This window comes from Sminthopsis crassicaudata, chromosome 3 (assembly GCF_048593235.1).
Source record: "Sminthopsis crassicaudata isolate SCR6 chromosome 3, ASM4859323v1, whole genome shotgun sequence".
NCBI lineage: Eukaryota > Metazoa > Chordata > Mammalia > Dasyuromorphia > Dasyuridae > Sminthopsis > Sminthopsis crassicaudata.
In genome coordinates this window covers 648,624,649-648,696,737 of record NC_133619.1, presented here as the reverse complement: position 1 = coordinate 648,696,737, position 72,089 = coordinate 648,624,649, and the positions used below count along the sequence as shown (strand labels likewise).

At 39.1% G+C, this 72,089-nt stretch overlaps 3 protein-coding genes and 2 long non-coding RNA genes across 8 annotated transcripts in view; 1 reads left to right on the top strand and 4 right to left on the bottom strand.

Annotated features, from left to right (window-relative positions):
- LOC141565058 (uncharacterized) overlaps nucleotides 1-1,570 on the bottom strand; it is a 12,411-nt gene extending 10,841 nt beyond the window's left edge. Inside the window, exon 1 of one of the 2 annotated variants that reach the window (XR_012488834.1) lies at nucleotides 1,458-1,570. This is a non-coding gene — a long non-coding RNA (uncharacterized LOC141565058). The remainder of the gene's footprint in view (nucleotides 1-1,457) is intronic. The other variant, XR_012488833.1, reaches the window with a different exon arrangement.
- Nucleotides 1,571-14,734: 13,164 nt separating this feature from the next.
- On the bottom strand, nucleotides 14,735-39,793 carry LOC141565021 (uncharacterized). The gene is given in 4 exon segments (XM_074307998.1): nucleotides 14,735-24,182; nucleotides 31,527-31,653; nucleotides 38,148-38,217; nucleotides 39,684-39,793. Coding segments are annotated over 3 exon segments (2,706 nt in total). The 5' UTR covers nucleotides 38,181-38,217; nucleotides 39,684-39,793; the 3' UTR covers nucleotides 14,735-21,636.
- Nucleotides 39,794-40,005: 212 nt separating this feature from the next.
- LOC141565055 (uncharacterized) lies at nucleotides 40,006-50,924 on the top strand. 2 transcript variants are annotated; one of them, XR_012488830.1, is made up of 4 exons: nucleotides 40,006-40,141; nucleotides 42,839-42,921; nucleotides 49,775-49,821; nucleotides 50,373-50,924. It is a non-coding gene; the product is annotated as an uncharacterized LOC141565055 (long non-coding RNA). The 2 variants fall into 2 exon arrangements; XR_012488829.1 differs by having other exon boundaries at nucleotides 50,279-50,924.
- On the bottom strand, nucleotides 45,996-47,719 carry LOC141559783 (uncharacterized). Its single transcript, XM_074297479.1, is given in 1 exon segment — nucleotides 45,996-47,719. A coding segment is annotated over 1 exon segment (1,314 nt). The 5' UTR covers nucleotides 47,310-47,719.
- Nucleotides 50,525-70,889, bottom strand: LOC141565049 (zinc finger protein 560-like). 2 transcript variants are annotated; one of them, XM_074308065.1, is made up of 6 exons: nucleotides 70,311-70,889; nucleotides 67,544-67,592; nucleotides 66,573-66,691; nucleotides 66,066-66,192; nucleotides 60,425-60,561; nucleotides 50,525-50,715 (listed from the first exon to the last, which is right to left on the bottom strand). In XM_074308065.1, exons 3-6 carry the CDS (start codon nucleotides 66,603-66,605, stop codon nucleotides 50,533-50,535), a joined length of 480 nt encoding a protein of 159 aa, XP_074164166.1. In that variant the 5' UTR covers nucleotides 66,606-66,691; nucleotides 67,544-67,592; nucleotides 70,311-70,889; the 3' UTR covers nucleotides 50,525-50,532. The 2 variants fall into 2 exon arrangements, with proteins under 2 accessions (XP_074164166.1, XP_074164165.1); XM_074308064.1 differs by lacking the exon at nucleotides 50,525-50,715 and having other exon boundaries at nucleotides 59,088-60,561; nucleotides 70,311-70,886.
- Nucleotides 70,890-72,089: the final 1,200 nt, after the last annotated feature.

Here is a 72,089-nt window from a genome sequence, read left to right as displayed (position 1 = left end):
ATAGTTTTAGGTCTGGTACAGCTAGATTATCTTTGTTTGCATTTTTTCCCCACTAATTCCATTGAAATTCTTGACTTTTTGTTCTTCCAGATGACTTTCATTATTATCTTTCCTAGCTCTATACAGTAATTTCTTGGAAGTTTTATTGGTATGGTACCAAATAAGCAGATTAATTTAGGAAGAATTGTCATTTTTATTATATTAGCTCAGCCTACCCATGAGCACTTGATATTCTTCCAGTTGTTTAGATCTAACTTTACATGTGTGAAAAGTGTTTTGTAATTGTGTTCACATAGTTCCTGGCTTTATCTTGGCATGTAAACTCCAAAATATTTTATATTATCTATAGTAATTTTAAATGGGAGTTTTCTTTCTACCTCTTGCTGCTGGACTTTGTTGATAACATACAGAAATGCTGATGATTTATGTGGGTTTATTTTATATCCTGCAACTTTGCTAAAGTTGTTCATTTTTTTAGTAGTTTTTTAAGTTGAATCTACAGGATTCTCTAAGTACATTATAACATATGCAAAGAGTGATAATTTTGTTTCCTCATTAACCTACTCTGATTTCTTCAATTTGTTTTTCTTCTCATTGTTAAAGCTAACATTTCTAGTACAATATTGAATAGTAATGATGAAATTGGGCATTCTTGTTTCACCTCTGATCTTAATGGGAATGCTTCTAGTTTATCCCCATGACATATAATGCTTGCTAATGATGTTAAATTGATGCTATTTATCATTTTAAGGAAAACTCCATTTATTCCTATTCTCTCTAGTGTCTTTAAATTCCCTAACTCTTACCACTGAGACTTTCACAAAGCAAATGGGGAATGAGTTTTCAAAGTGAATTTTTGGGAAAATATACCTGACTCCATTTTAGACTATACTGACTATTCTTACATCAATGTATAGTATATCCCATTCAGTACCTCCCTTCCCCCAATCTCTTTAAGAAAGCTCCTAAATAAATTCCTATTCTGTTATTCTTCTAGTAAAGCACAAAAGATTCAGCAAAAGCTGATTACTAGATTAATCAAGTAAGTACTGTTTTCTTTATAGGTATAATCATGCTAAAGATTTTTTCTAATTTTATATTTTGGGCTGTGGGAAGTAGAACCATATCTTTTTCTTTTGCTAATAATGTACCTTTTCTTTTTTTAGTGCCCCAACCTGATCTTACACAAAACTTCTTGGGTAATATCAACTGACAGGACATCAACTTCCTAAACAAAGGAGCCACATTTTCAATACTTATTGACTTAATCTAAAACATGGCAAAGGAGAGGGAGCAACAATGTGACCTAAGCCAGAAGGAAATGGGCAGTGCTAGGGGGATGATTCCTGCCTTGCTGCAACCCTGCCAAGGATCCCCTCCCTCCAACAGGAGGAAGCTTCTTGGGCTTCCCCTGGGCTGATGCACTGAGCACAATTCTAGGCAGGTACTGCACTCACCTGGGATAGCTTTGGCCATCAAGGGCCATCTCTCTGATTCCAGGCTTGAGTTCTCAGTCAGCTGGCCCGGGAAGAGAGGACCTCAGAGAAGGAGGATGTGGTCTGAGCCTTCTCTACCCAGACGGAATGCAGACCTGCCCAACGATAGAGAGAGCTTTCTGGGCAGGTACAATGGCCCTGCCCTGCCCTCAGGGGAGAGGCTCCAACTCAGAAGGAGGGAAGCAGGAAAGGTCAGGCTTGGAAATGTCTTGGGTCTGAGCAGGTAGAGGACTTGCCTCCCCCCCAACTTCTTCTCTTTCACATCATGCCCCTCACTCAGCCTTCTACAAAGACCAGGGGGTAGAAGGGTATTGTGGGTTCCAGGTGGGATGAGACTAGGTAGAGCCTCAGTGACCCCTGACCCAGAGCTCTCCCTCCATCTGATACTGTGGGGAGATGTGCTAGTCAGGAAGAAGTGAATGAGTTCTGACACCCCAGAACTTTTGGGATGTGACTCTGAGTCTGCACTTGGTGGGAGGCCAGCTCCTGGCAAGCCTGGGGGACACTGATAAAAGATCAGAGGGGGAAAATGAGGCCTAATAAAAAGATTAGCCAGCAGAAGTGGAATGCAGGGAGGAGGGGCCCTGGGTCATAGCTACCTGGGACCTGCAGATGCAGAGATGATTCCCAGAAGGAAGAGAGATCTCAGCTCAGAGGGAAGGAGGCAGAGAGATCTCAGCTCTGGGAGAAGAAGGAGAAAATCTCAACTCCTAGTGCAGCTGCTTTAGGCCACCTAGCTCTGGGTAGGTCCTGCTAATCTCAAGAGTCCTGCATCTTCTGGAATGACTCTCTCTCCTCACCTCCTCCAAAGTTTCCAACCATCCTAGGGATAGAATTCCACCAGGGTCATCTCACCTAAGTGGTCATCTCCCCTCCCCAACTGTTCTGTCACTTCTTCCTCTCTCCCTAACTTAGCTTTGAGAGTTCAATTCTCCTCAGCAGGATTTCTTGATCTTCTAGCTCTCCCTCTCCTACATCCATCTTCTTCCTTGCTAGGATATATACCTCTTATATCCCTTCAAGTTATCTCAGTAATTCTCCTCCCCTGATTCCCTCCCCCTTCATATCCCATGAGAGTGAGATCTTAGGGCATAGCATAGATTGACACTTATCATCCAGGTACTGATGTAGAGTGGGATATTAGTTCTTCTTACCTCAACTGGAAAGGAAAGGGAAAGTTTTGTGATGAAAAATAAACTTCAAAGATACATATACAAATATATACAAACATACATGTATGCATATGTATATACACACATATATATATACACATATATAAATACGGACAAGTATATACTTATATATTTGCTTTGCTTCTTGATATGACATATTGCTCAGCTTTAAGAGCTTTTCTTTTTTCTTCTTCTTTTTTCTCTCCTCCCCCCCACCCCCCAGGTAATTGGTGTTAAGTGACTTGCCCAGGGTCACACGGCCAGGAAGTCTTAAGTGTCTGAGATCAGATCTGAACTTGGGTCCTCCTGATTTCAGGACTGGTGCTCTATCCATTGTACCACCTAGCTGTGCCCCTCTTTTAGAGCTTTTCAATAGAATTCAAACTCTATAATTTTTTTTCTGAATAGCATTTCATTTTTCCAAATACATGTAAAGATAGCTTTCAACATTCCTTTTTGTAAGATTTTGAGTTCCAATTTTTTTCTCCCTTCCTCCCTTTACCTTGCCCCTCCCCAAGACAGCAAGCAATCTGTTATAGATTAAACATATGCAATCTTTTAAAACATATTTCCATATTAAAAATATTTTTTGGCTATCTGGTATGGCACTGAATAAGTAAATTTAGATAAATTGTCATTTTTATTACATTAGCTTTACCTACACATGAACAATTAATATTTTTCCAATTGTTCAGATTTTATTTCTGTGCAAAGTGATTATAGTTGTGTTCATAAAATTTTTAAGTATGTCTTGACAGGTTTACTACCAAATATATTATATTATCTAGTTATTTTAAATGGAATCTCTCTTTTTATCTCTTGCAGCTGTGTCAGTAAGAAATAGAAATGTCAATAACTTATGTGAGTTGATTTTATATCCTGCAAAAGTTGTTAATTTTGCTAAAGCTGTTAATTTTTTCAAATAGATTTTAGTTGATTCTCTAAACATAAACATATCATCTGTAAGGAATAATTTTGTTTCCTCATTATCTACTATAATTTCTTCAATCTTTCTTCTGTTATTGCTAAAGCTAATAGTTCTAGTACAATATTGAATATTAGAGGTGATAATGAGCATTCTTGTTTCACTTCTGATGTTTCTAGCCTATACTCATTCCGTATGATGCTTGCTTATGATTTTTGATAAATGCTACTCATCATTTTAAGGAAAACTTCCTTTATTCCTATGCTCTCTAGTGGTTTTTAATTAGGCTTTGATGTTGTCTATCATTTTGTCAAATGCTTTTTCAGCAGAATCTCTTTAGAAGAGAGAAGCCTAAAGAGACACTTCAAAGGTATCAATGCCATAAGGAATATAGTGAATAAAGAGGGGTCTAACCCACTGTAAGTGTCATAAATCAAAAAATAAAAAAGGGTTCAATAGTCAAAAATGATGAAGAAACAGGAAAAAGTCCTTTTAAGCAAGAAGATCCACAAATAAATAATTTCAAAGAGAGAACAGGAAAATGGATTCTACTTCAGTTTTGGATGAATCTCTAATCAATAATGATTTAGAGAATTTTTTCATATGACTAGAAATGATTTTACTTTCTTCATTTGAAAATTGTCTGTTCATAACGTTTGACCATTAATTAATTGCAGAATGGCTTGTATTCTTATAAATTTGAGTTAATGCTCTATATATTTTAGAAATTAAGTCTTAATCAGAACCTTTGGATGGAAAATTTCCCCCCACTTTACTGCTTTCCTTCTAATCTTATCTGCATTGGTTTTGCTTGTACAAAAGTTTTTTAACTTAATGCAATCAAAATTATCCATTTTGCATTCCATAAAGTACTCTAGTTCTTCTCTGGCCACAAATTCCTTCCTTCTCCACAAATCTGAGAGGCAGACTATCCTTTGTTCTTCTAATTTGCTTATAGTATCACTCTTTATGTCAAAATCACGAACCTATTTTTACCTTATCTTGGTATACAGTATTAGGTGTGGGTCAATGCCTAATTTTTGCCATACTAATTTCCAATTTTCCCAGCAATTTTTGTCAAATAGTGAGTTTTTATCCCCCAAACTGGAGTCTTTGGATCTATCAAGAACTAGATTACTAGTCATTTACTACTGTATCTTGTGAACCTAACCTATTCCACTGATCAACTATTCTGTTTCTTAGCTAGTACCAAATGGTTTTGATGACCACTGCTTTATAATAGAGTTTTAAGTCTGGCACAGCTAGGCCACCTCGTTGGCATTTTTTTTTCATTAATCCCCTTGAAATTCATGACCTTTTTTACTTCCAGATGAACTTTGTTATTATTTTTTCTACCCTATAAAATAATTTCTTGAATATTTGATTGCATGGCACTGAATTAGAGATTAATTTCACTAGAATTGTCATTTTTATTATATTAGCTCAGCCTATTCATGAGCACTTGATATTCTTCCAATTGATTAGATCTGACTTTGTGTGGAAAGTGTCTTGTAGTTGTGTTCATATACTACCTGACTTAGTCTTGACAAGTAGACTCCCAAATATTTTATATTATCTACAGTAATTTTAAATGGAATTTCTCTTTGTATTTTGCTACTAGACTTTGTTGGAAAAAATGTAGAAATTCTCATAATTTCTGTGGATTTATTTTGTATCCTGCACTTTGCCAAAGTTGTGAATTGTTTCTAGTACATTTTTAATTGATTTGGATGCATCTCAAAAAAAAAAATTATATCTGAACAAAATACCAGAGACTAAAATGCAAAAAGCATATGGTTTGTTCTAAATGGGAATTGTTCAAGAATATAACTTTTTGTGAAAGAATCCAACCATTCTGGAGAACAATTTGGAACTATGCCCAAAAAGTTATCAAACTGTGCATACCCTTTGACCCAGCATTGCTGTTATTCGGCTTATATTCCAAAGAAATACTAGAGCAGAAAGGGACCTGTATGTGCCAAAATGTTTGTGGTAGCTCTTTTTGTCGTAGCTAGAAACCGTAAGATGAATGGATGTCCATCCATTGGAGAATGATTGGGTAAATTATGGTATATGAAGGTTATGGACTATTATTGCTCTGTAAGAAATGACCAGCAGGAGGAATACAGAGAGGCCTGGAGAGACTTACATCAACTGATGCTGAGTGAAATGAATAGAACCAGAAGATCGCTGTACACTTCAATGCTGTATGAAGATGTATTCTGATGGAAGTGGATATCTTCAACATAAAGAAGATCCAACTCACTTCCAGTTGATCAATGATGGACAGAAATAACTACACCCAGAGAAGGAACACTGGGAAGTGAATGTAAATTGTTAGCACTACTGTCTATCTACCCAGGTTACTTATACCTTCGGAATCTAATACTTAATGTGCAACAAGAAAATGGTATTTACACATATATTGTATCTGGGTTATATTGTAACATATATAAAATGTATGGGATTGCCTGTCATGGGGGGAGGGAGTGGAGAGAGGGAGGGGATAATTTGGAAAAATGAATACAAGGGATAATATTATAAAAAAAATTACTCATGCATATATACTGTGGAAAAAATTCTAAATAAAATTAAAAAAAGAATATAACTTTTTATTTTATTTTTAATACACATTACTTTATGAATCATATTGGGAGAGAAAAATCAGAGCAAAAGGGAAAAACAATGAGAGAGATTTAAAAAATAAATAGAAAACAGAAGTAAACATAGCATGGGTTAATTTGCATTCAATCTCCTTAGTTCTTTTTCTGGTGCAGATGGCATTTTCTATTCAAAGTCTATTGGGACTGCCTTGGATCACTGAACCACTGAGAAGAACCAAGTCTTTCATAGTTGATTATTGCACATTCTTGCTGTTACTGTATACAATGTATTCCTGGTTCCACTTGTTTCATTCAGCATCAATTCATGTAAATCTTTCCAGGCCTTTGTAAAATCAGCTTGTTCATCAATTTTTTTATATACAACACTAATATTCCCTTATCTTTATGTACCTTAGCTTATTTAGCCATTCCCCAACTGATGGGTGTCTACTCATTTTCCAATTCTAAGAATATAACTTCAACAAAATATATTTTAGGACTAGGACAAAGAAGGAATGTTGTGCTTTACTATCCATATTTTAATGTGGGGAAGGATGTTTGCTTTCTTCTTAATCTGAGATGGGAGAGTACATGGAACTTTTCATGATGAAAACATTTTTTAAAAATAGAAATAAATATTCAAGTAATTTCACAACTATGGCTAGAATTTTTGATTCAAGATATAGATTTAAAATATAGATAAATCTAACCAGACAAAATTTAAATATTTTATCAAAAATCAAATTAGAAGAGAAAATGTAGCATGCAGAATTAATCAAGTATGATAAACCCTCTAAAATTATTTATATCTACACATGGAAAGAACTAATATCCATGTGGACAAAGGAACAATGCCAATAGAGTAATGTTAAAATAATAATAAGTTTTCCCAAGCCCTGAAACCATAACTGATATTTGAAAGGTATTCCAAAAGACTAGTAATAAAAAAAAAGTCATAAAAATAATTTTGTCATTTCTTCTTACACTTTCAGAATTGGTGAAAATAAGAAATAGGAAACCATTGTTTGATTAAAAAAAATTTGAAATTCACAAAAATGAAAGAAAAAGAACATTGTACATACACCCTAAAACAGAAAAGGACAGTACATGTGTGCAATGTGTACAATGTGTATAGTTTGACTTTCTTTTTGAGTAATAATGAATACAAAATAACACTTTCAAAGCTTTTTTATTACTTCTGGCCTTCCTTCTGTTCTATCATATATATTATTACAATATACCAATTTCCTTCCTAATTATTTTGGTGCATGAAGGATTGAGGCAGGACAATCTTATTGCCAGTGCCCTTCCCACCACTATTCTCTCTCTTTTTTTTTTTTTTTCTTAAATAGTTTTTATTTGCCAGATATATGCATGGGTAATTTTACAACATTGACAAATACCAAACCTTTTGTTCTAATTTTTCCTCTCCTTCCCCTCCACCCCAAATGGCAGGTTGACCAATGCATGTTAAATATGTTAAAGTACAAATTAAATACAATATATGTATACATGTCCAAACAGTTGTTTTGCTGTACAAAAAGAATCGGACTTTGAAATAGTGTACAATTAGCCTGTGAAGGAAATCCAAAATGCAGGTGGACAAAAATAGAGTGTAGTGGTTCACAGTCATCTCCCAGAGTTCTTTCGCTGCCACCACTATCCTCTTGAGCCCAAAATTAAAAAAAAAATTATCAACCAACAAAATATTTGTATTGTAAGCACATTGTCCAGGAAACCCAAATGCCACACTGTCCACTTTCCAAAATGTATTTTTCATTCTAAATTTTGTATCTATCACCTCTTATTAAGGTGACAGATTCTGACTAATCCATAGTATTCTGGTTAATGATGACAATAATAAGAGGGGGATACCTTATCAAGTTGTTGGCCTTCACAACGTGGTTATTTTTATTAATTACTCCTTTTAATCTGTGTCAGTCCATACAACTGTTCCAGGTTTCATAGAAAATTGTCCATTTATGATATTATTCTTCCATAACATTCACATACCAAAATTTGTTCAGTCATGGCACTATTTATTGTTGGACATCACATTTTACTTTCTAGTTCTTTAACATAACAAATGGAGCTAGTACAAATATTTTGGAGCACTTGCTTCCCTCTACCTTTCTTGAAAGATGGATGCCCTCTAAGGGTAGTGGATAGAGCATCAGCCCTGAAATCAGGAGGATCTTAAACACATAATATTTCCCAGCTGTGTAATTCTGGACCAATCACTTAATCCCAATTGTCTCACAAACAAATAAATAAATGAAAGATGGCTGCCCTTTAGTGCTATCTCTGAATCTAAGGCTTTGTGACTTGTGGGAAACTTTATACTTTCACCAGCTGTAAACTAATGTGTCTTTTTCCAGAACTCTTCCAACCCTTTTACTGATTTGGACCATTTTTCCTTAAGTTTTTTTTTTTAATTATATATATATATATATATATATATATATACACACACACATACATATATATGTATATATATGTATACATATATGTATACATATGTGTATATATATGTATTTATGCATTTTTTCCCCTCACTTTTCTCTCCTGTGCAAGATGGAAAAGGAAAAAGTATACAAAACTCTTGTAACAAGTATAGTTTAGGAAACAGTTCACTACAATGTTTGTGATGCTCATTTTCTTACATCTTTCCCAATCTAAAACTCTTTTGAATTATTAGTGAGTGATTTGGATTAGTGATTATTACTTGCCTTTTTCTTACAATCACTGATAACTGGCATTTTCTTCTTTGAAAATGAACTCTTCAATAAATTTGTGATGGAACCATCTGTAGCCAGCAAAAGGATTATGGGTACTGAATGTGGATTACAACATAGTATTTTCACCATTTTTTGTTGTTATTGTTGTTGTTTGCTTCTGTTTTTTCCCTTTCTCAATATTTTTTCCTTTTTGATCTGATTTTTGAAAAAAAATGTGCAGCATGATAATTGAGAAAATGTGTTTACAAAAATTGTACATGTTTAACCTATATTGGATTACTTGTTGTCCAAGGGAAGCAGTGGGAGGAGAGGAGAAAAATTTAAAATACAAGCTTTTGCAAAAGTGAATGTTAAAAATTATCTTTGCATATATTTTGAAAATAAAAAGCTATTAATTAAAAAAAAAAAGAAAACAAACTAGCTTGGGACCAAGTCTATTGTATCCTTCCTTTATAGGCTTATATTGAACCAATATTTGATTTTTAGATCTTGGACATTAAACCTTTATGAAGGAAAACCTGTTGCAACTGTATTTTCTAATCAATTGCTTCCCTTTAAATTTTAGATGCAATGTGGGTTATGTGATGAAATTGCCTATTTAAGTTTCTTGTAATTCTTTCTATCTCCCATGTGAAGATGAGCTCTTACACAACCCATAAATATATTTTCCTCAAGACTCCTCCAATTTCTTTGAAGTGACCTTTCTAAGTCGTATTCATCAGAAGTTAATCTGATCTACATTGTGATCCATATCTTCAATGGTCCATATCTATTTTGTGCCATACTACTTTGCTGTGTTTCCAACACTTTGTAAGTATAGTATAGGCATTGTAATGGAGATCTTTGAATTAAATGAGCACAAAGTTACTGGATGTTTCCATGTATTTGGGAAAATAAAATACTCTTGAGGGGAAAAATCTTTATTTTTCAGGTAGAGAGTACCATAAACTGCATTGGAATTCCGACCTTGAGGTTTCAAGTGAAATTGCATTGATGGTGCCATCAAATGGATTAAAGAAATCATTATAGAAATTAATGTTCTATATTAAATTTAACATAAATTTTAATATATTTAACATGTATTGGACTACCTGCCATGTAAAGGGGGTGGGGTGGGGAAAATTCAGAACAAAAGGTTTTGCAAAGGTCAGTGTTGAAAAATTACCCATGCATGTTTTGGAAGTAAAAACTTTTTTTTTTTTCCCTGAGGCTGGGGTTAAGTGACTTGCCCAGGGTCAGACAGCTAGAAGAGTTAAGTGTCTGAGATCAAATTTGAACTTGGGTCCTCCTGAATTCGGGGCTGGTGCTCTATCCTCTGTGCCACCTAGTTGCACCAGAAGTAAAAACTTTAACAAAAAAAAAATTTAATTTTCAACAGTTACCAAAACATTTATGATTTTTTGTTTCAGCAAACAACAGGAAACAAAGTGAGCACCAATTGGTTATGGCTGAAGAAATGATAGTCTCTGAATGCCACAAATTACTAATTGTGATGACAAACAGGATTGCAGAGGAAAGTGCATTATATTTATTTGATTGGTTGTTGACCTTCATTCTTTTTTTTTTTTTTTTTTTTTTCTGAGGCTGGGGTTAAGTGACTTGCCCAGGGTCACACAGCTAGGAAGTGTTAAGGACCTTCATTCTTGAAGAGAACCAAAATGACATCGCTATGTTAATCAAGTTAGGGTGTCCAGCTATGGCTGATTGGACCAATATGATTTCGGAATACTTTGCTATGGGATGGACACAAAGAGTCTCTCTGAACATTTGGGATGGCTTCTCTAAATTTGCACACTTTGCTTTTTTTTTTTTTTTTTTTTTTTTGGCCTTTCAAGTATACTGGATTTTGTGTCATCTATAAGTGTGTGCACATTCCATTTTCCAATGTTGAGTAGGATCAACTTTGTAGTTTTTGTACATTTTTAGGTGTTAACATCCTCCCCTGCCACAATAATCAGATCAGGGCTGGACAAGCAGAAAAATTTCAGGACACCTTTTCTGGCCCCTTCCTTCCATCTGGAGGTGATCAGTGTGATCCTTAAAAGGCTTCTCAGACACCTGAGGGGGCTGATAAATCCCACTGCTACTTTCAGTGAGATGACCCTATTACCTGGGATGCTTGTGTGCAAGATTGACTACAGCTCCCAGTATATCCACTGGGCTGCTTCATCCCTCATCCATCACCACAGGTCTTTGACAAATAGAAATTGTAAAATACTTCTGATTTGGGTGAGAATTGGATTTTGTAAGGTTGCATAAATGCACAAAATTGATGCTCTCAATTTCTTTTCAAGAGTCATCACTATCCAGAGCCAGGAAAGAATCAAGTTGACTGGGGAAAGACTGAAGGTATAGTGGATGATCTAGGTGTCTTCAATGTCTAACTAAGCCCTAAGCACTCCATATCTGCTTCTCCTGCCTTCATGGCCACTGGAACAAATTGTTCTCATCTACTCATTCCATCAGAAGTCTTTACATGCTTGAGATAGTCAACCACCGAATTCACGATAGGGTCTGAGACCCCTTGGTTACCCCCAACCTGGTTAATCCCAGTTGCCAAAATGGTTTACCACGATGTGGCCACCATGCATGCTATAGATTCTTGGAGTCACAGGTGAGAATTAAGTGGATCAGGTGAACATCAAAGGCGGCAAGCAGCCCTTCACACCAGAGGTAATAGTCTTCCCTGAACACTCTCTACACCTCGTTACATTTATAGGATTTTAGATAAAGAATAGTCCCTTTTGTTGGGAGGTCTAATGAAATCTGTGCTGCAGCAGGAGGCCTTCCTGGTTTCTCCAGTGTACAGTCAAATATGAGCTACACATAAATTACTGACCATAACCATTCCTTTTTGTAAATTAAATTTTATTTATTTATAATTTATAGACTAAAACAAGCATTTCTAAAACTTAGTACAATTAAAAAAAACTCATATGAAACTGCAAATCTATTATGTAAAATTTGCTATTCACTTTAAATATATAACAAAATTATTATGTAGTCTTTTTTTTTCTTTTTTTTCCCCCTCCACCTCAGCCTAGAGATGGCTATCATTAGACACAAAGGCATATGTATGTAAAATCATTTTAAACATACTTCCATTTATCAGTTTTTTTGTCTGGATACCCTTAGGATCTTCCTTCATAAGCATTTTGTAATTTATTTAGCTATTTGTAATAGTCAAAAATCACTCAAAGTTGTTTTAAAAACAATATTCTGTTGCTGTATACAATGTTCTCTTGGTTCTGCTCATTTCACTCTTCATTATTTTGTGTAAGTCAATCCATGTTTTTCTAAAATAATCAAGCTCATCATTTCTAACAGCAAAGTAATATACCATCACAATCAAATTACAGCTTCTTCCACTATTCCCCAATTGGTGGGCACCCCTTCAATTTCCAGTCCTTTGCCACCACAAAGAAAGCTGCTATAAACATTTTAAAACATAAAGGGTTTTTTTCTTTTTCCCTAATTATGTAAAGAAATAGACAAAGTAGTGAAATTGCTGGGTCAAAGGCATAGGCAGTTTAATAACTCTGGGCATAATTCCAGATTGCTCTCCAGAATAGTTGCATCAGTTCACAATTCCACAACAATAAATTAGTGCCCCAATTTTTCCACATAGCTTTCTCTTTCAATCATTTTAGTCAATCTGATAGGTGTAAAATGATATCTCAAGATTGTTTTAATTTGCATTTCTCTAATCAATAAATTTTGGTTTAAAGCATTTTTGAAGATGACTATAAGCTGTTTGGATCTCTTCATTGGAAAACTGTTCACATCTTTTGATCATTTATCAATTGGAGAATGACTGGCGTTCTCATAGATTTTGTGATGTTCTTTATATAAGAGATATGAAACTTATATCTGAGAAAGTGTCTATAAGAGTTCCCCTCCAGTTTTCTATTTTTCTGATCTTGGGTTATGTGTTTTTTAATGTAAGTGAAATTATATCTCACTCTTTTTTTTATATCTCACACTCTTGTTTATTCATAAATTGTTCATCTATCCATAAGTATCATAGAATGTTCCATATCTTCAAATTTTCTTGTAATAGTTCTTTAGATTTAGATGATGTATATATTTTGACCTAATCTTGGTGAATGACATAATACATACCAAAATATTTTCCAGCTTTCCCAACATTTTTTTTTAACCAAATAGTGAATTCTTATCCCCCCATACTCAGGCCTTTTACTTGTGAAATGCCAGATTACAATAGTGATTTGATGTAAAGGGCTAGAACTGAGCAATGCACTTGGATAATGAAGCACATGAGACTAATTGCCAATTGGACAGTTCCCTATTAACTTGTTTGAAGGTTGACCCTCCCCAGCTGTTCTATGCTGACTTGATTGGTGGGACAAAGAGGGGGAAGTGACTTGTGTGGGAGGAGTAGGAGAAACTTGGTGGTGAAACACACACTCACTCGAACTCATGACCTGGCATTGGAGGTGACGGTAAAGATCTAGAATAAAGACGTTTAGTGATCCTGACTCCTGCTGATTTCTGGGAAGATAGAGTTCCAGCAATTTGCTACTGTAAATTTTATGTTTACTCTCTTCCAGTGATCTATCTTTCTATTTCTTATTTAGTACCACATAGTTTTGTTTTTGTGATCATTACTGCTTTACATTAGAGTTTAAGATTGTGTATTACTAAGCCTCCTTCCTTTATGTTATTTTTTTTATTGGTTCCTTTGATATTCTTGGCTTTTTGTTCTCCAAATAAATTGTAATTGTTTGTTTGAATTTTCTAATTCAGTAAAATAATCTTTCAGTATTTTGAGATGACATTGAATATATAAATTAAGCAAAATTGTCATTTTTGTTAGATCAGCCCTGCTACTCATAAACAATGAGCATTTCTCCAATTGTTTTAATGTGATGTTATTCATACAAATTTTTTATCATTTTGTTTACATTTTCCTAGGTTTGATCTCAGGATTTCTCTATTATCTAGAGTTACTTTAAATGGAGTTACCTCTTATTATCTCTTTTTTTGGCTGAGTTTTGTTGGTGATGTATAGGAATGCTAACGATAATATGGATTTATTTTATATCCTGCTACTTTGCTAAAATTGTCTAATTTTTTCATTGAGTCACTGGGATTTTCCAAATGTATGATCACATCAATTTCAAGAAGAGATAGTGCTAATACCTTATTTCCTATTCTGATTCTATTTCTTTTTTTTCCTCTTATTTCTAGGGTTTCTAACACAATAGTTAATAATATTGGTGACAATGGGCATCCTTCTTTCACATGATTCTTCTATCTTATACCCATTACAAATAATTCTTACTGATTGATTATTTTAGTTAAACTCTATCAATTTAAGCAAAATTCCATGTATACCTATTTTCCATTGAATTCTGATCTTTTTCTCACAATTATATGAAAGTTTTTCAGTTTATCAAATATTATCTTATTTTTTTTCCCATTCAGGATAACACCCAACTTGACTAGACAATTCTTTTTTGCAACCCAAGATCTTTTGCTTTTAAAAATTTAACATCTTTTAGTATAGAAAGTGCTATGTTTTATCAAATCCCAGTAATATCTCCACAGTATATAAATTTGTTTTTTTTTTTAATTGCATGAAATGTTTTCTCCTTAATCTGGAAAGTTTGAACTTAACTATAATATTCCTATGAGTTTTCCTCCTGGGAATCTCATTCAAGTGGTGAGCTGCAGTTTTTGGTTTTGGTTTTTGATTTTTTCTGTTGCTATTTTACCCACTTGTTCTAGAACTTCAGGACAATTTTCCTTAATAGTTCCTCATAATATTTTATTAAGATTCTTTTTTTTTTTTATAATTTTCAGGTGGCTCAGAAATTCTTATATTGTTTTTCTTTGACTGTTCTACAGATCACTTCTTTTTCTGAAGAAATCTTTGGATATTCTACTTTTCATTAGAATGCTTCTCCTTTTGACAGTGATACAATTTCTATGAATATGAAATTCTCAAATGGAAAATTGAGAGAAGTTAGTTGCCTGAAGACACTACCACTTTGGCTATATTTTTAAGGTTTCTTTGCAGAGTGGATTATTTGATGGATAACAAAATGGACCCTCAGTTGCCTTTCCACAATGACTATATTCATAAGGTTTCTCTCTAATGTGCATTATCTGAGATTAACAAGACTGGCCCTCTCTGCAAGTCTTTCCACATTGAGGGCATTCTCTGGTGTAATGGATTCTCTAATGTATAGCAAGAATGGAGGTACATAAGAAATCCTTTCCATATTGATTACATTCAAGCAGCTTTTTACCAGTGTGAATTCTCTGATGTGTAGAAAGCTGGAGCTCAAACTAAAAGCCTTTCTATATTGATTGCATCTACAGGATTTCTTTCCAGTGTGATTTCTCAGATGCAAAGTAAGATCATAGCTCTTTCTGAAAGCCTTTCCACATTGATTACACTCAAAAAGTTTCTTTCCAATGTGGATTCTCTGTTGGCCAGTGAAGAATTATCTATAGAAGAAATACTTTCCATATCCATTACATTTGTAAACCTTTTCTCCATTATCACTCTTTTGATGCAAAATAAAATCTAAGTTCTATCCAAAGATCTTTCCCCACTGATTACATGCAACTCTTTTTCATTCCAGGATGAAATCTAGCATGGTAAGGAAGAGATGAATAAAGAAGGTTGCCTCACATTCATTATATTCATCAGGCTCCTTTCTAATGTGATTATTTGCTGATGAGTAATGAGCTTTTATCTGGTCATTGCATCTGGAGAAAATAAATAACCAATCATAAAGGGAACTATACTTTATTTCTCCAACCAACAAAAAGAATTTTCAAACTAAAACAGGCAAAATCAATCTTTGGAAATACCATTTGATCACAGCTCCAAGTGCTAATTTTAGAAATAACCTCACATACAATCTAATATTGTGCTTTCATAACAAACTAATGACCAAGCAGGTCCAGCATTCTCATTACTCTTCACAACTAGGCTTTGAAGCCATAATGGCTAAGTGACTCAACTAATATCCCTGTAGTTGAGACTAGAATTCAAACTTGTAAGGATCCTTTAAATGGGTGGCCATAGTGCAACAGGAGATTGCGTTCCCCAGAAGTAATCTCTGTGGATATAGGACTGTCCTGTGGGTGGGATCCTGGCCATATTGAGCTAGCTTCATAATGGGTGACGCCTCTCTCGCTGGTTGGCTTTGTGTGTGACCTCACAGGTCCTTTATAAGCCCACTACAGACAGCAGTCACTCTCTTTAACCTGGCTCCCTAGCCTGGGATAGCCGAGCCAACCTGATGGATAGCCAAGAGAGGTAAGGAGTTTGGTAGTGAACACCCAAACTCTATAACTAAACATATTTTGTCCATAGTACTGGATTACCTTTCACCATTTCACTTTCTATCTTCCTGACTGTAATTATAATTTTATTGATTTCAGGACATCATTCTGTTATACTATACTGATCAATTTGGATGCACTATCACCTACCTGATCATTCCTGGAAATTTTTATATACTAAAAAAAGGTTAATTTTTTTAAAGTGTCATGCAGTGATAAATGTGAAAATATATTTAGAAGAACTGCCACATATTTAACCTTTATTGAATTGTTTGTTGTTTAGGGGAGGAGACAGGAGGGATAAAAATATGCAACACAAGGTTTTGAAAGAGTGAATGTTGAAAACTATCTTTGCATGTATTTTGAAAAATAAAAAGCTATTATAAAAAATAAAATAAACTCCAGCCCTGCAATGAAAAAAAAGTACCAAGCAAGAAACTTCATTATTTGATTTCTCTTATTTTCTATTTGGTTCCAAAGATATTAAGCCATTTGTCGCACATGTACTTATATTATGTCTCATATTATCTCAAGAGCCCCTCATCTTGAGGCAGTTAGATGGCATAGTGAATAGAGTACTGACTCTGGAATCAGGAGGGCCTGGGTTCAAATGTAGCATTAGAACACTTAACCCTTCCATGGATAAGTCACTTAACTCCAATTACCTCATCAAAAAAAAATCAAAAAAAAAAAAAAAAAAAAAGAGTCCATCATACTTCAGTAAGGAAAGGAACAGCATAATTTATATTCAATAATAATATGAATCATTACTATAGTGACAGCAAATGGAATACTATTTTTGGATCTGAATAGAAAAGAAGAAAATTTGGGAACAACACTGAAAATGACTATGGGATTAAATGAAATGAGCAAATGTTTCATTCTCTCAGACCCTACTTCTCAAGCTAGCTCACCAGGCAGTTTCTGAAGGGCTTCTTCAAGGAATAAGATCAGTCTTTTATGAAATTCCCAAAAATTTTCATCAAGGGGATTATAGCAATATTTCACAGGGATTATATACTATGCGCAGGTGGGATTTATATCAGCAATGCAGGGTTGGTTCAAATATTAGGAAAACTTTCAACTTCTTTTTGGTTTGGCTTTGTTTTTTTTGCTGAGGAGTTGGGGTTAAGTGACTTGCCCAGGGTTACACAGCTAGGAAGTAAGTGTCTGAGGTCAGATTTGAACTCAGGTCCTCCTGATTTCAGGGCTGGTGCTCTATCCACTGTGCCACCTAGCTGCCCCTATTTTCAACATAATTTACCAATCAGTAACAAAACAAATGGAAACCATATGATCATCTCAATAGAAGTTGAAAAAGCTCTTGGCAAAATATAACATCCATTCTTATTAAAAACACTACAGAGTGAAGGAATAAAGGGAATCTTCCTTAGTATGATGAGCAGTATCTATCCACAACCATCAGCAAGCTTTATATGTAATGGAGATAACTTAGAAATCTTCTTAATAAGGCCAAGAGTGAAGCAAGGATATCCATTATCACCACTATCATTCAATAGAATACCAGAAATGTGAGTTTTAGCACTAACATATGAAAAAGAAATCAAAGGAATTAGAGTAAGCAATGAAGAAAAAAAAGATCACTCTTTGCAGGTGATATGATGGTATATACTTTATGAATCCTAGAGAATCAAATTAAATAAACAGCAAGAGATAGAAAGAGAGAAATTCCATTTAAAATAATTATAAATCATATAAGATCCTTGGGATTCTACCTCTAAGACAACTCAGGAACGCTATGCACACAATTATAAAACACTTTCCACATAAATAAAGTCAGACCTAAATAATTTGAAGAATAGCAGTTGCTCATAGGTAGGCCCAGCCAAAATAATAAAAGTGGCCTTTCTGCTTAAACTAATTTATTTTTTCAGTGTCATACCAATCATACCAAAAATTATTTTACAGAGCTTAAAAAAATTCATCTGGAAGAACAAAAAATAAAGAATATCAAAGGACTTAATTAAAAAAAAAAAAAGTAAAGTGGTCTACCCATATCAGATCTCAAACCATATTATAAAGCAGTGATCATTAAAACTGGCTAAGAAATAGAATGGTGAATCAGTGAGAAAGATTAGGTAAAGAAGACAAAGAGTAAATGACTATAGTAGACTCTAGCCTTTGGGATTAGAGTTCACTATTTGACAAAAACTGCTGGGAAAACTGGAAAACAATAAGACACAAAGTATAGACCAACATCTCACACCATATACCAAGACAAGGTCAAAATAGCTACATGATTTAGATATAAATGATGATACAAAGCAAATTAGAAGAGCAAGGAACAATCTATCAGAATTGTGGAGATGGGAAGAATTTATGACCAAATAAAAGATAGTTAACATTAAAAAATGAAAAATAAAAAAATTTTGATTATTTTAACTAAAAAATTTTTTTGCACAAACAAATCAATGTAATCAGCATTATAAGGATATCAGAAATCTGGGAAATAATCTTTACAGTAATAGTAATCTTTATAGTAATCTCTAATGAAGGGATCATTTCTCAAATATATAAAGAAACAAGTCATATTTATAAGAACCTTAATTGATAAATGTCCAAAGGAGGCAGTTTTCAGGTAAAGAAATCAAAGCTATCTAAAAGCATATGAAGAAATGCTCAAAATCAAAGCTTCTTAAACTGTGGTTCATAACTCAATATGAGATTGCATAATTGAACGTGATGGTCACCAAAATTTGGCAACAGTAAAAAGTATCAAATATTCTGCAAGACTTAATTCTCTCTTTTTTTTTCCTTTGTGGATTTAATATATTTGTTTTTGCTGAGGCAATTGGGGTTAAGTGACTTGCCCAGGGTCACACAGCTAGGAAGATTTAATTCTTGGGGCAGCTAGGTGGCGCAGTGGATAGAGTACCAGCCCTGAACTCAGGAGGACCAGAGTTCAAATCTGATCTCAGAAACTTAACACTTCCTAGCTCTGTGTCCCTGGGCAAGTCACTTAACCCCAGCCTCAGGGGGGAAAAAAAAAAGATCTAATTCTTTATGGAAAAATTTGACTTCATCTTTAATAAATGATAGAATTACATGAACACCATAGAATTGTTTTAAAATAAAATTTTTATGATTATCAGTAAAAGTTTGATTTGTATTACTATTGTAGATATCTATATACCCAGGGTCATGTAATAATTTCTGGGGGAAAAAGAGATATTAAATTTAAGAAGTCTTGCTCTAAATCACTTCTGTGTATAGAAACAGTAAAGTCAAACAACTATGAAGTACCATTTCACACCTATCATATTGACTAATAAGACAAAAAATGAAAATAACAAATGTTGAGATAATGTGGGAAAATTGGGACCTTAATGTACTGTTGGATTTGTGGACTGATCCAACTGAACCAACTATAATAGACAGCAATTTGGAACTATGTCCAAAGGACAACTAAACTTTGCATATCCTTAAAAGCGAGGGCTGTATCTCATACAGATGATAAGAAGGGAGAGGAGGGAAAGAATCTACACGTGCAAAATATATTTATAGCAGACATTCTCATGATGGCAAAGAACTGGAAATTGAGGGGATGCTCATCAATTAGAGAATGCTTGAATAAGTTGTGGTATATGAATGTAATGGAATACAATTGTTCAATAAGAAATTATGAGCAGGAAGATTTTAGAAAAACCTGGAAAGACTTGTATGAACTAATGGAAAGTGAAATGAGAAGAACCAAGAAAAAACTGTACCAAGCATCAGCAATATTGTCTAATGATCATCTAATAATGACAGCTCTTCTCAGCAACACAATGATCCAAGACAACTCTATAAAGGATTCATGGTGCTGTCCACATCCAGATAAAGAACTAGTATACTCAATACAAATCATTTTCTTCACTTCATTTTTGTGTGTGTGTGTTTTTTCTACTTTTGACCTATTTTTTCTTTCACAACTGGGACTAGTGTGGAAATATGTTTTACATAATCACACACATATAATTTATATCAAATTGCCTATCATTTTACAAAGGGAAAGCAGGGGGGAAAATTTAAAAAAAATGCTAGTCTTAACATAAACTTGGGGGGGAAATGAAATACTAACTTTTAAAAATTCTTAATGCTTTAAGATATACAAAAAAGAAAGAAGGCCTAACTCAGTATAACTCTCACGAATCAAAAAACAAAAAGATTCAATAATCAGAAAGAAAAGAGAAATGGAGAAAATTTCAAGGAAAAGGCAAGAAAAATGAAGTTAAAAAAACCAAAATAATTGGAAGTAGACAACAGGAAAAAGGGATTCTACTTAACAATTAGGAGAAGAAAAGGAAGATGAATTAAATGATTAGATAAGAGGAAACAAGGTAAAAGGGATAAATAAGCAAAATATATCTAGAGACAGGTTTAATATGTGGGGATGGGATAGAGATATGAACCTAACACTTAATTTTAAGTAAAAGTAAAAGAAAAAAGAAATGGTGTGATAATTTAGAAAATAAAACCATTGTCTGTTGTATAGTTGAAATATTTAAAATATTTTTAAACTACACAGAATAAAGATAAATGGTCTGATAAAATATGTTCTACTAATTGGGTAAATCTAAAAAAAATTCAGAATTTGCAATTAAGCAAAAACAATCATTAAAAACATAAAAAGAGACAAGCAAAGAAACTATATCACACTGAAAGGAACCATAGATATGAATGAATATGAATACTAAAAGTCTAGACTCCATAGATATGAATGAATATGAATACTAAAAGTCTAGACTCCAAATGTCTTAACATTTCTATGTATAAAGAAAACAGTAAAAGAAGTACAAGAAGACCTAGTACCAAAAAAGTAACAACATTTCAGTATCACTATAAATTCTGGTAAATTTTCACATGAATTTATAGTTATAAATGGGACATTATACAAAACCTTAATTTTTTTCAAGAATCATCCTGCCAAGATCTCAAAACTAGGGTCTAGTCCTTTGGGTTGGTCTCCTGTCTCAGTTTCATTGTGACAGTCTTCCTACTGAGATGGAAAAAGGTCTGAGGCCCAAAGTAGAATGAAGGAGGAAGAGTGGGAGGGGAGAGACAGTAGAGGGAAAACTGAAGGAGGGGAAACTCTTTGGAGAAACCAATCTTTTGCATTTAGACCCAGATAGAATTTAAGTCCTGGAGTAGAAGGTGATGGATTAGGAGAAGGCCAATGTAGAATAAAGATCATTCCCATGGCCATGACATTGCAGGTGATGGAGTTAGAAATGGGAGCAGAGAGGAAGGCAGATGCATTCTCTCCAGTGTGTATTCCCTGATGTTTAGCAAGATTGGATCTCTGAGCAAAACCCTTTCAACAATGATTACATTCAAAAGCTTTCTCTCCAAATTTCCAATGTCTATTAAGAGAACTGTCTATGAAAGTCTTTCTACATTGATAACATTCTTTTGAATTTCCTTCCAGTGTGGACTCTGATATTTGACGTGACTGGAGCTTTGTGTGAAAGACTTTCCACATTGATTAGATTAAAAGGGCTTCTTCCCAGTATGGCTTCTCTGACGTTTACCAAGACCGCATCTCCATGAGAAAGCCTTTCCACATTGACTGAAATCAAAAGGTTTTTCTTCAGTGTGCATCGTCTGATGTTTAGCAAGATTGGACCTGTATCTGAAAGCTTTTCCACACTGAATACATTCAAAAGGTTTCTCTCCAGTGTGAACTCTCTGGTGTTGAGCAAGATTGGACCTCTCTGCAAAAACCTTTCCACAGTGATTACAATCAAAAGGCTTCTCTCCAGTGTGGACTCTCTGATGTTTAGCAAGATTGGACTTTTCTGCAAAAACCTTTCCACATTGATCACAAGTAAAAGGCTTCTCTCCAGTGTGGATTCTCTGATGTCTATCAAGATGGGAACTGTCTATGAAAGTCTTTCCACATAGATTACAATCAAAAGGTTTCTCCCCACTGTGGATTTTCTGGTGTTTAGCAAGACTGGAACTGTATCTGAAAACCTTTCCACATTGATTACAATCAAAAGGTTTCTCTCCAGTGTGGATTCTTTGATGCTGAGCAAGAGTGCACCTCCATCTGAAAGCCTTTCCACATTGATTACAATCAAAAGGTTTTTCTCCACTGTGGATTCTTTGATGTTTAGTAAGATTGAACCTTAGTGTGAAAGCCTTTCCACACTGAATACATTCAAAAGGCTTTTCTCCAGAGTGTGTTCTCTGATGTTTAGCAAGCCTGGACCTCCATCTGAAAGCCTTTCCACATTGAATACATTCAAAAGGCTTTTCTCCAATGTATATTCTCTGAGATTTAGCAAGATTGGACCTCTGTGAAAAAACTTTTCGATGTTGATTAAAATCAAAAGGGTTCTCTCCATTGTGGGTTCTCTGATGCTTAGTAAGACTAGATCTCTGTGTGAAAGTCTTTCCACATTGATTACAATGAAAAGGCCTCTCTCCAGTGTGGATTCTCTGATGTTGAGCAAGAATGCACCTCCATCTGAAAGCCTTTCCACATTGAATACATTCAAAAGGCTTCTCTCCAATGTATATTCTCTGATGTTTAGCAAGATTGGACCTCCATGCAAAAATCTTTCTATGCTGATTAAAATCAAAAGAGTTCTCTCTAGTGTGGATTCTCTGATGTTTAGCAAGATTGGATCTGTGTGTGAAATTCTTTCCACATTGATTACAATGAAAAGGCCTCTCTCCAGTATGGATTCTCTGATGTTGAGCAAGAATGCACCTCCATCTGAAAGCTTTTCCACATTGGTTACATTTAAAAGGCTTCTCTCCAATGTATATTCTCTGATGTTTAGCAAAATTGGACCTCTGTGCAACAACTTTTCTACGCTGATTAAAATCAAAAGGTTTCTGTCCTGTGTGGATTCTCTGATGTTTAATAAGAGTGGATTTCTGAGTGAAAGTCTTTCCACATTGATTACAATCAAAAGGCTTCTCTCCAGTGTGGATTCTCTGATGTGTAGTAAAATTGGACCTCTGTCTGAAAGTTTTTCCACATTGGTTACATTTAAAAGGCTTCTCTCCAGTGTGGATTCTCTGATGTTCAACAAAAGTGGACCTATATCTGAAAGCCTTTCCACAGTGAATACATTCAAAAGGCTTCTCTCCAGTGTGGATTCTTTGATGTAAAGCAAGCAGGTGTTTTGTTGTGAAAGTTTTTCCACATTCATCACATTCATAAGGTTTCTCTTCAGTGTGGATTCTCTGAAGGTCAGTGAGGAGAGATTTATAGCAGAAAGCCTTCCCACATTCAGTACATTTATAAAACTCCTCCCCAGGAGGAATCTTCTGAGGTCTACCAAGACCTGATTTCCAAGCAAACGCCTTCCCACACTGATCACATGCATATCTTTTCCTTCCAAGGTGAACTCTAGCATGGTATGGAAGAGATGAGCGATGGGATGGAGTTGCTTCACCTTCATTATATTCCTCAGACTCCTTTGTACTGTGAATTGGCTGATGACTAATGAGCTTAGATTTCTGACTCAAGGTCTTCCCACCTTGATGACTTACAAAAAACTTTCCTCCAGTATCACTTTCCTGACATCTACCAAAGTCTGAATTTCTGCTAAAGGCCATATCCCATTGATTATTTGGACACATCTGCATTTCAGGAGGTTGCTCATGGGACTGAAAAAGCTCTACCTGTTCAGTAAAGCCTTTGCTGTGTTTCTGATCCTGAAAACAATCATTCCCTGAGGTCATTTTCTTACACTGATTTAGGATTAAAGACTGAATGAATCTCTTTCCAATTTCATCAAATTCACAGGCACTCTTTGGATTTTTATCTACCTTGATATTAGAATCATGGATTTCTTTCAACTTGAAGTCACAAGGACCATCACTCATGACTCTCTGCAGGTCACATTCTTCCACAAAAGTTCCAAGCTTTCTAGTCAATTCATTTACTTGGAATCTGGTCTCTTCATCTGAAAAAAAAAAAAAAACATATTTATATACACATGCACAGACATATGAAATGATATAATGAGATATATATAAACATATATATTTATGGGTACAAAAGTATATACATTTATGATAAAAGCAATAGTAATGGTTACTGAAGACTTAGGAAGCTCATGACCAATGTAAATGCAAGAAAACTTCATACCTGGACTGTAAGAACAAACACTGACATTAAAGAGAATGTCATTGTTAAGGAGAAGAGATGGACAGGATGTGAGAGTGACCAAGGAGATGTGCATGGAAGAGGGCTGGACCTGTCATGGCCACAGTCACTCAGAGCTAAACACTCACATTCTACAAAAGCAGCATTCACAAGGCAGGGTGCCCACCAGACAGGGAGATGAGTCTGTAGCTAATTTGGAGGGAAAAGTCTAACACTGGAGCAGAAAAGGATAGGGCAGCTCCCACAGATTTGCTGTACAGTGATGCATTTACTCATCTGGGCCAGAACACTTTCAGATATCTAAATTGGTTGGATGAAAATGATGGGGAAATTCAGAAAGCACCCAGCAAAAAATGAGAACTCTCCAGACCCTACCAATAGATTACTTCATCCAGCTCCAAGAAAGCTGTATCTAATTCCACCAAAAGTGTGAGCAAAATGTAAAGAGAGCCTGCTTTCAGGAATCTGGGCTTAGTAAGAGGGCAAAAGAAATTCCATTTGGTGCTGATGGTAACAATCCAAAGCACTTTTATACCCTAAAGTTTATTTATGGGTCAAAGACCTATGAGAATCTCAACTACTTTGTGCTGATAGCACCACATTCATTAGTGAACAGGACAAGATGGAGAGGACTGAACACTTCCATAGTGTTCTCAAAAGACCATCATCAACCACTACTGAAACCACTAGCCATTTACCATTGATTGTCCTCCATCCCTCTCTAGCCATTCCCCTACTGAAGGGCATCCCTGCAATTTATAGTCCTTTGGTACAAAAAGAAAGCTGCCATAAATATTTTAAAATATAAGTTCTTTTTCTTTTTCCTTCATCTTCTTGGGAAACATATCTTATAGAGGTAGTGATGGGTCAAAGGGTACACAGAGTTCTACAACTTGACATAGATCCAGATAGTTCTCCAAAATAGTTGGATCAATTCCCAGTTCTACTAATGATGAGTTAGTGCTCCAAAAGTGGTGTCTTCAGATTGCTTCAGTTTAAACTTCTCAAACTGAATATACCAATAATTTAGAACATTTTTTAGATGACTACAAATTTTTAGAATTTCATTGGAAAACTATCTATTCTACTCCGTTGTTCATTTGTTAGCTGAGGAATGATTTGTATTCTTACAAATTTGACAAAGTTCCTCTTATATCTGGGATTCAACCTTTATCTGAGAAACTGAATATAAAAATGTCTTCCCAATTTTTTGTTTTCCTTCTGTTCTTGTTTACATTGACTTTTAGTTTTGTTAAGATTTTTTTGTACAGATAATTTTTTTTTCCTGAGGCAATTGAGGTTAAGGGACTTGCCCAGGTCACACAGCTAGGAAGTGTTAAGTGTCTGAGGCCAGGTTTGAACTCAGGTCATCCTGACTTGAGGGCTGGTGCTTTATCCACTGTACCACCTCACTGCCCCATGTACAGAACTTTTTTAACTTAATGTATTTGAAATTATCCCTTCATACTTCACCATGCTCTCTATCACTTGTTTATTCATAAATTCTTTACCTGATTAAAAGTGCAATAGATAAGATCTTTAATTTCTTATGATGTCTAATTTTACATGCTGGTCATGTATTCTTTTTGACTTTGCCTTATTCAAAGATGTAAGATATTGATCTATGCCTAGGTTCTGCCACATGGCTTTCCAGCTTCTTCCACTATTTTTTAACAAATAACAAATTCTTAGCCAAAAAAAACTTGTCTTTACATTTTTCAAAGCCAATATTATACTATGTTTATTACACTATATTATATATATATTATACTAATGATTATACTATAATTATTTGCTACAATGTGTCGTATGTATACTCTGTTCTACTGATCTACTTTTATATCTGTTAATCAATAGAAGATGATTTTTATCAGTATATTTCATTTTTAATTTATGGAATAAAAAGCATATAAATAACATTGTATATAAAAATAGATGATTACATATGAAAAGACAATTCAATTACATATAACTGAATATTTCTTTTAAATATATAATTAAGTGATCATACAATCTTTTTTTCCCACTTTTTTCTTCCCCACACCCCTAAGAGATTGCTGCCATTAGACAGGCATATGTTGTTTTTCAAATACTGTTCTTACTATATACAATTTTTTCTTAGTTCTGCTCATTTCACTCTTCATGATTTAGTGCAAGTCTTTTCATATTTTTCTAAAATCACTGAGTTTATCATTTCTTACAGCACATTAGTGTACCATCAAATCATATACTACAACTTGTTCAATCATTCTCCAGATATTATCCACTCAATTTCCAGTTGCTATCAAAAAAGAAGATTGCTATAAATATTTAATAGCATAGAGGATCTTTTCCTTTTTTCCTAACCAACTTGGGATACAGACCTACTACTACTACTACTACTACTCACAGTTCAAAGCATATTATAGGCAGTTTCATAACTGTTTGCTCTTCAAAATGATTGGAGCAATTCACAATTCCACCAATAATGAATTAGGGTCCCAAGTTTCCTACATCCCCCCAACATCTATTACAACCCCATTGAAATATTTTAGCCAGTTTAAAAGACATAAAATGACATTTCAAAGTTGTCATCATTTGCATTTCTTTAATCAATAATAATTTAGAGTATGACTGTAAATTGCTTGGATTTCTTCATTGGAAAACTGTTCATATCCTTTGATCATTTTATCAATTGGGGAATGACTGGTGTTCTAGGTTTTACAAAGATCTTTCAAAATTTGAGATATAAGATCTCTATCTGAGAAACTCTAAAAGTAATGCTACATAATGTGCTCTTTCCTTTTGAATCTTGGCTACATATTCTTTATTGGTCAAAAGCCTTTTTTTATTTAATGTAATTCAAAATTATCCACTTTGTATATCACCATGTTGTTCTATCTCTTTTTAATTCATAAATTGTTTGCCTAGCCATAAGTCTGTTAAGTAATATATTCCATGATTTTCAAAGTTTCTTGTAAAATCTCTCTATAAATCTAGATCATATATCCATTCTGATCTATTGAGAGATGATATAAGATATTAGTTAACTTCTGCCATAATTCTGTAAAGGTCTGAAACTGAGTAGGTAAACTGAAATCAGACAACCGAGCACTTAAGGCTAATTATCTATTGGATAATATTCTATTAATATATGCTTGGAAAATGGCCCTTCCCACTATTCTGTGCTGGCTCAATCTTTTGATATATACAGATAATTGTAGGAGGGATTAGGGGGTGAAGGAAGACAAGCCAGAGTCACTTTTGAGGTGGACAAAGAGAAGGGAGATAGTGGAGAACTTGTGTCCTTTCCCTTCACTTCTCTCACTAAAAATCAAGGACTTTTGCTTATCCTGACTCTGGCTGATTCTAAGGCATCCAAGGTGCTAACCTGGACTTTACATAATTCTTTCCCGTTTCCCTCACAATTTTTGCCAAATAATGAATTCTTATCTCAAAATCGTATCTGTACACTTCTCAAATACAAGGTTACTATATTTATTTGATACTGTAAATGGTATGCCTACTCTGTTCATTGATTTATCTTTCTGTTTCTTAGTTATCAGATAGTTTTCAATACTACTGACTTATACTCTAAGATCTGATACTACTAAACATCCTTTCTTAATATTTTTATTACCTAATTTTATATTTTTGATCTTTTCTTCTTCAAAATGAACTTTGTTATGTTCGCTAGATGAGTAATTTATTTTATTTTATTTTATTTTATTTTGTAATTTAACTGGCATGTTATTGAACCTATAAGTTAGCTTAGATAAAATTGTTATTTTTATTATTTTGGCTCTGCCTACCTAAGAACAACTAGTTTTTTTCCCAATTGTTTAAATCCAATTTTATTTCTGTATTTTATATTTATGTTCAAATAATTCCTGGATTAGTTTTGGCAGGTATATTTCCAATAAGTTTATACTCTCTAGAGTTTTTTAAAATGGAGTATTTCTTATTATCTCTTCTTGCAGAGTTCTGTTGGTAGTACATATGAATAATGATGATTTATGTGGATTTACTTTATGTCCTAATTTGTTAAAATTATTAAAATTTACAACTAACTTTTTAGTTGAGTCTTTTCAGTATTCCAAGCTTATCATCAAATTATCATCACAAAGAGATCATTACATTATCTCATTACCTCTTTTGATTCCTTCTATTTTTTTCTTCTTTTGTTGCTATTGCTAGGGTGTCCAATAGAATAATGAATAATATTGGTGACAGCATCCTTGCTGAAAACTAGGTTTTTATGGGAAGGCTTATAACTTATGCCTATTACAAATAATGCTTTCTGATGATTTTAAGAAAATGTTAGTTTTTTTTCAAAGTTTAAGGGAAAAAAATCATTCATTCTTATATCTTCAAATGTTTTTAATAGAAATGAGTACTGTGTTTTACAAAGTTTTTTCTCTAGGTATTGACATATCATATTTGTTTTTTAATAACATATAATTATGTAAATAATTTATCTTTTATGTGAACCCTGCATTCCTGTTATAAATTCCAATTAGTCAGCAAGTGTAAAACTTGTAATACTTTGTCATCTCCCTGGTACTATTTTATTTAGGATGTTTGTATCATTATCCATTAATGCAACTGGTCTATAGTTTTCTTTGACTTTTTTTTAAACTTCCTGGTTTAGGTATCAATACTATACTTGTTTCATAAAAGGACGTTGGTAGCATCCTTCTTACCTATTATCCCAAATCACTTATTTAATATTAGAATTAGTTGACATTTTATTGTTTGGTTGAATTCCCTGTAAATATGTCTGGTCCTGGTGCATTTTCTTTAAAAAGCTCATTAATAACCTGTTGAATTTCTTTTTCTACAATTCTATTTCCTCTTCTGATAAGCCTATGAGAATATGGTTTCATCACTATCATTTGCTTGCTCCATATGAGTACTTTCTTTCATTTTAGTTCTCCCTGTTCAATGTCTTTAGAATTCTTTAGAATCAACCCATCACCCTGAATTTAGCCCAAAGTTTGTTTTCAACCTGCCAAATAATGATATTTTTAAGAGTATTGATGACATTTTCCTTGATGAAAAGTAAACAGTTTGCCTCATTAGGTCCTTTAAAACTGGTCTTTAGTGTTTACTTTATGTGTCTCTCATCCCCACTATCTAAATATTTAACGCGTTTGGGTCTTTTTCTCATCAAATCTCTCAATGATTTCATTATGTACACTGCTTTTTATTCAGAACCATATTCAGATTTCCTGGGAAAGTTATTTTTTCATCACAAGCCCAGCTAACTTGATCTATAAAATATAATGACTCAAGCTATGGAATCTTAATGTAGAATCTACTAGGTCTTAAGTTATCCTCACTATAGCTCCACAGTATTTAAAGTTATTTTCTTGATGCCCCTAGATTTTCTCCTTAACCTGGGAGCTTGGAAACTTTTATAAAATCCCCACTAAGTTTTCATTTTCAGATCTCTTTTAAGGAGTAGGTGATAGTTTGGGTGATAGTTTCTTCTTCTATGGATCTGGAATTTCAGGGCAATTTCCCCTAATAATTTCTTTCTCTTTTTGGCTGAGGCAACTGGAGTCACACAGCTAGGAAGTGTTAAGTGTCTGAGGCCGGATTTGAAATCAGGTCTTCCTGACTTCAGGGCTGGTGCTCTATTCACTGTGCCACCTAGCTACCCCCAAGTAATTTCTTGAAATACTACATCAAGAATTTTTGTAATCATAATTTTTGGGCAGTCCAACAGTTCTTATGTTATTTCCTTCATCTATTCCCCAAACCATTTCTCCTTTTAATGAGATGTTTCACATTCTTTTCTGTTTTCATTCTGTTGTTTTTGTTTTGACATTTCTTGTTGTCTTATAACAGCAGTAATTTCCTCTTACCTGATTCTAATTAAGAAGTTATTCACTTCCTTGACTTTTGGGATCTCCTTTTCTAATCCATTGACTTTCTACAATTTTCTTGATTTTCTTGGGTTGTTCTAATTTTTTCCTTACATTTTCCTCAATCTCCTTTGATTTTTGAACTCTTTTTGAAATTCATCCAAGAACTCTTTTAGGGTGTCAAATGGGACACTTATTTTTGAAGTAGGAGTAGCTTTTTAAACTTCACTTTCTTTCTTTGAGTATAGACCCAGATTGTCTCAATCCCCACAGTAGCTATTATATTCAGCTTTTCTTCTTTGCCACCCCATTTTTATTTTTATATTATTTTATTCTAAGCCACACTATTATTATTGTCAGCTCTCTAATCCTGATTTTGGGAGAACAGCCCAGTCTTCAGGTCCTCCTCACTGTCATTGGCAGAGCTCTCTCAGGGCTCCAACCCTGGGCCCTCCCCAGTACCCCTGAGTCCAGGCCAGGGCCCCCAGCCACACTATCCCAGCACAGACTTCCTCTCCCTTTGGTCTACAGCCACAAACTTCAGTTGGCTCCTCTGCCCAGTAAATGAGACCAGGGTCTCTGCTCTCCTACAAGTGCCCACAGCCAGCAGGGTGCTTGCCCCCCCCATACTCACCAGCTGTGGGCTGGGTCATTCTTGGTCACAACCACAGGCTGGCAATAAGTCTGCTCAGCACAACAGGCCCTGTTCTAGACATAACCTGGAGCCCTTCCTTCCTCCCTTCCAAGCTCTAAGCCCATCACCCACCTCTCCACCCCAACAATCTCAGAGGGGAAAGATGTCCCAGGGTCTGCTCTTCTTGGACTGAGCAGAATCTCCCTGCAGGTGCTGGCCCTTCGTGTGGGCCCAGCCTCCTTCCCCGGGGGGGTTGGGGCCTCCCCAGGGTCCTGTCCAGATGTTTCAGCAGCACAAATTCTGGACTTTGAACCACCTCTGCTGGTCCCAGGTCACATTCAGATGACTTTTTTCCTTGTGTTTTTGGCACTATGGGAGAACCAAGCACTTCTTGCCCTATTCTCCCATCTCCTTCCATGGTTTTTAGTATGATATTTTCAGTGAATTTGTAAGACACCTGGCCTGGGGATGAACAAAGTAACAAGGTCAGCCCCCTAACTGATGGCCACTAATTGAACTTTAGGGGACAAGCCAGAACACCAGGGGACAGAGAGCTGGTGCTTATGAATGAGGGTGCACTCCAGATTATGGATCAATTCCCTGCCTTTTAGGCCTGCCTAATTTGGGCCTGATAATTTAGACAGAAAATGGTCCTTACCCAGGGACAGCAGATTCTGGACATTCTCCAGCGTGACTTTCTTGTAGAGCTCCTTCTGGGAAGGGTCCAGGAGCCCCCACTCCTCCTCGGTGAAGTCCACGATAATGTCCCTGAACGTCACCAACTCCTAAACCATCAAAAATCACATGATTTAGAGCTTAATGGGCCTCCAGAATTCATCTAGTCCAAACCTGATCAATTTAGAGGAGGAAACTGAAGCAGAGATGGGATTGCCTAAAACTCATAGAATCTTTATGAGTGTCAGAATCAATAACTGAAAAAAGTCATTAAGAGCCCAGAAAAGCATTGTCTATTTGAAGCAATTATCATGTTGGAATAATACAATCTGGAAAAAAAACATCTTATTAGAAAATGGTTCTTCTAGTGGAATTAGGGAGAACATTTGTGTTCTATAGAATCTGTGGAGGAAAAAGAAAAAAGATCATGTGAAATTCTTCCGACCATGAAGTGTCCTAACTGACATATTAAGAAAATTCTAGGAAGAGTTTGGAAGAATTTGCTAAGTCCTATGCATTCATGGTGGGAGTAGGAAGAAGAAACATTAACAGGGATCACTGAGGAGAGAAAAATGTGTTTTTCCAGACATTCCAAAATTTTGGAGCAATTCTTGTTCTTGTAGATCAAAATTTCTGTGGCCCTCCTTTTTTTTCTCCCGAGGCATTTGGGGTTATGTGAGTTACCCAAGGTCACAGATCTAGAAAATATTAAGTGTCTGAGGTCAAATTTGAACTCATGTCCTCTTGACTTCAAGGCTGGTGCTCTATCCACTCTTTCATCTAGCTGCCCTTTCTGTTGCCATTTTAAAAAATCATTTAACATCTGACTTTTTTTTTTCTATGTATAATCTATATTTCACTTTTAGTTTATTTGTATTATTGAACTTGTGAGCAATTAAATAATGTGTTACTTTTCCCCTTAATTTTTTAAATTCCCAAGAATTTATTTTTTTCCTTTTCATCAGATCCACTTCATCATTGTTCTTTATTGCATTGTATTTATCCCTAGTGTAAACAATCACTATAGGAAGACAACCTTTTTATTGATCTATAATAACAGTGATCCCTTCTACCCATGGGGGCTAGAAGAGCAGCACCATTGCTATCTATAACATTTTGGGCCCTCCTTTGACACCAGAAAAGTCTAAAATTTTTCATATTGTTTTATTGAGTGTTTACAGTAGAATATTCTAAAATTTGGGTTGAGTATTGGGTAATAAGCTTTATGTGATATGCTAGCCTCTGTGTATTATCTGCATAAAACTCCCTCCCAGATTTTCATTTGGTTCTCATGCTGACCTGCTAGATATTGAATCTGCAATGGAGAAAGCTGTGATGTGGAAGAGATAGCTGTAATCTAGTACATCCTTACTAATTCTTTCTATTCTTTTCTATTCTATCTCCTGTATTCCTTCTCTACCATCATGGGGTAAGGTCACATACTCCAGATCTTCCCATTATGGAAGGCTCAGTTCACCCAACTTTGCAGACACCTCAAGACACCACTTTGGGCCATCTGATTGAATTTGCCACATTGTCCTGGTGTCTGGTGTCTTTTGTCCTGTGCATGCTTCCTTTTGGATGTTATCTTTCTGTGGAAAATGTGAATGAATTCCAGGAGTCAAGAGAGTCTTTCTTCCTTTGTATTTCAAATTCTGGCTTATCACATACTAAATAAATAAATAATAAATGCTTATTAACTATGCTTAATAAATGCTTATTGACTATGGATCATGCAAACAGAGTATTTTTCTTTTTCTTCTGCTCTTGAAGCCCACCATGACCTAGACATTTGCTTTTTTAGTCTTGTTGCACCTCACTTCCTGTCAACTTCTCCTTGATCCAATGACAATGGAAGATGCTCCATCTCTAGGCTCTGGCTCTCCACAATGGCTGGAATTCTCTGCCTCCTCATTTTGGCCTCCTGTGTTCCTTCAAGTCTCACCTCCTATAGGAAGTCTTTTTCATCTCCTCTTCATTCAATGTTCCATTGACCAAGTCTATAGCTACATATTTGAGTGCCTGTAGTCCCCCCCATTAGATTGTGAGCTCCAGATATTGTTGTTTGCCCCATGCCCATTACTAAGCACAATGCCTGGCACACAGGGGCTCAATAAATCTTCCCTGAATGACTGCTTGCATATTCTCCTTCTTAAAGCCTCTTCGTGAGATCTGACAATGGCTCTCTTTCTCCATTTTCATTCATATGTGACTCTGTGTGACCCCATTTGGGGTTTTCTGGGCAGAGGTGCTAGACTGGTTTGTCATTTTCTTCTTCAGTTCATTTAAAAGTGAGGAAACTAAGGCAAACAAAATTAAGTGATTAGTGCAGGATCACCCAGTTAATAAGTGTCTCAGGTCAGATTTGAACTCATGAAGATGAGTCTTCTGACTCTAACCCCAGTGTTTTATCCATCATACTACCTTACCACTCCTGACTCCTTCATCCTTCAGAAATGGCTTTCATTTTCACTTTCTGGAAAGTTCTCTCTCCAAAGTATTCTTGAATGCTTTAATTTCCAGATTTCTGGGTGTTTTTTTCAATTCTAATCCTATTTGACCTCTCTTCCTCAGTCGATGCTCTTGACCACCCATCTAATACAAAAAGCCTTTCATGGTCCATGTTCTTCTTTTGACTTCATGAAGTTGACTTTACACATATTTTGTAAGTAGGAAATATGGACAGACAACCAGGTGTGGTAGTAGGGAGATCGCTAACCCTGGATTCAGGAGGATTGGTGTGAAAATCCAGCCTCAGACTCTTGACATTTACTATTTGTATGACCAAAGCCAAGTCTCTTAGTTACAATTTTCTCACCAAAAGAAAAAGAAAGAAAGTCCTGAAGTCAGGAGGATCTGAGTTCAAATCTGGCCTCAGACATTTAACAGTTCCTAGCTATATGACCCTGGACAAGTCACTTAACCCCAATTGCCTCAGAAAAAAAAAAAAAAAGAAAGGAAACAAAACAGTATTACTATGCCAGACACAACCACTTTATAAATATTAACTCATCTAATTCTAACAGTGATATGTAATCCACCTACCACCATTTTACAGTCAATAAAATTTGAGACCAACTCTCTAAACAGTGTTTGAAGTAGAATTTGAGCTCAGTTTTTCTGGAATCCTGGCCATGAATTCTACCCATTATACATCGTAGCTTGGGATTTTCTATGTATGTACGTATGTATGTATGTATGTAGTTATTTACAAATTGCCTCCTGTTTTCTTTTTCCATTCTTGGAATCTCAAGAGTGTAAGAATTGCTTGGTTCATATCAGATGCTTAATAAAAAGCCTGATTTGTTGGCAGGATAACTGGAAAGCAAGCTCCATCATAGCAGACTTTGTTTCAGCTGGTTTTTTACTCCCAGCACTTAGCAGAGCCTAATAATCAGTGCCTAATAAAAGCTTGTTCAACACCATGAGTGAGTGCCTATATCATGAGGATTGGAGCCCTTCTCTTATTTTCTGAATTCCAAGATATGGCTATATCAACCGTATTCAAGGAAGGAAGCCTGAATGAAGGCTGAGATCTGTTGAGACTGACTTGGCTCAAATGTGTAACTGCCATACATGATATTCCAGGTGGAATTTTATAATTTCCCTCAACTATTTCAATATTTTCTTTGGGCAATTTCTTTCTCAGACTGATAAGATCTTATGACCTTGCCAAAAAGAAAGCCCCAAACTCCAGCTAAGTATCCAAAGAACTTTCCAGATAAGGAGAATTTTATGTACTTTTCCCAAACAGAAATTTGTTATTGTTCTATTATTATTGATTTTAAAGCAAAATATACATAATTGCAAGCAAAAGTTTTTAAATATTGTCACCACACAATCTAACAGCTTAATGATTTATCAGCATGTAGTTGAAAAGAGGAGTTTGTTTCCTAAGGCTACAATTGAATCAGCCTCTAGTAGTCATTTTTAAAAGTAACAAAGGTATCACCATAAAGAAAAATTAGAATCATAATAATAATATAAATAATAGAACTTTCTTGCCAATCGAATAAAATCAATTCAGTTGAATGCATTTCTGAATTTTTTTTTTTATATAGGAAATCACCTCATCCATATATCAGTTTGATATTAGGCTGCTTGCATTTCCATCCCAGAATAGAGTAATTTTGATTCAATAATGTTTTTAATTCTTACCTTTATAATTTCTAAACATATTGTCTTAATGCCAATTTCAAGAGTATATGTGTCATAACATATGATCCACGTATCTAGGATCAAATACCACAAGGATGTTAAGAGAAGAACATATGTGTTCCAGGCTAATTGTATGCTATTTCAAAGTCCAATTCTTTTTCTACGGCAAAATAACTGTTTGGACATATACATATATTGTATTTAATTTATACTCTAACATATGTAACATGTATTGGTCAACCTGCTATCAGGGGAAAGGGGGAGCGAGGAGGGGGAAAGAGGGGGAAAAATAGGAACAAAAGGCTTGGCAATTGTCAGTGCTGTAAAATTACCCATGCATATATCTTGTAAATAAAAAACTATAATTTAAAAAAAAAAAAGAACATATGCGTTCAATGAGACAACACAGATGAGGAGAAAGTTAGTTCTATGAAAGCTGCGTTTATACTTACAAATGGGATATCACGCAAAATCTTAATTTTTTCAAGAATCATTTGCTGCCAGGACCACAAAATATAGGGTCCATTCCTTTCGGCTAGTCTACTCCCTAAGTTTCTTTTTGTCGGTCTTCCTATGCAGGAGAAAGGTCTGAGATACAAAGTAGAATCAAGGAGAGAAACTGGGACAGGAGGGACAGCTGAGGGAGGAGGAGCTCTCAGGGGGAAACCAGTCTTTTGTGTTTTCACCCAGGTAGAATTTAAGGCCTAGGATGGAAGGTGGACTAGTAGAAAGACATGGCAGAAGAGGGGTCTTTTCCATGGCCATGGCATTGCAGCTGATAAAAGTGCCAGGAAGAGGAGCAGAAAGGAAGCATAGGCCTGAGTTTCAGGCCTTGATGATAAATGGAAGAAGAGGATGATGCTTGGGCCTCTTGGACCCTTGCAGAAAGGCCTTGACTCACTGAGGGAAATAGGGCCTCTTTTTCTTCCACATGACTTACCAAGTTTACCCTTGGACTCCTCTTCCTGGCAGACCCCCATGCTGGAAGAAGCCATCCTTTTGGCTTCTTCCAAGTAACTGTCTCCTAGAAATCCCGTGCTTGCAATTCCCATGTAGGTCTGAGACCCCAGCAGATCACAAAAGTCGGATGGTCTATCTATATTCTGACTCATCTTCTAATAAAAAGAAGGGGTCTTTGATGCCCCTTCCTGTCTATTTCCTGCTTCACTCAGCTCTCTAGAGACCTCTTATACTGATTAAGAAGACCTCTCAATCAGTCCGACCCCTATCCCCTGATTGCTGCTCTGATTTTTATGCCCTCCAGCCCCATCTGTTCCCTCCTCTAACTCTGGGAAGCATAATCACATCTTTTGCATTCATATCCCCCAACTCTAACCATGATGCTTTCATATAGCCAATAGAGAATGGTTTCCAAAAGTGAAATTTAGAGAAAACATAACTGACTCCATTTGATGCTATATGGGCTGTTCTTATACCAGTATATCCCTTCCCCCAATCTCTTTGAGAAAACTCATATGACTCACATATGGTCCTATTCTAATAAGACACAAAGAGCTAAGCAAATGTTAATTAACCACTAATTAATTAAGCAGATGCTATGTCCCAATCCAGGTCCACTAAACTGCTTTTTTCTCACACTTCTTTATAAGCCTCCCTACAAGACCTCACCTCTCTACCCAAAGATATGGTCATGTAGCTCAGGAGAGACTATGTCATCTGTGGAAGTATGAGACACCCATGTCCATCACCCACTCATGGAAAATGTCACGTTCTTCAGTGGATAAATAAACCAGTTTATAAGCCTCCCTAGGCTTCCTTATTCTGGCTGTCCCTAGCAAGGCAGTTCTCACAACAGGATCAAAGGAGATCATATTTCTATGGCTCCCGGCACATGGCAGACCCCACAGAACCAGCCACCAAACCCAGTCAGAATTCTCCCACTTTATTCCTCTTTTCCTTCTGGACCCCGGGACATGGACTCCTGTCTAAGCCTTGACCAAAAGCTTCCATCCCCTGATTCTGCCTTTCCATTGATTTGTCTCAGCTTGGAATGTCCTCCCTGTTTCCTGGGACTTCCTTCACAGCTCAGCCTTTTCTCTTAGAGTGTCTCCAGTCTACACTGTACAGAGCTAGTTTGGACACGCTGCTGACTGTTTTTCCCAAATCTAGTTCATGGAGGGCAGGGACTGTTACTTTCTAACCTTTCTTTGCATCCCCAATATGTTAGCACAGTACTTGGGACAGAGGAGCCATATTCTCAATCCTTACTGTCTTGACCTAAGGATATAGGAAAGGAGAGGGATTCAGAGAGACCCGAAAGCAAGCAGCAGTGTGACCTGAGGTGGCAGGAAATGGGCAATGCCAGGAGGACGATTCCTGCCCTGCTGCCAGGGAGCCCCTCCCTCTGAAAGGAGGAAGCTTCCTGGGGTCTCTTGGACTCCCTCTGGGCTGATGCTGCTCAGCTCTGGGGAGAGACTGTACTCACCTGGGAGGAGGGTCTCTGGCCATCAGGAGCCATCTCTCTGGTTCCAGGCTTGGGTTCTCTGCCAGCTGGCCTGGGGAGAGAGAAGGATGTTAGAAAGGGAGGACAAAGTCTGTGCCTTCTCTACCCGGGCTGGATGACAACCTACCCAGAATTAAAAAGAGCTCTTAGGGCAGAGACAAGGGCCCTGCCTTCAGGGGAGAGGCTCCACCCCAGAAGGTTGTTGTGGTTATTTGTCCTTCACTCTGGGAGAAGGCCATGACTTCAGGGAGGTGCCACCTGGACAAGCAAGTAGATTGGATCTGGCAAGGTCACGAGCCTCACTTTCCCCTCCAGAGCCATCAGGATCCAGGGGCCAGATATGGATCAGGCCTGGAGATGGCCCCAGATACAGTGGGAAACCTGGGTCTTTTTAAGCTAAGTTCTTCAAACAGGTCTCAATTTGACTGATTTAAGTGATTAAATTCAGTGATTAAGGCTAGGGAGCAATTGAAGCATAGAATCTCCTTTTACCTTGTCCAAAACAAACTGAAATGAATTAAGCTGGGAGGGGAAGACCTTCAGGCTTTCTGGCCAAAGCAGAAATGATCGCTATTTATATTCAATCTGAGTCAATCTGGACCCAAACATTGACCAAATGGAGCTTGGCCTGGGTCCTCTGGGTGACCAAAGGGAATCAGAGTGGTTTTGCTTGGTCAAAATGAGCTGTGTAGAAGAGCCCAGGTCTCCCACAGCATCCAGGGCCATCGGAAGATCTACCCCTGGCCACTGGACCCAGACGGCTCTGGAGGGGAAAGTGAAGCCGCTGATCTTGCCCAGCTCTCTCTCCCGATGACACTTGCAGGTCATGGCATCTCCCCTCTGATTCTCTTGGAGAAGAAACCACAACCCTCTGTGACTAAAGGTGGCTCAAAATTGGAATTGGCCACTTGGAAGGCGCCCTCCCTCCTTCCCTCTGCCCACATAGGGTATCACACCCTTACCTACAGAGGCTCTTAAAAGCTTTTTTTCCTCTTTTGCACTTCTGAACCTTTCCAATATATTACTGACTGGATTGCTTTCTTAAGGACAAAGCCTTAAACCCAAACCAAAAAAATCCTAAAAACCTCTCAAAAAGACTAAGCCCCAGGAGGAGGTCAGCAGGGAGGGTCAGACGCAGAAGTGACCTGGGTCTAAGCAGGAGAATTTGCCTTCTTCCCCCACCCTCAACTCCTTCTCTTTGGCCTCATGTCCCTGGCCCAGCCTCCTACAGACTAGGAGGCAGAAGGGGCTTTGGGATCCCAGGGGGGATGAGACCAGCAGAGCCTCAGTGACCCCTGACCCAGAGCTCTCCATCCTAAAGGTGAGGTGTGCAGGTCAGGAAGCGCTGACCCGCAGTGAGTGGGAATGACACGCCAGGTCTTTTGTGCTCCTGAGCCTGGACTCGGAGGGAGGCCAGCCCCTGGCAAATCTGGAGGCCACTGACCAGAGGGGGAAGATGAGCCCAGTGGAAATAGCAGCTAGCAAAAGCAGGGAGGAGGGGCCCTGGGGCAGACCTACCTGGGATCTGCAGGTGCAAAGATGGCTCCCAGAAGGCAGAGAGACCTCAGATCTGTGGGAAAGGCAGCCCAGAGATCTCAGCTCAGAAGGAAGGAGGGAGAGAGATCTCGGCTCCGGGAGAAGGAGACAGAGAGATCTCAGGTCTGAGGGAAGGAGGCGGAGAAATCTCGGCTCCGGGAAGGAAGCGGAGAGACCCGGGCTCCGGAGGAAGGAGGCAGAGAGATCTCAGCTCCGCGAAGGAGGCGGAGAGATCTCGGCTCAGAAGGAAGGAGGCGGAGAGATCTCGGCTCCGGGGGAAGGAGGCGGAGAGATCTCGGCTCCGGGGGAAGGAGGCAGCGAGATCCGAGCTCAGGGGGAAAGCAGCGGAGAGATGTGAGCTCCGGGGGAGGAGGCGGAGAGATGTGGCCTCCGAGACATGGCAGCTCCCAGGGCCTCCGCTTCCAGCCCGCTTCCTCTGGGTGAGTCCTCCTAATCCCAAGGGCCCCGCCCAGACCTCCATTTTCGGGAATGAGCCCTTTCTTCCTTTACCTCCTCCCAGATTTTTCAAATCACCCCCGAAGCCGAATTCCACCTGGGCCACACCTACCTGGCCGATCGTCTCGGAGAGCTCCCCTCCCCCCTCTCTGCGCCCCTCTCCCGCCGCCCTCCGGGGCTCCCAGCTTCTTCCTCCCTAGAGCGCGTCCACATCCTCCATCCCTCCGGCTCTCCCGGCCGTTCCCCTCCCCCACCCCGCCCCCCGGGCCAGAGCTGGGCCTGCACCCCGTCCTGACACTGGGGCCCTTCCCCTTCTTGCCCCGATGTCCCGAGATCTCTCTTCGGAAGTCAGCCGGACCCTAAGCGGGAGCCCAGGACGGCCCGGGCCCGGGCCGGGGCACACGAGCCCAGCCCCCGTTCCACACTTTGTCCAGCCGCTCATACGAACCTTCCGGTCTCCCTCCCAGGCCAGGGCTTGGGCCGGTACCCGATTAACCGACCGGGAGGCCCCCCGATTTCCCTCTTTACCCCTCCACATCCGGGTCGTCCTGGGAAGGGGAGAGATGCGGCGAGCAGGCCATGTGGGTCCTGAGGCACAAGGATGGCAGGAAATTAGGAAGGAGGCCAGCGGAGGGCTGAGGGGAGGAGGCTGTGGGGGTGGGGGAGGCAAAAGCAAAGCTCAGGATCCTGGAGGATGCTTCTGGCTTTTTTTTTTAAACAACAGTGAGGGCGACCCCAGCGCTCCGGACCCTTTCTGCGGAGGGGAGGGAGGAGCTCCAGGGTTCAGGAGGGTCCTGGGCGGCAGAGTGGGGCCGTAGGGCTCAGCCTGACACCCGTCCTCCGCATGCTGGAGCACAGCAGGGATCACCTCCTTCTTGGCACCTGAGCTGCAGAGGACAGGGAACATTGGGGATGGAAATGACCCCAAAGGAGTGTGCACAAATACCCCCAAACCTGCATTCCTGTCTGCACACATGTGTAAATACACACACACACACACACACACACACACACACACACACACACACACACACACACACACACACACACACACACACACACACACCCCCTTCATGCACTTCTGTATCTGCTGGGCTTCCTGCTCAGTGCTCAGCTGAGAATTCACCTTTTTTAGGGCTTTTCCAGGACACTCAGGGATTCTACGGCAGGGATGGCTTTCTAAACCCGGGAAGGGAAGAGCCAGCATAAGGCCAAACCCCGGGGAGCGGAACATCACCCAGAAGCAGCCCCAAAGCCAGCTTGGCTGCCGGGCGCTGAGGGAGGAGGCACCCTGGGCCATTCCCGGAGGTGTAGCTGGGGCCAGGTTCTGAGGAGATTTTCAACAGCAAAAGAGAGCGGCTGTAATCGCTCTTAGCTATTCTGGGAGCCACTGGAACTTCCTGAGTGAAGGTGAAGTGGGGAGGCCTGTAGAGGCCCTTCTCCATCAACTTGGACTTTTTTCCAGTCTTTTTTACAAAACCTACGAGTTAAGTTACTTAAATTAGTCCAGTTAAGTTCCTGGAGAGGTCTGGAAGTGGCTCCTCCGCGACCCCATAAAGACAGTTGTTTCTATAGCCTGCATTCCCTCATGGTGAATGGATCCATGCTTTGTCACATCTCAGCTTTTGAGAGCGGACGATCACCGGCAAACAGTGCGGCCCCAGCTCAGCCCGCCGGCCTCTTCACTTTGGAGAATTTGCCAGCAGTTCGTAGTCCGCTCTCTAGAATCTGAATAAGTATGACACCATGAAATCTGGCTTATTAGTGAACCCCAAGAAATAAAATAAATAAAAACTATTTTAAGGAGAATTCATGTAGGGCAAGCACTCACAAGATAGTCAGAAGAAGTGATACAGGGACACTCAAGGTCTCTCTAAAGAATTTAGACTTGATTGTGTGCTATGGGAGACCCTGGCCCAGGGCCATGCTCACATGGGGGGCCCCTCCTCAGGGAAGGGGCTGGGCTCTGTGAGCAAAGCAGGATTGGAGTAGCTCAGAAGAAATGGGAGATGTGCAAAGTTAGGGAATCCCCCCAAATGTTTACAAGGACTATTTGTGTCTGACCTGTGGCCCAGCTTTGTATTGGTCTGATCGGCCACCATTAGACACACTGTATGTAACTCTACTTGTGTCCGACATGTCATCTTGGCCTTCTTCGGGAAGGACATCAGTTATTCCAAGGTGGTTCAGGAAAATGGGTGAGGGGGATGTTCCTGTCTTCCTGACTCCAAGCCCCTGACACCACTCAAGGGTCTTTATGGTCCTGGTCATCCAGGCGGAAACTGTGGTGCCATCTTTGAATTCCCTTCTGGGTCTTCCATGTTACACAGATCAAAAAAAAAAAAAAAAAAAAAATCCTCTTGATTCCCATTGCATTGATGTCTCTCTCATGCATCTTTTCCTCCTCTTCTTATTTTAGGATTATTGCCCAGATGCAGGGTCCCCTCTCCTCATACCTAGCTACTACCAAAGTCTCCAAACATCTTGCAGTCTTCATTCTATTTTTCAATCTGTCCCATCCCTCGCTTCATAAAATCTGAAAATGCTTGGGATAAATTACTCTCAAAAATATTCACCAGATGCACAATGTATACATGTTCTCGAACTCAATCTAGTATCCAAGGTTCTACATCCTGCAACTCCAACCTCTCTTACAATGTTATTTAATTCCTAATTTCTAGGGAAATAGATGGACTCACTGTGCCCTGAATGGATCCGGAGTGCCAACAGTTGACGCACAGCATGGCTGTTCTCCTATTTCCTAGTAGGTATTCACTCTCCCTACCTATCCCAACACCTCTCCTACTCCTTCTAGGTCAATGTGACTGACCTCAAATGAGGGGATTAGGGGCACCTAGACATGAGAGGGACTTTGGTTTGTTAGTTGAAATAAGCAGCTACTTTGGGCAAGGTGAAGTAGTTGGGGTGTCATGGATTCAAGACCATCTTGGAAAACCCAGTAGTTCTCTATTATAAATAACTGCACACTGGGTCATTAGATGCGATTACTAAATGCCAAAGGATACAGGATGAATGGTCTTCCCCGTAATGGCTTTTGAAAATGCATTGTCTTGAACTGTTTTTTTCTGTTAAGGTGGGTTGTTATATCTGGATAATGGTAGATTATGAATGTATTGAGAGAAATAATGCAGTTGGACCTCAAATCAGTATTAATCAATTAGACAGAATTATGTCTAAATCCTCTCTCTATAAGGCCCCAGACTTGAGCTGCAGCTTCTAGGTTTACTTGCTTACTTACAGGAAATTAAATAGAGGCCCTGCATCCCTGCTTTTCCTTGTCTTGGTTACCAAGGGCTATGTAGCAGAGAGCACAACTACGTGGAAATAGGGGGTAGCTGTTCCAGAGTGATGGATATCTAGCCCTATAAAAATAGGCCCTGGAATGAGAAGGAATCTCAGATTGTGAGGAATATCTGAGGTCCACTGAGGGGACCATGGACTGTTGGATAAGAGTCCCATTGACTAAGAGTTCTGCCTCAGTCTTATGTTTTGTAGATGGGATCATTTTAATCACCACAATGCCTATTAAAGTGTATGACAGAATGTTTGAAAAGAATATTGAATGAGATATATTTTGTAAGAAAAAAATGATAATGATACACATGATTAACCATTGGGAGAAAAGTATAACAAAATCATCTTAAGAGATCTTTGTGAGGTTCCTTTGTTCTTCCTATATAACCTGTTAAAAACTCTCACCAGCTCTGCCGACAGTGTTGTGAGATTGTATAGTGTTGCAGTTTCAGGAACCAGGACTTCTCTCCGCCAGTGTAAGAAAATGTGTGGGTTAAAATTTAAGTAACCACTGCATTTTATCAGAGATCATTTAGAAAATCACAGAATTATATGCTGTTAATTAGTATACCTATCAGCCAAAGTAAGGAAATTTGTGGGTTAAAATTTAAGTTATTACTGCATTTTATCAGAAATTTTTTAGAAAATCATGGAATTATATGCTGTTATTTGTTATACTTATGAGCCGAAGTAAGAAAACAGGTGGGTTAAAATTTAAGTAATTACTGCATTTTATCAGAAATCATTTAGAAAATCTTGGAATTATATGCTGTTAATTATATGTGGTAAATTTTGACTCCAACAAGTCTATTGAATGTATGAAAATTTTAAGGAAAAGTATATGAATTTGAACTAATTCTGTTAATGATTATTGCCATATGAAAACAACTATAATCTGCCCTGACATATAATGAATGAAGTTTTACTACTGGAGGCAGAATCTTGTGGGGCTTTGATCCAATATAGCTTTAAGCTTTGATTTCAGGTATAAGTGTCTGACCTCTTGTAGTTCATCCATTAAGGAAAATGGCAGCAGCTCAATGGGAATGACATCTATAAACTCCTACCAAAGGAAATCTGTCCCTGGGGAATAGATGGAAGTGGTACCTTACGGCACCTTTCAATAAGGCACAATAAGGACTTTCTTGATTGAAGTTACTATGCAAGACATATTCCCACCTGCTTAATTCTAAGTATGAAATCCAGTCACACAATTGGCTAACTAGGACTCATACAATGGGCCAAAATAAAATCAAAATGGGGACAAAATTCAGACATAAAGAGGTAATATCATAAGCAAATTTGAAGGACGTGGAAAATCTTACCTATCAGATCTATACATTAAAAAAAGAATTGATGACCAATTAAGAAATAGAGGATTGAGCACAATGAATCATATCCATTATAGAAAATTAAAAAGAGTTTGCAAAAGCAAAACCAATGCAGCCAAGTTTAGGGGGGGAAAAAGCAGGAAAATGAGCAAAAAAATTACAAGTTTCTCAGATAAAAGCCTCAATTCTCAAATGTATAGAGAACTAGAACTGTCAAAGTTGTAAATATGTGAGTCATTCTCCAGTTGGTAAATGGTCAAAGGAAATGAACAGGCAGTATTCAGAAGAAATTACAGCCATCTATAGAAATATTAAAATAGTTCAAAATCACTATCGCAGAAATGGAAATTAAAACAAATCTGAGCTATAATACCATACCTATCAACTTTGCTCAAAAGTTATTGTTGGAGGGAATATGGAAAACTTGGGATATTGATACACTCGTGGTAGAGCTGTGAATTGATCTACTATTCTGGGGGACAATTTGGAACTGTGCCCCAAGAAGATTCAAACTGTGCATATTTGCTAGGCCTATGTCCCAAACATCAAAGATAAAGGACAAGAACTTAAATATACAATATTTATTGATAACTATATTTTTGTGGTAGTAAGGAATTAGAAATTGATTATATAACACAATATTGTTTAATCATAATCAATTTCTAATTCCCTATCTCCACAAAAGATGGGGAGTAGTTGAGCCAGTATGATATTTAATTATGAGGAAACAATATTATGTTTGTTATATAACATGAAGAGCAGGATGGTTCCAGAAAAACCTTGTAAAACTGATATGAACTGATGAAGAGTAAAATATGAAGAAGCAGGAGATCAATGTATAAAGCAAAAACAATATTGTATCATGTACAACTATTGAAAGACTTAGTTATTTTGATCAATACAACAATCCAAAATAATTCTAAAGGTGTTAGGATGAAAACTGCCAGAGAGGGAATGGATAAAGTATGAGTAGAAATTGTAGCACATTTTTCTTGCTGTTATTTCTAACAGGGAAATATTTTCCATATTTCCATATTTTCACATGAGCAATTGATATTATATTTGTTACTTTAACAGCAGGTCAGGGAAAGTTAGTAGGGAAGAAGAGAATTGAGAAGTCAAAAATTCTTTTTTTCTTTTAGTTTTTTTTAAATTTATTTTGTCTCTTTTGAAGAATTTTTTTTATTTCCTGTCACGTTTTTCCATATTCGTTACATTCCTAAGTTTTCTCTCCATTGTGGATTCTCTGATGTTTGGCAAGATTGGACCTATTTCTAAAGGCCTTTCCACACTGATTACAATCAAAAGGTTTCTCTCCAGTGTGGATTTTCTGATGTTGAGCAAGATGGGAACTCTGTGTGAAAGTCTTTCCACACTGATTGCATTCAAAAGGCTTCTCTCCGCTGTGGATTCTCTGATGTGTAGCAAGATGACACTTCCTTCCGAAAGCCTTTCCACACTGATTACAATCAAAAAGTTTCTCTCCATTGTGGATCTTCTGATGTTTAACAAGATTGGATCTCTTTCTGAAAGCCTTTTCACACTGATTACATTCAAAAGGTTTCTCTCCCGTGTGGATTCTCTGATGTTCTGCAAGGTGGGAACTCTGTGTGAAAGTCTTTCCACACTGATTACAATCGAAAGGTTTCTCTCCCGTGTGGATTCTCTGGTGTGTAGCAAGATGCGTGCTCCTAGTGAAAGTCTTTCCACACTGATTGCATTCAAATGGTTTTTCTCCAGTGTGGATTTTCTGGTGTTCAGCAAAATTTGACCTCTGGGCAAAAGTCTTTCCACACTGGCCACAATCAAAAGGTTTTTCTCCAGTGTGGATTCTACAGTGTCTGGCAAGATTGGAGCTCCATGTGAAACTCTTTCCACATTGATAACATCCAAAGGGCTTCTCTCTGGCATGGATCCTCTGATGCTCAAGGAGTCTGCCCCAGAAGGGCTTTTCAGGACCAACACCCTTGTAAAGCCTTCCCAGGTGAGTCCACAGAGGCCCTCCAGGTCCTAGGTCCCAGCCAGCATCCTTCCCACCCACTTGAGACACCTGTCTCTTCAAGTCAGCAGGGCCAGGAGGGGCTGAGTGTTGGCAGGGGGCTGCCTCACCTGGATCCCTCCCCCAAAGTGTTTCCTCAGCATCACTTTCCTGAGGTCTAAGGAAGTCTAAATAATGGCTCAAGGCCACCTGCCATTGTCTCTCTGAATAGGTTTGCACTTGGGGAGGCTTCTCCTGGGGCTGAAGAAGCTCGCCCTGTATGGAGAAGCTTTGGCTGCCTGGCCTGTGCTGAAGAGACTTGTTCCCAGAGGCCATTTTCTTACATTGACTGAGCAGTGGAGACTGCTTGAAACTCTGTCCAGTTTCATCCAACGCACCGTCGCTCTTTGGATTATCTACTTGGACATTAGAGTTAAGGATTTCCCTCAAAGTGAAGACATAGGGACCCTTCTTCGTGAATCTCTGCAGGTCACGTTCTTCCATAAAAAGTCCCAGCTTTCTCCTCATCTCATTTACTTCAAACTTGGGCTCTACAACTAAAAACAAAACCAAACCATATACACATGAGCAACAGCAATAATTATTTAAGTGTTATGGAACTCGTGACCCTCTCATCACCAATCTAAATGCAATGAAATTTCAGGAATATATTCTTGCAGAAAAAATTGGCACTTAATAGACTATGGCATTGTAAAGAGAAAAGACAGACAGTATGTGAACGTGACTAATGACGTACACAACAGAGTGCTGGCCCCATCATACACTTATTCACTGCAAGATAAATACATTCAATAAAAGCAACAGCCAAAAGGCAAGATAAGTATCAGAATGACTGTTAACAATTTCTGTCATACTGTTTCCACTTTTGCCAACAATTTTCACCAAGGAATAAATTCTGAACCCAAAAATCTTCAATCTCTACATTTGTTAAATACCAGGTTATTCTAATTATTTGTTGCTGTGAATTGTATGACTTCTGCTCTACTGACCCACTTTCTATTTCTTAATCAGTACCAGATAGTTTTGAAAGTTATAATACCTTATATATAATACTATATATTATACTATAATACTCTTTAAAATTTGGTTCTGCTAAACTTCTTTGCTTTACATTTTCATTAGTTCTTTTCATATTCTTGAAGTTTTGCTCTTTCAAATAAGTGCTATTTTTTTTTCCAATTCAGTAAAATAAATATTTAGTCATTTGATTGGGATAATCAAATTGGGAAGAGAAAGTAGCTTAAGTAAAACTGTCATTTTTATTTTATTGGTCCTTTCAATGAATGAACAATTATGTCTCCAAATTACTTAACTCTGACTGTATTACTGTCACAGTTTTAAGTAAATGCTTTTTATCAACTTAAGGAAAAATCATTTTATAAATATTTTTAAGGCAAAAGCTCAAGATTAAAAATAATAGAAATAAGTTTTGTATGTTATCAAGTTTTTTCTTCAACTATTGATGTAATCATATGATTCCACCCACCCCTTCACCTTTTCTTATTGTTATAATGTTTTCTTAAACTAAACTGCCAAGCAGTCAAACTACAACAAAGAGCACAACTCTATTGGCCAAATTTTTTGAATGTCAAATGTACACTTGCCAAAAAGACTGTTTTATGGGAAACTCACACAGGGCAAACACTCTCAAGGGGGTCAGAAAAAGCCATACAAAGACACTCTCAAAGTCTCTCTTAATAACTTTAGAATTGACTTTAGTATGACCAGGAGATGCTGGCCTAGGACCTTTTCGCGACCCAGCTTGCCTTCCTCAGAGAAAGGGCTCTATGAGCAAAGCAGAACTGAATGAGCCCAGAAGAAATGTGAGATGCAGCAAGTCAGAGAATATTCCCACAAGGACCATCTATGGTCAACCTGTGGCAAAGCATTCTGAGCTTCTCTTGGACTGAGCAGTGGGACATAACATAACAACTTGACCCTAACATAGTGATATCATTTTGGTCTTCTTGGAGAATGAACCCCCAACCAACTAAACAAACATGCTCTTTAAGCTAATCCATTCTTTATTCCTGATCTGACCCCAGTTTGTCACAATGTACGCCATAATATATCATTGTATTCTCCCAGCTACTATTTTATACAGGAATTTTGCATCTGTATATATTAATTAAATTGGAATCTAATTTTGATCTCTTTTTTGCTTTTCCAGCATTTGAAAATCAATACCATATTTGTTTCATGAAAGGAGTTTCTTTGCCTATTTTCTCAAATCAGTTTTTGGATATTAGAATTGGCTGACCTTGAAATGTTTGGTAGAATTCCCTCGCAAATCTGTGTGAGCTTGATGTTTCATTCTTAGAAAGCTCATTTATGATTCTAGAATAGGACCATGCAGATATTCTATTTCCTCTTCAGTTAATCTCCTGGGAATAAATCTCCAGCACTACTGCCCTCGAATCCCTCCTTCCTCTGTATCAGTTCTTCTTTTCAAGACTCATTTTTATGTGATAACTGCTTCATATGACTTCTCCCAAGCCAGTTTTATTGTTGAGAATCAATCCATCATCCTCAACTTAGCCCAAGGTTTTTTGTTTTTTTTCCCCCAAATTACCCAAGTAATGAGGATGTTGTTAAAAAAAAAAAAAAAAAAACAACTACTGATATTATTTTCACATGTAAAAAATAAAGTTTGACTTTAGTGAGTCCCTTATAACTAGTAATTAATGTTTACCTTATTATTTCTCTTAGATCTCCTATGTAAAATTTTACATTGAGTTATCCTTTTTTTTTTTTTTTTTTTTTTTTTTTTGTTATTGTTGTAAATGCCTCTATGTCTTTCAATTCCTTAAATGTTCTTTAAAATTTTTCCATCCAGGATTATACTCGGCTTTCCTGAGTAAGTTACTTTTTGGTCACAACCTTTGTTCTATGAAACATAGAAGCTTCTAAATCTCGAGGTATCCTGATCGAGGCTCCACGATATTTACAATGTTTTTCCTTGTTGCTCCTAGATTGTCTGCTTAACTTGAGAGCTTTGAAACTTGACTATCATATTCCTGTAAGTATTCATCTTGGGATCTCTTTGGGGGTTGAACAGGGAATTTTTTGTTTTTTCTATTTCTACTTTTTCCTCTTGTTCAAAAACTTCATAGCAATTTTCTTTAATACTTTCCTGAAATATTCTATCTTGATACTTTTTATGATTATAACTTTCAATTAGTTAAAACAATTTTATGTAATCTCTCCTTGACCTAGTTTCCATATCATTTCTTTCTCTAATGAAATGTTTCACATCTCTTCAACTTTCTTACTTTTGGCTTTGTCAGTTTCTTAGTGCTTGTAACATCATTAACTCCCTTTTCCCCAATTCTAGTATTTAAAAAGTTATTTTCCTCCTTAAATTTGTGGATATCTTTTTTCTGATTAGATTTGTTTTCATAATTTTCTTAATATTTTTGGATCGCTTTTATTTTTTCCCTCTAATTGTTCCTCAATCTCTTCTTTGGTTTTTAAAGGGCTTTATCAATTCTTTCAAGAACTCTTTTTGACCTTGTGAGCATTTGACATATCTCTCTGAATGAGGTATGGCTTTTTAAACTTCCTTTCAAGGACTACAGATAGTTTCTCCCTCTTGCTATGGGCCTGCTGGTAAGTGACTCCCCTTGAAAAGGCTACAAGGCAAGACCAGAATGGGTGGAGAGTTGGAGCACCCAGAGGATCTAGCTCCTAAGGCTGAGATGAACCAGAGTATGCATCCATTTTCTCCTGCTTATGCTAATTTTGGCCCGAAACTAAAACCAGGAAAAGAGAGGAAACCGTCCTTACCCAGGGACAGCAGATTCTGGACATTCTCCAGCGTGACTTTCTTGTAGAGCTCCTTCTGAGAAGGATCCAAGAGCCCCCACTCCTCCTCAGTAAAGTCCACGATAATGTCCCTGAATGTCACCAACTCCTAAACAGTCAAGTCACATGAGTTAGAGCTGGAAGAAACTCCAGAATTCATCTATTACATACTCTCTCCTCAAATACAAAGGGAAGAAACTGAAGCAGAGATGGTCAGAGCTCACACTTGAAACCAGGCATTAGGAGCCTGATAGAACTCTGTTTGAAGTGACAAGTGACAGTCATGTTGGAATAATAAAAGTTGATTAAAATATTTTACTACATATTGTTTCTTTCAGTGGAATTATAGAAAAGATCTGTATTCTATTAGTGAGATATGGAAATTTAGGAGAAAACAGAGAGAAGGTAATGTGGCATTCCTCCCCAGCAGAAGCATCTTAAGTGATATATTAAGAACATTTAAGTGTTTATGAGAAGTTCTCAAGTACTTGAGAACTGGGAGAGAGTGGAAGGGGAGGGATTGAACAGTGATCACTGAGGAAAGAACAATGAAAAAGGAATGATCTGGTAAATTTCCTTACAGTCTCAAATAATCTTAGCTAGATTAAAGCATGACAAGAATTCTAAAGAGATATTATTCACAATTTGAACTCAGTTGGGTGATATGAAATTGCTTATAGCAGCATTAATTATTCTTATACTGAAGGGCTAAGATGACACAGAGTATGATGGATCATGTTCAAAAATGTCTGCTGTCTTTGCTTAATGATTGTTTTCACTTGGTCATAAATATATTCATTTATTTTAATATTTGCAAATTATAGAAAATTACAGAATTATCGAAAAATAAGAGTAACTATATGAAGAAAGTTTGGTTCCTTCAGTAAAAATGTAACATTTTATCAGTACATAAGACACTGATACTTTGTTTCTAAAAAATAAATCATTTCAACATGGTATAAGAAGTCTAGGACACTGGGGATCAGGAATAAAGAGAATGAGTCAAGAGACAAACTCGTGGCTCTCATACAAGAAAGTGCCCACATCTGCCTTTGATATGCTGGACGGCATCATCTATTTTCCAACCTGCTCTGTGTAGCACCCATGTTTGGGAAATGCACTTGGCAGCTGATGTTCCTCCATTTCATTTTCTTGCAATATTTATTTTTCCCATTTTCAAAATTTCTATTATTTTGGAGCAATTCTCTTTTATATAAAAGTTTCCTCACTTTTTTCTCATTTTCACTTTCTTTAAAACATGTGACTGAACCCTCATTGAATTTGTGAGGAATTAACACATGTATTGGTCTTTTCTTAATTATTTTAGATTCCTAAGTATTTACAAAATGTTCCTTTTCACTTGATATTCTGACTTATGATTCTTCCTTTGGTTGTATTTATTCATGACATAAAACAATCATAGCAGAAGGTCATGATGTTGCTGAGTGATCCCTCCCTTCTTCTTCACCGGAGCAGCTCTGCTGAGCTAAGGGAAGACGTGTACGGCGTGTTCAGGGTGAGGGCTGCCGGCCCTTCCCAGGGCTGCTTCTGGGTCCACCTGACCCACCTCGCTCTCACCTGCAGCTCCAGGAAGCTGTAGCATGCAGACTTTGGGCAGATGGGCTATTTCAAAGCCTAGAGGGAGCTGGGGGGGGGGAATCCTTGAAACCCCCCTCCCCATGGAAGGGGCAGATGAGAACAACATGCTGCAGTGTAGCAGGAGAGCTGCTGGGAAGGCAGGGGAGCAGACGTAAAGCACTCAAAGACACCTAGATCATCCCTCCATCTTGAATCCCACTCCTGGACGGTGGTGGCCAACAACTCTGTACATCTCTACCATGCTACACCCTCTTTCTATGTCCTATGGCAACGGGTGAGTGCAGGGAACTGTATCCCCCACACTGCATACAGGCCACTCAGGCCATAGGATCATTTTCTTATTGTAAGAACAGTGGGATGTAGGTGTCCAAGCAGCTGTTCAAAGGTCACACTGCTGCCCTCCAGGTGTGAGGAAGGGGTCAGAAAAGGTGCCCTAAAAACTGTCTGCTTCCCCAACCCTGGCCTGGTCCCACTCCAATTCACTCACAAATGTACCAAACTTCCGAAAAGCTGATTCCTCTTGCCACTGGTATGGGATGTGCGTACACTTACATACCAACAAAATCCAGCAGGCCTGGAAGAAAAAGAGCTCTGGGTGGGAGAGAACTCAACAGCATTTCACCCGGCGAGCAGCCCTGAGAGTGGCAAGGCTGACAAATGAAGGCCGTGAAGATGCCAGGAAATTCAGAAGCTACTGAAGGAAAACCGAGAACTCCACAGGCTGTTCCACCAGGATAGGTCATCCATCTCCAGGAAGGCAGCATCCAATCCCATCAAAAGTGCAATTAAAACTGAGAGAGCTGTAGGATTCTTGGCTCAGCAAGAAGGCAGGTGAAATTCAGTTTTATAGTGACACTAATACTTCAGAGTACTTTTATAAAGGCTGTTTATTGGCCAAAGACCCTGATACTATTAAACTACTCAGTATAGATGGGGCCACATAGATCAGTGAGAAGGAAATGGTCATTGAGATGGACCTAACACTTCCATCATGTTCTCAACAGGCCATCAGCAATCAATGCTGAAGCTTCTGACCATTTATTTCAAGTTGAAGTCAGTGACGCCTTAGCTGAAGTTCCATCTGAAGAAGGGGTTTTGAAGGCCATTAGGCTGCTTTCTTGTGTCAAAGCATTGGATGGTGATTCTATTTCCACTGAGATTTACAAGGTGGGGGAGCGGGATAATTTTGGCCTAATAGTTAACACCAAAAAACTCAGGTCCTCCACCAGTTAGCACCTTACCGTACACATGTGGATCTACCAGTTACAGCCAATGGAGAAGTTCTCTTCCTTTGAGGGGACATCCACACTGATAATGAGATTGACACACATGGCCAGAGCTAGCCCAGTGTTTGGGAGGCTCCGAAAAAAGTGTGGGAAAGGAGAGATACTAGACTGACCACCAGACTAAAGGTGTCCAGAGCCTTGTACTGACCTCATTGTGGTCTTCCTGTGAAACCTGGACTGTCCCTCAGTACCGTGCTAGGAAATGGAATCGCTTCCATTTGAATTGTCTTAGGAAGATCTGGCAGGATAAGGGACTGGAGCCTGAGGTCCTTTTTGATATAAAACTTCCCCTAAAAAGTGCTTGGCTGCATGCCATAAATTTTAGGATGTCGTCTCATTGTTGTCATTCTCTTGGATGAAATGATTGTGTATTTGTTCTGTTGTTTCACCCACTCATTCTTTAGGATGAGATTATTTACCAGCTCTGCTGCAGAGAGCACAACTCTGTTGGGTCGGCCACATTGTTCAAATGCCAAATGTATGCTTGCCAAAAAACGATTATTTTATGGAGAATTCACACAGGGCAAATGCTCATAACAGGGTCACTCTCAAGGTCTCTCTTAAGAATTTTAGGATATATTATATGACATGGGAGGCACTGGCACAGGACCACCCATCTGTGCTCTGTGAGCAAAAGAGAATTAGCTCAGAAGAAACGTAAGATGCACAAAGTTAGAGAATCCAGCCCAAATGTTCATAGGGACTATTTGTGTCAACCTGTGGTGGAGCATTCCGAGCTTGTATCGGTCTGATTAGCCAATTAGACACCCTGTAACTCCACTAACAGAGTGATATCACATTAGTCTCCTTTGAGAAGGAAACTAGCAAATTCTCGACCTTTTTCTTAGTTTGCAAGTATAGTTAAGTGCAAATTTCTTCATCTCTTTGATGTTTAAAATAGCCCTCCATTTTGGAGAAGTAAAAGTTTTCTATTAAGGTATTCTTCATACAAGTGGGAAAGAAAAAGCTTCTAAAGGGACTTTAGAGAAGTTTTCCTCCATATTTCGGGAAGGGGGTGCTTTTTACTAAGAAATTTAGCATCTGTACTAAGGAAGAAGATTCTAGAAGAAACAAATAGAAACCTCTTTAAAAAAACAAAACTAAACAATAACTCTACATATACTTTAGTAAAGAAGCTAGAAAAGATGAACTTGAGAAGGTCTTTATTTTAAACAAGGATGTTCCTAAAAAGCACAGGGAGGAAAACTTTGCTCAAGTGTGATTGCTAAAGCATTAAGAAATCTTTATTTACATTAGAAGTCTGGGGCCACAGAGTACCAGTCCTGGATTTTTTTTTGGGGGGAAGAATCTGACTTTCAACACTTGACAATTACTAGGTTTTTAATCCTGAACAAGGCACTTGATCTTTGCCTTGCCAATGACAACAATAAAAAAAAATGCTCTTTAAATGGCTAGACCAATTGACAAATGCTGTTTTGATAAAATTGTGAATGTTTTTATAAGGACTAAATAGGAAAATTATTCAACCTACTAGCAGGATTGCAGTTGTCTTAAATTGTTAACTTAATAGAGACAGATAAGATCCCAATCTCTAAATGTCCTAAAGAAATTTAGAAGAAATTCAAGTAGGTTTCAATGCTGTGTCAGATATTGTAAATTCTGAGAGTGTGTCTCTTTTATGAATGAGAGAACTAAATTTGGGAATAGTGGGTTGATTGCAGCAGATAGAAAGTGACCTTATATAATTAGAGAGATCTTTATGAACCAGGACCGTTGATGAAAGAACTTTACCCCTCATACACTGGGAAATCTATGCTGTTATATGGGATCTTTGCACTAATCTGTGCCAAAAGGTGCTTCCAAGCATTTTTGTTCTATGCTTTTTCCTCTGGCTTACTTAACGAAGGGGAAAAAAGGGAAAAGGGAGAAAGAGTAAAAACTTCAAAAAGTCTTCAGAAAAGTCTTCCCTCTTTTATCTCCATATTCAAATACTGACTGAATTAGAAGTTGTAGAGATGAAAGACTGATAAAAATTTTTTTTAAAAAAATTGAACGGGTCAATTCTCTATTGGAAATATCTAAAATATGATTTGAAAAATTTGTCAATATTTTAATGAGCTTTTGCAGTATTAGCAAACTTTGTAAAAAAATTTTTTTAAAAAGAAAAGAGCAACAAATCATTCTAAAAGACTTAAAGTGACTTGTATTTTTATTTTTTTTAAATCTTCATAGTATTTTTATTTTTCCAAACACATATAAAGATAGTTTTCAAAATTCTTTTTTTAAGACTTTATGTTCCAAATTTTTCCCTCCCTTCTTCAAGAGAACAAACAATCTAAGTTAAATATGTGCGATTCTTTTAAACATATTTCCATATTTGTCACGGTGTACAAGAAAAATCAGATCAAAAGAAAAAACAATAAAAACAAAAAAGGTGAATGGGTATTTTAAAATTTTTTATTTTATTTTAATAGTCAAATATTTTTCCAGTTACATGAAAAGAGTGTTTCCATTTTTGTAAAATTTTGAGTTCCAAATTTTTTCCCCTTCCATCTTTCTCTTACCTCGACACTCCCCAAGACAGCAAGCAATCTGATACAGGTTATACATGTGCAATTATTTTGAACATATTTTCAAATGAGTCACATTGGGAAAAACCACAAGGAAAAAAAAAAAAGATACAATAGAACAAAACAAAAAAAAAAAGGTGAAAACTCCAATTCACATTCACTCTCCATAGCTCGCTCTCTCTGGATATGGATGGCATTTTCCATTCAAAGTCTATAGGAATTGTCTTGGATCAATGTATTGCTGAGAAGAATTAAGTCTTTTATAGTTGATCATCATAATCTTGCTGTTACTGGATACAATGTTCTCCTGAGTCTACTCACTTTCATAAAATTCATTTTTTTTTTTTTTTTGCAAGGCATTGGGGGTTAACTGACTTGCACACCTCTTAAGTATCAACCATCTGAGATCTGATTTAAACTTCCATTCTTCTGTGCTCCATCCACTGCACTCCCTAGCTGCCCCTAGTATTTTTTTTTGTTCCTGAGGTAATTGGGGTTAAGTGATTTGCCCAGGGTCATATGGCTAAAAAGTGTTAAGTTTCTGAGGCCAGATTTAAATTCAGGTTCTTCTGATTTCAGAGCTGTCCCCTTCCCCTAGTATTTTAGTGAATGTTTGAGGTACCAGCAAGCTTTGCAAAGTTTAATAAGTAAAACTGGACAGACCACTTACTCCATAAAAAGAATTTTTAAGTGATTAGTTATTCATTTTAATGTCTATTGGTAACCATCTAGGGAAGGATGAGGGAAGGAAATACAGAAAAGAAAAAGAAATATATACAATAACTTTATCCTCCATTTCAAAGGAACAGCAAGTTGTACTTTGTGGATTTATAGTTTGATGCGCCATCATCTCTCCAATCTCTTTCTGCTTCCCATCAGCAATACCTGGATATAGGTAGTGTACATGGCTGGTTGTTAGGGGTCTCAAACATAGTCTGTGCCATCCTTTCTCTGTCTCCTTTGGGGTGCTCTTGGAATATGTAGAAAGCAGGGCCCCAGATCTCCTCGCCCCTCCAGATGGTGACTCCATGTTCAGTGGAATATTTCAGGGTCTCTCAGCCTAATCCCCCAATGAGCCTTCTTCCTAGCCCTCACCCACCATCACAACCTGATGTCCGGGGTGCCTACAATGGAAGCACAGGGGCACTGCCTCCTGCACATGCCAACTCTGCCCACTCTTGAGATCCTCATCCATGGGGAGCGTTAAGGTGCCAAGTTGAAACCCCTAAGGGAGAAGACATGGAAGGGACCTAGAGGAAGGGAGGAGGCAAGGGCCAGCTTGCAGAAGGAGCTCTCCGCTTTCTGAGAATCCTGAAAGCCATCTCGAAGAGCCTAGAATTTAGCCTAGGAAATACTGCAGAACAGAATGATGATATCTCATTAACTACCTGCAATGACTCTGTGCTCAATGTTTCTACACTGGGCTGAGATGTCATTAGTGCGATTGCTAAAATGCCAAAGGATAGAGAATGAATGATTTTCTCTCCATCATGTTGTGAAAGTGCATTCTGTTAAACTGTTTTTCTCTTTGTTCAGGCAAGTTAAATTTCATTTTAATGCTGTTGGATCATAAATGCATCCGTTATATATAAGGATATGACAAAATGTTTCAAAACAATGAAATATATTTTGTGAGAAAATAATGCTACTGCTGGGAGAAAAGTACGGCCAAGTCCTCTTATTCAAGACTCTCAGGAGCCCCGCCAGCCACATCCTTGGATGTTCTAGTGCTGCTGTTTCAGGAAGCGGGCCCTCTCCCGGCCAATGTGGGGATATTGTAGGTCACAGCTTAAGTCATTAATGAGTTTTATCAGCAATCACTTAGAAATTATGAGCTATCCGTGAGTGTACAGGAAGGTCCCCGCTCTAATATCACACTCAGGATGGGCCATTTGTGCCGCCTGCTCCTTAGCCACCATTTGGCTGTCCTGCCTCTCCGCCATCGCCCTGAGGACCCAGGGGAGAAAAGCTTTTCATCTCCTTTTGGCGAACTGTACTCTGAAGCCCGTCTGCAGGGACCGGTGGGAATAGGGATGGAGGAAATTCACGATTTATCTGACAAAGATCTCAATCCTCAAATATATAGAAAACTGAGTCCAAGTGATTCTCTCATTGATAAGTAGTCAAAGGACATGAATTAGCAGTTTTCAAAAGATATTACCGGCATCTACAGAAATATTAAAATAGTTCTAAATCACTATTGATTACATAAATGCAAATTAAAACAACTTGGGGCTACATCATCCCTATCAAATTTGCTGAAAGAAAACAAAAAGGAAAAGAACAAAAGTTGAAGGGAATGTGGAAAAACGAATACTGATACACTCTTGGTAGGAATATGAACTGGTCTACCATTCTGGAGAGCAATTTGGCACCATGACCAAGGGGCAATCAAATAACTCATACCTGCCAACTAAGCAACAAGAAAGACCAAAGAAAAGGGGGGGGGGGAATGTACAATATTAATATTCATAACTGTACTTTTGGCGATGGCAAAGAATGAGAAATTGAGGGGATGCTCAGCAGTTGGGAAGAAATGAGCCAGTTATGGGATTTGACTGTGATGGAACAATATTATGTTATGTCACATGAAGAGCAGGATCTTTCAGAAAAACCTTGAAAGAATGATATGAATTCTTAAAGAGTAAAGTGTAAAGAAGCAGGAGACCACTGCACAGAACAGCAGCAACGTTGTATGATGATCAGCTCTGAATAATTTCTTTTTCTGATGAATGATCCAAGATAATTTCAAAGGATTTAGGATGGAAATGCTATCCACAGGAAGATAAGAGTATGAATGGAATTAGAAACATATTTTGCTCCCCTATCTTCTTCCCTCCTCCCCCTGGCATGGTAATGCTGTCCATGGTTTCATATATATAACAGGTATTGTATTTGTTGCCGTAACATTAAACCAGTGAAAGATGGGAGGGAAGGCAAGGATTCAGAACTCAAAATGTCTTCTTCTCTTTTAGTCTACTATATTAATTTCTTCTTTCTCTTTTGGAAAATCACCCACATATTTCATTACATTGAAAAGGTTTCTCTCCAGTGTAGACTCTCAGATATCTAGCAAGATAGGACCTATTTCTGAAAGTCATCCTACCATGAATACATTGGAAAAGTTTCTCTACATTGTAGATTCTCTCCTGTAGCAAGGTAGGAGCTTGAGATTTAAGTCTCTCAACATTAATTATTGAAAAAGTTTCTATCTTCTGTGGATTCTCTGATGTTTAACAAAAGTGAACCTCTGTGCGAAAGCCTTTCCACATTGATTACATTCAAAAGGTCTCTCTCCAGTGTGTCCTCTCTGATGCTGAACAAGGCTGGACCTATGTCTGAAAGCCTTTCCACACTGAAGACATTCAAAAGGCTTCTCTCCAGTGTGGACTCTCTGATGTTCAGCAAGAGTGGACCTCTGGGTGAAAGCCTTTCCACAGTGACTACAGTCAAAAGGTTTCTCTCCATTGTGGATTCTCTGATGCTTAATGAGACTGGACGTCTCTGCAAAAACCTTTCCACACTGATTACAAGCAAAAGGCTTCTCTCCAGTGTGGATTCTCTGGTGTTTTGTAAGACTGGACCTCTGTGTGAAAGCTTTTCCACAGTGGCTACATTCAAAAAGTTTCTCCCCAGTGTGGATTCTCTGGTGTTCAACAAGAGTGGACCTGTATCGGAAAGTCTTCCCACAGTGAAGACATGCAAAAGGCTTCTCTCCGGTGTGGACTCTCTGATGTAAAGCAAGATTATTTTTCCTTGCAAACCTTTTTCCACATTTATCACATTCATAAGGTTTCTCTTCAGGGTGGATTCTCTGAAGGTCAGTGAGGAGAGATCTATAGCAGAAAGCCTTCCCACATTCAGTACATTTATAAAACTCCTCCCCAGGAGGAATCTTCTGAGGTCTACCAAGACCTGATTTCCAAGCAAACGCCTTCCCACACTGATCACATGCATATCTTTTCCTTCCAAGGTGAACTCTAGCATGGTATGGAAGAGATGAGCGATGGGATGGAGTTGCTTCACCTTCATTATATTCCTCAGACTCCTTTGTACTGTGAATTGGCTGATGACTAATGAGCATAGCTTTCTGACTCAAGGTCTTCCCACCTTGATGACTTACAAAAAACCTTCCTCCAGTATCACTTTCCTGACGCCTACTGAGGCTTGAACTCTTGCTAAAGGCCACATCCCATTGATTATCTGGACATATTTGCATTTCAGGAGGTTGCTGATGGGACTGAAAAAGCTCTACCTGTTCAGTAAAGCCTTTGCTGTGTTTCTGATCCTGAAAACAATCATTCCCTGAGGTCATTTTCTTACACTGATTTAGGATTAAAGACTGAATGAATCTCTTTCCAATTTCATCAAATTCACAGGCACTCTTTGGATTTTTATCTACCTTGATATTAGAATCATGGATTTCTTTCAATTTGAAGTCACAGGGACCATCACTCATGACTCTCTGCAGGTCACATTCTTCCACAAAAGTTCCCAGCTTCCTAGTCATCTCATTTACTTGGAATCTGGCCTCTTCATCTGAAAAAAAAAACCAAACATTTATATACACATGTACAGACAGATGAGATGACATAGTGAAATATATATATAAGCACATATATTTATGGATACAAAAGTATATACATTCATAATAAAAGCAATAGTAATGGTTACTGGAGACTTAGGAAGCTCATGACCAATGTAAATGCAAGGAAACTTCATACCTGGACTGTAAGAACAAACACTGACATTAAAGAGAATGTCATTGTTAAGGAGAAGAGATGGACAGGATGTGAGAGTGACCAAGGAGATGTGCATGGAAGAGGGCTGGACCTGTCATGGCCACAGTCATTCAGAGCTAAACACTCACATTCTACAAAAGCAGCATTCACAAGGCAGGGTGCCCACCAGACAGGGAGATGAGTCTGTGGCTAATTTGGAGGGAAAACTCCGACACTGTAACAGAAAAGGATAGGGCAGCTCCCACAGATTTGCTGTACAGTGATGCATTTACTCATCTGGGCCAGAACACTTTCAGATATCTAAATTGGTTGGATGAAAATGATGGGGAAACTCAGAAAGCACCCAGCAAAAAATGAGAACTCTCCAGGCCCTACCAACAGTTTACTTCATCTAGCTCCAAGGCAGAATGTAATTCCACCAAAAGGTAAGTGTGAGCAAAATGTAAAGAGAGCCTGCTTTCAGGATTCTGGCTTGGTAAGAAGGCAAAAGAAATTCAGTTTTACTGATGATAAAGCACTTTTATGATGCTCTGAAAGCTGTTTAGAGATCAAAGACCTTTGGGGCATCTTATTTATCCAGTCATGCTGGAACTACGTTGATTGCTGATTAGGACATTATCTTGGAAAGGACTGACCACTTCCATAGTGTTCTCAAGAGACGGAAGGCACTGGCCATTTACCATTGGCTCTCCTCAATCCCTCTTTAGCCATTCCCCTATTGAAGGGCATCCCTGCAATGTCATCAATTTTTGGTACCAAAAAGAGCTGCCATAAATATTTTACAATATAAGTTCTTTTCCTTTTTTCTTCATCTTCTTGGGAAACATACCTTGCAGAGGTAGTAATGGTTCAAAGGGCACACACATGAAAAAAAAAATATATTGAACTAAATAACAAAATAAGAAAAAATAGAATAGAAAAAAGACAGACAGAAAAAAAGGAAATAAAAAACCAAAACACTGTCATGTACTCAGCAGAATATCAGGGAGTATTAAAAATATATAACAATAGATTTCCATCTTAAGAAACCATATGTAATAATAGAAGAAACTATTTTTGCAAATGTCTATCTTTTGCTTCCTTGTAGGTTATTCTTTTGTTCTCTGCTGAACACTTTTATTCTTTTTCCCCTTTCATCTTCCTACCTTCCCAACACATATATCTGTTAATGTGTATATACATACATACATACATGTACATATATATATGTATATATATATATATATATACGCACAGATGCACCCTCACACACATATGTGCAGATGCATTTTCTTGTAGGCAAACATGTATCTAAAATAATAGTAACATGGTTGACACATAATGTAGATTTCTTTAAGTTTTTTTTTTTTTCTCTAAATTCTACTCCTGATCCTTGTTGTAGACTTTCTGTATATCTCTTATTTCCTCTCCCTGATGACTCTTCGGCTTCTTAACTTGCCTTGCTATTACTTAACTTCCACCAATCCCTGGATCCCTCCCTTATCCTCCTCCCATCTCCAAACATCCTTTTATATCCCAGTTTGTCCTGTGCCATCCTTCCCCCCATCCCCTTTATCCCTTTCTCTTGTCCCACAGCCATTACTCTACATGTCCTTCTGTATCATTTACCCTTGCCCTTTATATTCTACACCTCAACCCACTGCCATAAATCTCTATATCCTTCAAGAGCCCACCTCATCCTATTCTCTCTCCTCTTATTTATTTATAGATTTTTGGAGGGTGCTATACTTTACATGGTATCTATGGAGTGTTGCCATTTAATCCATTCCAGATATGAACTGCTTTTCAAAACAATGAGTCGTACTCTCCCCTCTAATGCCTCTGTGTCTATTCTCCCACTGCACTTCATTTGTATATTAAAATTACTTTTTTTTTTTTAAATCTTTTCCTAGACTTTTGTAGAGTCAGATCATCCTCAATACTGCCCCAATCCTTCTTTTGAGGTACGCAATTACTGATGTTAATCTTAAGCATGTGTAGTATACATTTCCATGGAAAAAACAATTTGTCCATGTTAAGTTCCTTGAAATTAATCGTTATGTTAAATTTTCTATTATTAGTTTGATTGAAAGTCCTGGAAATGTATAAATTCGTTGAATGTCCATCTTTTTTTTCCCATTCAATATTATCGATAATTTTGCTAGATAGGATATTTTTGGCCCCAGGACTAGTTTTTTGATTGCCAGTATATATGATTACAGAACATGAGGTCTCTTAGTGTGGCTGCTGCTAAGTCCTGCACAATTCTAACTGTAGCTTCAGAGTATTCGAATTGTTTTTTTCTTGTTTCTTGCAAAATTTTCTCTTTGATCTGGGGGTTTCAAAATTTGGCAATAATAATACTATGTGTATTGTACAAAGGATCTCTTTGAGATAGTGATCAGTGGATTTTTTTCTATTTCTACTTTCATCTCACATTCTTTCACTCTAGGACAATTTTCTTGGATTATTTCTTACATTAATGTATCAAAATTCTATTTTTGGTCACAGCTTCCAGGAAGTTCAACTATTCTTATATTTTCTCTTCTTGATCTGTTCTCTAGATTTCTTATTTTTCTTATAAAATGTTTCACATTTTGTTCTATTTTTTCATTTTTTACATTGTTTTGTAATTTCTTGTAACTTCACTGGCTTCCCCTTGTCTGATTCTAATTTTAGTTTTAAAACTGTATCTCCTTTTCTAGTTGGTTAATTTTTAAAAAAATATAATAGTTTTCTTGGGTGGTGTTCTTTTTCTTTCTTTTTTTTTTTTAATTTTCCTCAATCTCTTTCATTTGATTTTCAAAGACCTTTTTGAGTTCTATAAATTCTCTCTGGGCATGAAGCCAGTTAACATTACTCTTTGGGAAGAAGCTTTTTTTTTTTTTTTACATCACTGCTTTCCTCTAAAGATAAACCCCCGTCTTTCCTCCTCACATGGTAAGTTTCTATGATTGGGTTCTTCTTCTTTGCCTGTTCCATTTTTTTTTTTTTTTTTTTAAAGAAGTGTTAGTGTAAGCACCTCTAATCCTGGAGTGGGGAGTTGGTGCCTTCAGCTTCACTTCAGCTCCTTCCTCTGACCTGGAATTGTAAGTTTTATATATATTTTTTGAGTAAATGTCATTGTGTTTTGATTTTTCAACCAGTTTTAAGGAAAAATCATTCATTCTTATACTTTCAAATATTTTTTAAAATAAAAATGAGTGCTGTGTTTTATCAAGATTTTTCTCTAGCTGTTGATATATAATCATATCATTTGTTATTTTAATTATTGATGTAGTTATGTGAATAATTACATCCCCGCATTCCTGCTATGAAAATCAATTGGGAACAAAGTACAATCTTTATAATATGCAATTGTCATCTTTTAACTAATGTTTTATTTAGAATTTTTGCATCCATGACCATTCATGAAATTTGTCTATAATTTTCTCTTTATTCTTCCTAGCAATACTACATTTGTTGCGTAAAAGGAGGCTGGTGATAGCCTTCTTTAGCTATTATTCCAAATCATTTACTTAATATTGGAATTAATTGACCTTTTAATGTTTGATAGAATTCCTTTGTAAACATGTCTAGTCCTGGCACATTTTCCTTAAGAAGCTCAATATTCTATTTCTTCTTCTGGTAAACTTATGAGAATACGATTTCAGCACTGCCATCTTTCCACGACCATTTGTTTCCTCCAAATCAGTTTTTTCAGGACTTGTTTATTAAGAATAATTCCTCCATTTTACCTCTCTCTACTCAGTTTTATTCTTTAGAATCAATTCATCATCCTGAAATTAGCCCAAAGTTTGCTTTTAACCTGAACAAGTATTAATGACATTTTAAGACTACTGATAACATTTTCACTTATAAAAAGCCAACAGTTTGACCTCATTGGGTCCCTTTGGTGTTTTACCTTATGCTTCTCTCACATTTTCAAAATGCAATTTTTCAATGAGTATGGGTCTTTTTCTCATAAATCCCTCAGTGATTTTCAGTTCGTTATATGTACATTGTTTGTAATTCAGGTCTGTACTCAACATTTCCTGGACAAGTTATTTTTCATCACAATCTCAGCTACCTTGGTCTATAAAATACAATGTCCCAAGCTATGGTTTCTTAATGTAGAAGTCTCCTTTATTTGATTTTTGAATTGCTTTTTAAGTTCATCCAAGAACTCTTCTGGGGGCTGATGACCATTTGGCATTTATTTTTGAAGTAGGAGTAACTTTTTAAACTTTACTTTCTCTTTTTGATTATGAACCCAGATTGCCTCAATCCCCACAGGAGCTATTATATTCAGGTTCTTTCTCCTTTGCCATCTCATTTTTTTTTACTTTTTTATTCTATTATTATTGTCAGGTTTTTAGTCCTGATTTTGAGGGGGGAGTATAGCCCAGGCTCCAAGTCCTCCTCACTGTCATTTGCAGGGCTCTCTCGGGGCCCCAACCCTAGGCACTCCCCAGTATCCCTGAGTCCAGGCAAGGGTCCCAAGCCACACTGTCCCAGCACAGGCTCCCTCTCCCGTTGGTCTGCAGCCACAAACCTCAGCTGGCTCTTGTGCCCAGTGAGTGAGACCAGAGTCTCTGCTCTCCCATAAGTCCCCACAGCCAGCAGGGTCCCTGCCCCCCCCATACCCACCAGCTGTGGGCTGGATCATTCTTGGCCAGAGCCATAAGCTGGGACTGAATCTGCTCAGCACAACAGGCCCTGTTCTAACGATAACATGACGCCCTTCCTTCCTCCCCTTCCAAGCTTCAAGCCCATCACCCACCCACTCACCCCAACAGACCCAGAGGGGAAAGCTGCCCCAGGGTCTGCTCTGCTTGAACTGAGCAGAATCTTCCTGCAGGGGCTGGCCCTTCATGTGGGCCCAACCTTGGAGGGGAAGGGGGGAGGGCCTCCCCAGGGTCCTGTCCAGGTGTTTCAACAACACAAATTCTGGACTTTGAACCACCTCTGCTGGTCCCAGGTCAAGTTCAAATGGTTTTTTCTTGTGTTTTTGGCACTGTGGGAGAGCCAAGCACTCCCTGCCCTATTCTCCCATCTTACCAGAATCCCCTTCCATGGTTTTTAGAGTGATGTTTTCAGTGGATTTCTCAGATACCTGGTCTGGGGATGAACAAGGTAACAATATCAGCCCCCTGACTGATGGCCACTGATTGAACTTTAGGCAAGAAGCCAGGACCCCAGTGGCTGGAGAGCTGGTGCTTGTGGATGAGGGTGCACTCGGTGAACCTTCTGAGATGCTTCAGAGAAGGGATCTCTTCTCTGCCAGTGGGACAATTTGGGCCTGAGGATGAACACCAACAAAAAAGAGGAAATGGTCCTTACCCAGGAACAGCAGGTTCTGGACATTCTCCAGTGTGACCTCCCAGTACAGCTCCTTCTGAGAAGGGTCCAGGAGCCCCCATTCCTCCTCAGTGAAGTCCACGATAATATCCCTGAATGTCACCAACTCCTAAACCATCAAAAGCCACTTGATTTAGTGCTGAAAGGGACAATTCATCTTGTCCAACCCTCATCACCTTAGAGGAGGAAACCGAAAAAGGGATGGGATTTGCCTAAAACTCAGAGAACTTTTAGGAGGGTCAGAGCCAAGAGCTGAAAAAGTCAGTAAGAGTCCAGGAGAATACTCAGGAAAGCATTTTCTATTTGAAAAAATGTCTTAGTAGGCTGCTGCTCCCAGAAAGCTCTGGTCTAAGGGAAAAGAATTGGGTAGTGCCAGGAGGGTGATTCCTGCCCTGCCAGGCTCTCCCTCTGACAGGAGGAAGTTTCCTGACCTTCCCTGGACTCCTTCTGGGCTGAGGCTGCTCAGCTCCGGGGAAGGATTGCACTCACCTGGGACAAGGGGCTCCGGCTATCAGGGGCCATGTCTCTGGTTCCAGGCTTGGGTAGGAGAGGGACATCGGGGAGGGAGGACGAGGTCTGAGGCTTCTCCGACCAGGCTGGATGTGGACCTGGCCAGAATAAGAGAGAGCTCAGGGCAGGGACAGTGGGGAGAGGCTGTACCCAGAGGAGGCCAAGAGATGTCAGAGAGGAGATGGAGGCAGAGAGATCACAGCTCCCAGTGTTTCTGCTTCCAGCCCTCCTCCTCAGGGTGCCCTCCTAATCCCAAGGGCCCCGGCCAGGCCAGACCTCCATTTTCGGGAATGAGCCCTTACCTCCACCCAGGTTTTCAAATCTCTGCAGACTTAGAATTCCACCTGGGCCACACCTAACTGGCTGATCCCCTCCCCCATCCCCTCCCCTCCTCTGCAAGATCTCTAGGGCTCCTAGCTCCTTCCTCCCTGGGCTATCTCCATCCTCCCTCCCTGCAGACTCTCCCAGCCATTCCCCCTGGGCCAGAGCTGAGCCCTCGGGACCCCTTTCCCTTCCATCTCCTGGATTCCCCGAGATCTCTCACCTGAAGTCAGCCGCACCCCAAGCAGGAGCTAGGCCCGGGAGGTCCCGGGGCACATGAGCCCAGCCCCCATTACACACCTCTACCCACTTGCACAAACTTTCTCGTCTTCCACCAAGTCTAGGGGTTGGGCCGGCACTACCTGACTACCAACTGGGGGGCCCGATTCCCCTCATGAGAAAGGGATGGTGAGAGCAGAACACGTGGGTCCTGAGGCCCAGGGATGGCAGGAGATTGGGAAGGAGGCCGGGGAGGACTGAGGGGGGGGAAGGTCACACAAAGCTCAGGGTCCTTCAGGATGCCTCTGGCTTTTGAGTTTCACCTCAGTAAGGGTGGCCCCCACCCTCCTGGACCTTTTTGGAGGGGCGGGCAGGGAGGGGCTCAGCACAGGGAGTAGATTGACACTTACCGTCCAGGTCCCGGAGCGGAGCTGGGCGCCACCTTAGGTCTTGTCACCTCTATTGGAGGGGAAAGGGGAAGATTGGGGTTGAAAACTAAACCCGGAGTGCACAGACACCCAACCTGGCACACGTAACGCACACACACATTCGGGGATCCCCTCTGGGGCTGGCATCCACGCCCAAGATCACCATCCGTGGGGGGACGACCCCCGCATCCGGGAGGAAAGGCAAAGCAGGTGGGGGCATCCACCGGATACACAAGGGCCCAGACTGGGAGGGGGTGGGCCTTGGGCAGCATAAATTGGGGGGAGGATCATTAGCATTTCATGGCCCCAACGGAATCCTTTCAAAGACCTGAAGTCCAAAAGAAAGGTTCGGATTTGTATTTTATGGTGAGAACAAAGGGACTACAAAGGATCTTGGCTTTCCAAACTGTGAAGAATTTCTAGAGAAAAAGCTAGGGGAGCTGGAGGAATCGGGAGGGGTGGAGTTCCCCCAACAGCAGCTCCTGCTCCTCCTCCCAAATGGACGAGAGGGGGAGGAATGAAAGCCCAGGAAAAGAAAGGGGAGGGGGGGATGGAATTCTGGAGTCTAGGAATAGGAGAGAAGGAAGGAATAACAAATACTAATCCAATTGGATGGAGGAAGGGCCAGAGGTGGGGGAAGGGGCCTGAACACAACCTTCCTGATCACCTGGTCCCTTTCCTGCAGAGTTCAAAAATACCTGGGTTCCCCGATCACCAAGGAAACCTTCACTAAACCCTCACAAGCACGCTGGCAAGGTTAAGCCTGAAAACCAAAAGGAATTGGTTTGGTTCTGTAGGTGATTGAAAGAAAAGACAGGGGGCAGCTAGGTGGCACAGTGGATAGAGCACCAGCCTTGAATTCAGGAGGACCCGAGTTCAAATCTCAGCTCAGACACTTAACATGGCCTAGCTGTGTGACCCTGGGCAAGTCATTTAACCTCAGCCTCAAAAAAAAAAAAATACAGAAGCAGTTCTGGGGGTGAGAGCATCATGATTTCTTGAATAGGAGTCAAGGGATCTGCCAAAGGATCTACCCTTATGAAAAATTATGAAAATCATAAGGGTAGATCCTTATGAAAAATTAAATTTAGTTGTTAGCAAATCAAACGTTGATTTGGAGGGAAGTTTGGTTTAGAAACCACACTGTAATTCTAGTCTATTACAGAATTTGATCAATCTTGGAATGTACAAGAGGATAATAGCACCTACTTTTCCGCTTTGTTGGGGGAATTAAATAATTCTAAAATACTTAAAATATTGGCTTATTTATTATAAGTATTTACTAATTAATACTAACATGTTAACGTATTTATTCAAAGAAACTTTTTCCAGAGAAGGGAGGAGACCTCATGGGGAAAACTTTTTCAGGGAAGGGGAAAATCGCTAGTGTTCACAAAGCTCTACTTAGCTATCTCAGCTTGGGAGATGATTTCTGGAAGAAAACAAAGCTATTAATGACATCTTCTAGAGATGTGGGAGCGGAATTTCGGGCTAATTCCAGCACTGGGTAGAAGGGTGGGGCTGGATGCATTCATTCAAAAAAAGTTCCTTCCCAGGCTAATAAACTCCAAGAGCTACCCAGAGATGGCCAGGAATGGGTCAGAGGCGGGTGTGGAGAAGGTAGAAAAACGGAGAAAGGAAACCCGAGAGCCCCAGCCCCAGCGAAAAATTGCAATTCGCAGTTTATCGGGGCGAATTCAGCCCACTGGGGCTCCAGCCTGACCTTGCTTTAAAATCAGTCCGAGGGGAGTCTTCCCGGCCTCCACCCGGGGGATGATTCGTGAAGGACAGAACGAAAATAAGGAAGCTAGGGAAATCTCGGCTTCTCCTCCCGGGGGATAGCTCAGTAGTACTGAATAGAATCCGGTGCTTTAGGAAGATCTAGAGCGTGCCCGGGATTAGGGGGTGGGCGTTTTGTTGGGGTGGATGTTTGAAGGCTAAGGCTTTTTTTGTGTATTTTTTTCTCCAGGGGAAAATGGATGGGGGGGCGGGGTTCCCCGTGGCTCCCTCCCTCCCTCTCCCCCACCTCGGGGAAGGGTCCCAGGCTCCGCGCATTCCTCCCCGCCCCCACTCTCACCCCAGGAGGTAAGGAACCTGGGGGAGTCAGGCTGCCGCCGCGTGGCTCGGGTCTGGCCTCGGGCCCGGAGGTAAGGACTGCGGCAGGCTCGGAGGTGACAGTGGGGCGGGAGGGTCCCGATGGGGGAGGGGGGGTCGCGGCTGAGGAGGGGCCGTGGAGCTCCCCCTCGGGTGTCCCGAAGACTTCCCCGACGGTTATGAATGACTGGAATTCCAGGGCTCCGGGGGGGGGGGGGAAGCATTCTTCCAAATTCCAATGCCCAGAAACCCCCCCCCGGGACAAAACTGCGGTTTAGGGGTCCGGGCCCCAAGGGGCCGCCGGGGTGGAGTCGTGCGTGCACATCCAGCCGAAGTGGGGCGGAGGGCGTCCAAGTCTGGCAGCGTCTCCCCTCTTCCCAAAACAACTTCCAAAGGGAATCAATGTCCGCTTCCTCACCCCACGGCTTTAGGAACCGGCACCAACGCGCTTCGGCCCCGGCAGCGCTTCCTCTTCCAGCCTTTTCGGCTACGAAGCCTACCCCCCCCCCCCCCCCCCCCGCGCGCATCAGACCCACCCCAGATTCAGCCCCGGGGAATGGCGGGGTGGCCGGGCTTCCCCGGCATCCTCCCCCGTCCCCCGCGCGAGGGGCCGGGAGCGCCGGGCGCTCCCCTCACCACGACCCGCTACACACACCTGGAGACACCACACACACATGTCCGCACACGGCCGCGCGCGCCCCGGCCCCAGGGCGGAAAGGGCCGCTCCGGCCGCACGTGGCCCCGCGGGAGCTTCCGGCTAGGGCGCCCACACGCCCCCGGCGCGGCGCCCGCCGGACTAAGGCCCGCGGACTAGCAGCTCTCCCAGGAAAGCCGGCGTTCCATCTTCGGACGCCGCTTCCGGCTGCTCCGGGGCTGCTCTGACGTCAAGCGTCCTTTCCGCTTCCCGGCCTCGGCTCCGAGGTTCCGGCTGCTCTCCGCGGCTGGGGCTGGCCTGGAAGCCGAGAGACGGAGACCGCGGGAAGCCCTTCCGGCCTCTCCAGGGTTTCCTGGACTTCTAAGGAGCGGAAGAAAGCTTGCTTAACCGCGCGAGACGCCGAGAACGTTCGCTCCCCTGGCAGTGGGGGTTCCGCTTTGACCTCTCCGGACTTGTAACGGAGCCCCTGCTGGTGAAGCGCCTGCGACTAACGGACCGTGTCACGTGTAACTACACGCTGAGCGATCTGGACCCGAAACGCTAGGAAAAGATGGGGGGGGAGAAACATTAAGCTACCTAGGTCCATCTTCTCCCCGCATAACCGATGCGTTCGGTGATCCCCGCAAACCGTTTCCACTTTAAAAGCAACCTTTAAAGGGCCACTGTTCTTTGGGGCCTTCCCTCACCCTCCTGCTTTTTCTACTTGTTCCCTCCGGAATTCAGGAAGTGTCCTCGGTCTTCCTCTACCGTCTCCCCCACTTCTCCTTCCAAAGCCGTCGTAGAGAAAGAAGAAAATTCACAAGCAATGAAAGCGGCCCCTTCCTCCCATAACAACATCTTCCAGCTCTAATTGCATTAGCAGGTACATAGGAGATGAGATATTCAGCGCACAGAGCCACAGTAAATCAGGGAAACCCCAGCACAGCCTGCCAACGTTAAGCACTGGTGATACCCACTGATGCCCAAGGACACGTGCTCTTTCAATGCAAAGAAGATAGAGTCAAGCAAACCCCATTATGATCAATACCACCAAATCCCTGGGCACCATGTGAAACATTTACCCCCGTCTCACAATAACTTCTTATCATACCCACAGATAAAAAGTTTCATTTCAGTGTCTCCTCCGTGACCCTAAACTGCAGGTCACTCCTTTCAAAACCAAGCTGCGTTTTCAAAAAATGTAACTTCTAAGACTCTGAAAAACTTTGAGCATTAATAATGCTACGTTACATAAAAAGTTACATTTTATCATGTCCTTGACACTTTCACATGCTATTCCAAGTTTTACATAGATATTTCCGGATACATAACCGATAGCTTTCTTTCAGAAAAAAAAACGAAAGTCAAGACACATTTCTCATCCATGCTAAGTACACTCCGCCTTCCCAAGTATCACTTCAGAGGTGAAGAAGGATGGTGGAGAATCTTTGCGTGTCACTTAGTACATCTCTACCTAAGGCAAAGCACTTCAGCTATGTGGCCCTCAATTACCCCATCTATAAAATGGGCAGATTGCCTTAGCCACTCTCTGAGGTCTCTTCAGATTAAAATATGTATATAAATGCTTCATATCAAAGACTCTTGATAAGTGATTTCTTGCCACATGGGAAGAGCTGGGACAACTCACTCATAGCTCTGCCACTCCTAAATTCTCTCTTCTCACTGGAGAAGATAAATGCCATATGGGAGAAAAGCCCTCCCCCAAATGGACAGAATTACTCAAATATTTCTACATGTTTAAACTACTAGGAACAAAGGCAGGGGGGGGAAATGCTCAAA

Coding starts and splice junctions, on each gene's coding strand:
- LOC141565049 (XM_074308064.1), bottom strand. CDS start 66,605: ATGGCCCCTGATAGCCGGAGCCCCTTGTCCCAG. Junction 66,193..66,572: donor GCCGGAGCCCCTTGTCCCAG/GTGAGTGCAATC, acceptor TTGATGGTTTAG/GAGTTGGTGACATTCAGGGA. Junction 60,562..66,065: donor CCAGAACCTGCTGTTCCTGG/GTAAGGACCATT, acceptor TTTTTTTTTCAG/ATGAAGAGGCCAGATTCCAA.